The sequence below is a fragment of the Amblyomma mixtum genome, unplaced genomic scaffold, assembly GCF_055824585.1.
Source record: "Amblyomma mixtum isolate Tamu unplaced genomic scaffold, ASM5582458v1 scaffold_20, whole genome shotgun sequence".
In the NCBI taxonomy this organism is placed as follows: domain Eukaryota; kingdom Metazoa; phylum Arthropoda; class Arachnida; order Ixodida; family Ixodidae; genus Amblyomma; species Amblyomma mixtum.
Window position 1 is genome coordinate 234,378 of NW_028317717.1, and position 72,089 is coordinate 306,466.

Below are 72,089 nucleotides of genomic sequence, written 5' to 3' on the forward strand. Positions count from 1 at the left end.
TGGCTTCATGGGTCTGTAGACGCCGAAGTCACGCTTTGAGGTGTCGGTCGAGAGAAAGAATGATCTGGGCTGCATGCGTTAACGCTAAGGTCGTGGCAGAAACGCGGCACGCCAGCATTTGGCCGCAGCATTCATGGGGAGAGCAATCTCTCGCGGTCATCCATTATCTGCCAGCTGAGGGTGGCAGGTTGGGTGCGCTGCCTATCCAGTGTCTCTAGAGTCTCTGGAAGTGCTGTGCTGGTGGTGAAAACTTTTATTTGGTGAAATAGAGCTTGGGAGCCACAGAGTGGCCCCGCTACATGGTCGGCGTCCCTAGTCCGGGACACCGCATGACGAGGCCCCGTCTCTCGCCCGTTTTACCAGAGCCCTTTGGGACTGAAGTGAGGAGCATTTGAGGAGGGTAGTCTCCCATGCCTCTCTGGAAGGTGTAGGGTAGGGGGCAGGTGGGGATTTTGAGTAATGTCCACGTCATATGGAAGATATCACAGGTCTCCTCACAGTGGGGGCATCGCCCATCCGTGTTAGGATCGTAATGTTTTATGATTGCAGGACAGAGTAGGATACCTGTCTGCAGGCGCCTTAAAGTTCGCTCCTCCGTCTTATTCAACCCGTTGGCTGGAGCCGGGAATTGGCGTTGGCTGTAGCTATAATGCGTTATTACTTTCCTGAATCGCAGCATCGGCTGGTTAGTCTCAGAGCCAGAAGATCTGGGATGAGGAGCCCGGTGAGTAAGCGCTTGGGCATCCGCGTCAGCGGCCTGATTACCTCGTAAACCCCGGTGGCCGGGAGCCAAGTGATTCTTTTCGGTGTCTGATCAATGGCAATCCGCCTTAGAGTACAAGCTGCTAAGGGGGATATCTCACCTGCGAGGTAATTGTCACATGCTTTTCGGGAGTCCGTATTGATGATTCTCGCATTGGCGTGGGCGGCAGCAAGCGCTGTCGCTACTTCCTCGTCTCTCATTGAATTCGGGGCTTGAAAATAGAGTCCATCAACGCGCATTTCTTCGTGAATGATAGCGGCCGCGTATAATCCCGTGGGCGATGGCCCTGCTACGTCTACATAATATGCACCGGGTCAGGAGCCTTGTTGTCTCTCAAGAGCCGGAGCCCGCGCTTGTCGTCTGTTTTCGTGCACGTCGGTGTCCATGTTACGGGGGAGCGGGGAGACCCAGAGCATATGGCGCCACAATACTGGCAAACGCTCCGCCTCCTCTGAAGTGCAGTCGTGTTGGATGTGTGAGCGGTTTAGCAGGCGGCGCCCAGGGGCCGTCTGCATGAGCCGCGTGTATTGGTTCACGAGGTGGTTCTCCCGCAGCTCCTGGTAGGAGTTTAGCACCCCCAATGCCTTGCGTTTGGCATTGGAGGTAGCCACCGGGAGATCCAGGGCTCGCTTAGTTGCCGTGCGGATGATGGCGTCTATTCGCGCCTCGTCTTGCTTAGTAGTGCGGAGATAAGGCACGGCGTAGAGTATATTGGGAGTGGGGAATCCCACCGCTGCCATCAGTGTTGGCTCTGGGCCTCCGAGGAAAGAAATGGTCGAAGCGACGGTGAGTCAAAGCACTTCTATGTACAATATGTACAAAAGCTTTTACATGATACAAGGGCCAAGAGCACCACGGGCTAGCACAAAGAAGAAGGGCGGCCCCGGCGGTTAGCGTAGCTCCGGCGTGAAGGCTCTTCTGCTGCCCGTCTGCTGCTCGGGCACAGCGCGGCTCCATTTTTATAGCCGCCGGTGTTCGTTGCGGCAGCCAGCAGTTCAAACCCCCAATCAGGTCACGGCACTGGCCACCGTTCAAATTAGACAAATGAAATCAGACGAGAGAACGGGGAGGAGGAAGGGTCCGAGCCAGGCGCCGGCGAGGCGGAATGATTCACGCAGCAAGCCGCGACATGTTCGAGAGTGTCTGGGCCTGGTTTGAGCGACCGCGGGCGAGCAGCGCTGGTTTCCAGAGAGGCCAGCCAGCGAAATGTGGGCGCCGGCACAACAGCCCCACCGCCGTTAGACAATGCGCCACGAAGACGAGCAACTTCCGCGTGGCTCGGATGCGGGCGCGGTCGTACGCCAGGCTCCTCCAAGTTCTCGTCCGGTGTTCAGCCGCAGGTAGCTCTAGGCTCCTTTCCGTGAACAGGTCTGGCTCGTCAGGATAGGATCACTGCTCCGCCGCCTTGTCGCCCAGGTGACTGGACCAGCTTCGCTCGGTCCTTCGGAAGAGCTTGCTTCTCAGCATCGGTCGTTGATCGTTAGGCATCTTGCCAAGAACCGACCGACAACAGGCAACACACAACACGAGCGAGTGCCCTCTGTCACCTGTCAAAACACCAGACTTCAAAGCACGGTGTAAGAATAATTTAGGTGATGACACTGCGGCCGGCGCACCGTCCTGGTTGTGTTCGCCGCCGGCGCTGTTTCCGTTTCCCGGCGACAGGTGGCGCTAGTAGGTGGAGGCTCTCGGATTCAAGCTGCGTAGGTTATCGATGCTAAGCGTTGCTCGTTTGTCGCGCTCGATATCGGGGTATATAGAAAAGTATGCACAGGCATGAATACACCGGGATTCTGCAGTAACCAGACTGATTATCTAAATGAATGCGCCACTGATTTCTCGACGGCGTTTTTGTAATAGCTCTGATAGCTAGCATACGTTGAAGCCAGTATATCAATCGTATTTTCTAGTTGCGCCCGCCAATGTTAGCTAATTAAAGCAAAAAGAAATAAATTGTAGCGGGATTTCCGGGGAAATAGCCTAAGGACAGCTAGCCAAAATGCCGTTCCGAGCTTCGGTCGTCAACCCAGCGATCTCGCGCTGTGCGCTCGCGGTGCGGCTGCCGCCGCTGCTCATCTTCCTCTTTACAAAATAAACGTCCTCAAAGCACCTTGAATCATTGCACCTCTAGCTTACACATGTACTTGGTTACAAACTTCGCTCGACACGCGACCCCTACGCAGACTTCTGCTCAGTGCTAAGGCGATGGCGGTTATACTTTGCGCGAGTACAGCAAGCCGTGTGCAGTATAGCTTGATGAAGGGCATGTCACACGGTTAAATCCATAGCAACTCTCAAAGCAGTATATCTTGTGCTAGTTGCCCATGAATGGGCATAGTTTTTCTATCCTACTCTGTCATTTCAAGAGAACAATACGCGCTCTTATATTACAAAAAAAAATGTCCGACCTGAAGTAGGTCTGGTGGCGTGTACAGGCTCTTACATTTGTGTAGAATATTAGGAATGTAATGCGGAAAGGGGGGCTGAACATATACTTTATTCTGTTACAAAACTATACATTACATGGCACAAACTGTTTAAAACATACATTCACAAAAAATCTAACAAAAATTAGTACATTCTGTAAACTTGGCAAGAAGATTCGGGCTGAACAAAGTTTTGCAAGCTTTTTTTTCTCTTGAGCTTTTTTTTTTCAAGTTCATGGTAACAGCCTTGCAGTGCTGCCTCATTCTCATTGTTAAGAAATAGTACAGAATTTGTGCAATGACCTCTTCTTTGTGCTGAGCACATGGAAAAGTCAAGGTCTTTGTGTCAAGCACATGCTCCACCGTTTCCCAGTATACAGACTGACTGTCTGCATTTTTTGCAAAGTGCTCCTCAGCTGCTCTCAACAGCTCAAAGAGATTCACGTTGGGGTGAAACAGTCCACCCCTGCTCTTTGTGTTGGTCAGGGATGCTTCAGCAGAGCTGTTTTCCGGAATGGCAAAATTCATGGGCAAACCAGAACTTATGGTCTGTACGTTAAGAATACGGCCATAAAAAAAAAAAAACATTTCACTGACAAGGAGTCATTATTTGATGTGGTTACTTCTAGTACTTTTCTATGAAAAGCCGCTTGGTTACTATCTTTCGGCAATTTTAGCTCACTGAAAACAACAGATTTAACCCCAAATCTGTCAGAAACTTGGACTGCTCAGGCTTCACTTGGGAGTGTAAGGCTGGAAGCACAGCATGACAGAGTGGAAATTGTCATTTGCTGTTCTCCGTCCTGGAGGAACAGGGACTCGGTGGGTCGCTGCTCTTGCGTTGGTCCATGACTTCTCTCTTGCTTTGTAGTTTTTTCAGATGAGGAAGAAACTTGTTGCTGAATGAAAAGAAATGATAGAATCAGGAATGTTTCTGCCGTCCCAACTAAGCCAATGTTTCGTTTACGTCATCTATATTATGTCATTACTTCTCTTAAACAAGTCGGGGTTATGTGTTTCTTGCTATTTTATTATTTCTTATTAATCTAAAATTTTCCTGTTACCAACCTCTTCTTTAACGCCAGAACGCCGGCGCTGAAATTAAATAAATGAATGCTCACTTTCCGGATGCCACCTAATAGTGAGCAAAGCTTATGCGATTACTAGCACATTGTGCTATTAGATGTCCAGTGAGATCCTGGCTAATTAATTATAATCAAATAAATATACTGAAGGGAAGAAAACACGGCTGCGGCAACCAAATCGTATTTACGATAATTGCCGCTCAGTAGTTATTGTAGAACAATATCATGATTTGTTGCGCCTAGTGAGCTTAGATGAGGCGGCTGGAGGAATGCCACTTGAATTTAAAACAGGAAATTACCTTTTCAGCTGTATAACTAGGTGCGTCGGCAGTGCATGTGTCACTCAAAGTGTCAGTATCGTGTTGAAAAGTATCCTCTTCTTCACGTGGAGGGGGCGCGACGCTGCTGAAATCCAAGCGTGGCCTCTTGCAAGGCGCGTCTGTTGATTCGGCATCAGAATGTCCTGAACTCGTTGTGTCAACCAGCAATAAACTTGGTGTATTTTCAACGGCCAGGTGAAGCTCTTCAGAAGCTAATTCTGGCAGTCCTTGCCTCTTAGGCTTCTGAGAAGTCGGCGGCAGAGCCTGCCGTTTCCGCGGAGGTTTTCACGTTTTTTGCTGCACAGTCAAGTATCCTGGGCAGTTCGGGAAAATGCTAGGCACAGCGTCGGGTGCGAGCACCGTTTTTTTTTGTGCGTGTAGAAGGACGTTCCCCTTGTATCCCGCGTGATATGTTGCAGAGATCACTTCATTCGGGAAATGCTTCGCGCACACGCGATCGGTAGACTGCAAAACTCTATCTGCTCTCGGAATCGCCCGTCGCCACTTTTGTAAACGTTCGGGTTCACGCGGAGCCTTGAAAAGCGACGCACGTTCCGTACAAGTCCGATACCCCGACTTGCAATTCGGTACAAAGCACTTCTTGCCCATTTTGAAGCGCAGCAAGCCTGAGCGCAACTAATTGCACTCGGCGTCACGTCCCGCGGCGTGGTATACGTTGAGTGAATCCCGGCAGAATACCAATCAGCCGAACAATGCACTAACAGGACTCACGGGCACAACCAAACAATTTTCGAGGACCCGGAGAAGCCTTCACACACACACACACACACACACACACACACACACACACACACACACACACACACACACACACACACACACACACACACACACACACACACACACACACACACACACACACACACACACACACACACACACACACACACACACACACACACACACACACACACACACACACACACACACACACACACACACACACACACACACACACACACACACACACACACACACACACACACACACACACACACACACACACACACACACACACACACACACACACACACACACACACACACACACACACACACACACACACACACACACACACACACACACACACACACACACACACACACACACACACACACACACACACACACACACACACACACACACACACACACACACACACACACACACACACACACACACACACACACACACACACACACACACACACACACACACACACACACACACACACACACACACACACACACACACACACACACACACACACACACACACACACACACACACACACACACACACACACACACACACACACACACACACACACACACACACACACACACACACACACACACACACACACACACACACACACACACACACACACACACACACACACACACACACACACACACACACACACACACACACACACACACACACACACACACACACACACACACACACACACACACACACACACACACACACACACACACACACACACACACACACACACACACACACACACACACACACACACACACACACACACACACACACACACACACACACACACGCGCGCACACACACACGCGCGCACGCACGCACGCACGCACGCACACACGCACGCACGCACGCACACACACACACACACACACACACGAGTTTCAGGAAATTTCCGAACGCACGCGAGCGGGCAGCGCGGGCCCCTGGGCTCCCATACTACAGCGCCATCTGTACTCTTGCGGCGAAAACTACCGCTGACTCAAGGTCATCTGCGAACACAATCTGCCCGCGCGTTCTCTCTACGGGGAGCGGCGAGTGTCAGCACCTAAATTATTCTTACACCGTGGTCAGCACCTAAATTATTCTTACACCGTGCTTCAAAGTCACAATACTCTGCTGGATATATTTCTGACCCCCTCTTTTTGTTCCCTCTTCAACAAGAGACACATGTGGGACACCAGAACTCTTAAAATCAGGACTCGAACAATGTATCAAACGCATGCAACACAAGGAATGAAATGAATGTAAAGTAAATTTGCTCTCTCGAAATCACTCGGCCAGGAAAACACTCAGCTGAGGCCACACATGAGGGCATAAATTTCTCCCCGATCTACGAGCGAACTTAACAGCTGGTCGCGAAGTGACAAATTATAAGTCATGAGGCGGCGAAGGCAGCTTTGCTTAGAAAGCACAGCTTAGTGCGTCTGCGTTCGCGTTTAACTCACTTCTAACGAACTTTAAATGACACCCGCTACAGCGGAAGCTAATGACTCTGCCTCTTTCACTCTGGCTGCGCTTTTTTTTTCTCTCTCTCTCTGTACTTCTCCTTCCAGTTTCTACGGGAGGTACAGTACGAGAGCGATTCGCTTTCACTCACTTGCGACTTGTCCCTTTCTTTGCGCTTCGCACGCCAGTCGCGATGTCCCATAGCGAGTGCGCAACCTTTCCGATGACACCGTTCTTTCTTTTTCTTTGTTCGTGGTGGCAAGTGAGACCCACGAGTCTTCAATTTCTCGCGCACCCTTTCACCTATCCGCTCGATGTCAGGTTCGCATCTACACGGCCTTTTGATTTTACGCCTACTAAGTGGCGTCATCTCGAATCGCGGCTGTCCATCGCGATACCTCTGCTTGGCCGAGCGCTTAGATAGTTTCTTCTTGCCAATTTTCTTGCTCCTGTCACTGCGGCCTCGCACAGTCTTTCGCTTTTTGAGCCGCACACGCCTTTTATCTGCGCGCGCGTGCCGCTTCCTATGGGATCGCGGTGTCTCCCGTGACTGCAGCGGAGAGCTAGAGACTTCATGAGAGTACGCGCCTCTGCGCGTCTTGCTCTCTTTGTGCTGGCGGCAAGATTCTCCCTTGTCCCGCTCCTTAATTTTTCGCCTCCTGGGCAGCGCTTTATTCTATCGCGGTTTCATCCCAAGAAACTCTTTCCCGCGCGAATACTTGTACGAATTCTTTTTGCAGTTTATTCTACTGCACAGATCTATGTGCCTCAACACTTATGCGCTTCGCTTTGCGCAATAGTGATGCCTCACATATTTCTGTAGCTCCGATTGTGACACTAGCTTCATGGCTAACAACGTTACTGACGTTGCTGCTGTCAATGTGCCGGTGAAGCTGATGCTTCCTACGGCGGCAACTACTTCTCGCGCGCTTGCCCTTTCTCCCTTTTCGGCGGCGCCACTGTTTCTTACGCCTGCCTTGCATCGTATTGCGGTGAAAGCTCTCTCTCTTGAGCTTGCCTTTACTGTCTTTTCGGCGGCAGCACGGTTTGTCTATCACCTTCTAATGATAGCTCACTTTTCGGAACTGGCTCTTACTTTACTTCCGGTTCCAGCTTTCTATCTTATGGTTGCCTTTCATTTTTCGATGGAAATACTGTTTCGCTAGCTGGTTCTTCGAAAGCGCATGCTGCTTCCGTAGCCTAGGTTCCTGGTGTCTGACAATACCGCTCTGATTGTCAGCCGATTCACCTGCGCTACGTAGATCAGGCTTGTCTTTAGCGCCTTTACTAGACTCCTCCAAACTGCGTTCTTCCTCGTCAGCCTCTACCAGTGCACATTCGTCCTCATCTTTCTTGGACGGAATGACGTCTACAGCCCCCACGTCGTCTGAAAGGCTCTATACTCCACTGTCGTCCAGCACCTTAGTTTCTTCAGGCGCAGACGAACCAGTGTTTTCTACTGACAAGAGTGCTGTTATATAGCGCTCGTCATGCTCCTGACGCGTTTAAGTCAGTTTCGGATGAGGGTCGGCTCTGCACTCAGTCGCGATGTTCCCGCAGTGCAGCTGCTTTCTGGCATGTCGCCAAGCTCAGAGCAGTTCGAAAGCGCGGGACTCGTGTATCTCCTCTTGTGTGCGTTTTTCGTGTGCGCGTAAATTTGATTTTATTTATAGCGTTTCGCATCGCTCGCCAGAGACACCAACGCACAACTCAGCGTCCGCAAACTCTACATGCACCCGCTTCCATTGATCGTAAGTGTCGGGTTTCTGTATTTCTGCCGAACGCGATGCACAACATGGTGTGCCGTTCTCGTCTGCTCAGCTTGCGTTTTCAATGTCGAGACGGACGTCCTCTCTGCCCTGCTCTGCAACTTTTCCTGCTTCTGACACGCCAAGAGATCCACTTTCCGATAACTCCGCGACAATCTGAATGGGCGAGACCTCTGTAAGTGCATCGTCAGGTGGTGTGGCTACCTTATCCGAAGGTAGAGAGGTTTCCTCAGGTGACGAATGCGGGGCAACTTCCACTGTTATAGCAGCAGTTACATCTGCCACATACGGACTACCTTCCTCTGTGCAGCACTGGCAGGGCTGATCTACAGCAACGCACTCTACTTCTGTGTCACGATCTTCCGACTCTTCAGCATTTTCGAGCCACTCTAAATGTCGGTGTTAAACTGGTAGGGAAAATCGTAAAACGGTGGGGTGCTATTCTCTCGCAGGTACCTTTGGCGAAGGTCCAGCGGTGACACGTTATATCTCGTCAGTAAGAAGCTTTTCAGCTCATCGTAGTCCGCCAAGCCATCGTCCAACCGGCGCTTTACAACGTCATACGCTTCGCTAGAAAGCAGGGCTACCAACGCCTGTGCCCAACCATTCCGCTCAACGCGCTTTCTCACGCAGACGCGCTCGAACTCCAACAAATACTTCGCCATATCCTCGGCGATCACGAAGGGCCGTGGCCTGTCTCTAGGCTGCCGACCATTGCTCTCATGCAGAACGAATAATGCTTCATTTCTCTTGAAACTTATGTGACGCGCTTCAAGCTCCAGATCCATAAGTTTCCTAACGCCAGCACGCCGTTTTATCTCATGCTGCTTACGTTTTGCCTGACATCCGGGCACCACGCGACCACGCGGGTCGTGCTGCTGTTTGTGCTCTCCGCTCGGTCGTTCGGGCAAGTTTTGTGTTTTATTGATTTCAAAATCGCTGCTTCAAACTCGTGTCTGGGTTAACTTGTGGTCGTAGCTTTTGGCACCGCTGGCAGTACAATTTCCAGCCCTTCGTGTGCTTCGTGAAAAAGTGACCGCGCCGGGAAGCCTGCTGGCTTTTCGTCATGACAGCACATTGGACTTCACCGATGGAAGCTGCTGCGTCTTTTATCTACCGGAACCGCCTTACAAGAGAAGAAAGCGGTTACTGGAAGGCGTTGAGTCTTCGTTTTCAGGTAAGATCTGTAATAATGAGCAGGAATGCGCGCAATTTGCCACCACGCAAATTAACCACCTAGCACTAAGGCGAGAAGAAACGGAAGAGATGAGGTGCTGCCGCCTTTGTTACCCCCCCCCCCCCCCCCCCCGACATTGTGCACGGTTATTTCTGCGGTGGCAAAATGCACTCTACATTGAGTCACTAACTAGCTGTCCTGTCTTTGTTCACAGTGTATCCGTTGCGACGCGAACGCCGTGAAAATAATCTAAAATCATTGTTCGACGTGGTTGTGCATTTCCGCCTGCACGCATGTTTTTCGTCGCTATCCGCTCGCAGCGGTTTGACGATAGTGCACGCAACTTGACCTGTTTAGCGTTGCATTATGTGCTGCGCGTACATGCGTCGATACAATTTCTTGAAGTGGCTTCGTAAGCTTTGAACACACCTATGCGAGACGATTAAACCTGCTGTAGAGCTCTAGGGGTATGCTGTGTTCGCTCTGCATTCCACGCAGCTAACCCATAGCTGCCCGCATTGGTGGCCGGTAGTGCGCGTCATTCGGTCTCTGACGCTGCATACTGCGCTACGCGAGTACGCGTCAGGGCTCGGCATTTGATATACTCTGCTCGATACGACATCGAGTCGTGTTCGCTGCAGCGGACTGTGCGGAACCAGACCCGCCGCGGTGGCTCAGTGGTTGCGGCGCTCGGCTGCGGACCCGATAGACGCCGGTTCGATACCGGCCTCGGCGACCGAATTTCGATGGAGGCGAAATTCTAGAGGCCTGTGTACTGTGCGATGTCGAGGCACGTTAAAGACCCCAAGCGATACGCGCTACTGGCCACTGTGGCGGGCGGTTAATCGCGTTGGAATCAAAAGCAGACTGAATACGTCGTCCCCCAAGGCTGAACTGTCGGTGCTATCGCCTCGCAGTGGTGTCTTACAAGCTCAAAAAGCCACATCCAGTAACAGGCTGTATGAACGCGTATTCGCGTAAATAGAGGAGTGATGCTGCTTCCCCAATGAGAAAACTGCCTGTTCGATCATTAGTGTAGCCGTAAAGTGCTTTTAGTGGCAGGCGACCGTGAAGAAAAATCTTTGTTGGATGTTGAAGAACAACCAGTCCAAAAATAGGCTCTAGCGCTTTGCAGCCTTTTCATACAGCACTTTCAGATTAAATATTTCTGAAGAACCCTAAACAGTGCAGAGCTTATCGTGGATTCAACTGTGAGCAAATTAACTTTTTTATGTTTAAACTTTGCCTTGTGTTTGTGTGAAACTGGCAATACGAATTCTTACCCATTAACACAGTCATTGTGGGTACTTCATCTTCCATAGATTGCACAGGTGAAATTAAAATTATGATGTTATGCAGGTGAAGTGCCTGCTGTCCAATGGTGAAGAGGTCTGAAAAGGATGTCTCCGCTGTCGAACTGTGGGGCTGTCTTCCTTGTCTGTGCCCGTTCAACGTGTATTGCAGAACGCATGTAAATACTGAGTTTTCTAAAGTGCGTTTTTCTAGAACTGTGTTGAGATCAGTGTGTTGCACCAGTATGCTTTGAACCAGTTTTGACGGCATATGTTGGCATTTCCCTTTGAAATAGTATATGTGTGTTTCTTCTCAATAAAGCGTCATCCAATACTGCAACTTTGATTCTGGATTTGAAGTGGCAGGCTACAGAGCAGCATTTTAAGGCGATATTACAGCAGGAGGACAGCCTTGTTATCCTTCTACTGTAATACCTGTGTCACATAGCACTCCTCCTAAAAAGTTGTAGCAGTAGGATAACTTTCATTCTTCTACTGTAACGCCAGTGTCGCATGACACTCCTCAGAGACCCACTGCAAGAGGCTGCGCAAAAGAAACCAGGATGAAAGGGAAGACACGTACACCAAAGGACGAGCGCTGAAGTACCAACTGGTAGTTCAGCGCTCGTCCAACTACTAGTTGGTAGTTCAGCGCTCGTCCTGTGGTATATGTGTCTTGCCTTTCGTCCTGGTTTCTTTTTCGCTGCCTCTTACAATGATGCTTAACCGACTAGCCCACGCGAAGTTATTGATCCTCAGAGACCTACCCAGCGAAGGCATCTGATTTCACTTGAGGGCAAAATATGAAAGGCATTATAATGCTGCTGAAATAGTAATTTAACTGTAAACCTTAAGATTCTGGTCTGTAAACCTGGTTGACTCAGATTTTTGGCTTGCTACCTGATAGGCATGCCTAAACAACTCGAAAAGAATAGGATATAAGACATGAATGCCTGCTGCACTAACAACTGTTTACATTATCAGTTTTCCACATTATATGGGTTGCACTGCATATACTCAGAAATAGAAAGGAGCCAAGTACAAAGAAAAGCAAACCAAACAACAAAGAAGTAAAATGCGCAATGTTACCCACTTTTTCTCATGCACTTAGCACCAATGGTCATAGTGAAAAATGGCATAGCAATAAAGAAGCACTTGGCTTGTAACATGCACACCTTTTTGGAAATACTAGAGTGTAGTTGTGCTTCTGCCACTCTAAGAAACTGGCTTGTCTTGCATGGCTCTGCATCTTGATGAGACTGATTGCATCATGTTTTGTTATGAAGGCTAGTGCATTTTAGTGCTGGTTACTGCATTACTAGTTCTACTTCCTCTGTCTACTAGTGAGTCGTCAGTTTGTGTTACACTTCCTTCTTTATCACATTTAAACTTTTTAGGTATTGCACATTTCAGTGTTGTGTCAAGGGCATGTGGAAGAGCTGGAATTATAGAATTGCTCTTAGCAGGCCCAGCCTCTTGTGTGATATACAGGCAGTGCTCCTACTGTTGCATATTATTTTTATTTTTGAATATTTGCTATTACACGCAATAATCTGTGATTTTCATCAGCATGAAATCATTTTCCTAAATGATTTGTGCAGTTAACGCTACAAAAAGGCAAAGTACACAATTACCGTTTTCACTTCTTTCTTACATCAGAACCTACAACTATTGTATGACACCATCATTGTGAAGGTGTAAGTTTTGTGTTTATTTTAAACAACTACATGACTTCTGACTTGCATGCTTAAACAGGCATGAAAGCATAGTACCATATGACACTATGCAATCAACAAATGCAATTCGATATTGGCAGCGCCGGTGTAATGTCGATGGAGGCGAAATCTAGAGGCCCGTGTACTGTGCGATGTCTGTGCACGTTAAAGAACCCGAGGTGGCCGAAATTTCCGGAGCCCTTCACTGCGGTGTTCCTCAAAGCCTGAGTCGCTTTGACGTTAAACCGCAATTAACGTTTCATTCCTGGCTGTGACTATAGCATAGAAATTTTATTCCTGTGCTCTGTTTCCTGCAGGTGCATTTGTTTATTGTTTCGAGATTGAAAAGGCTGTGTACAAACTCTGGACGGAATCCAGAAGGATGCAGTATTTCTGAAGCGGGCCACCACAACTGTGTGGTGAAGAGAAGCAGTGGTACAGCGCAGCTTCATTGGAAACTGCTCAGGAGAAGGATATTGGAAGGCAAGGAAAAGGCTCTACAGAAGGCACTCAGGCAAGTGAAAATGGATGCACTCACAGGTGATTGCTGGTTTTAGCTGGATTTAGCACATATGTATATATTCACTCCGTCAATGTATTCGAGAATTGCAACTCAGGATTTGTTAGTGGTTTATTAGGAAGCACAAAACAAAGGATAATAACAAAAGTACGGGATGGAAGCTAGTGACCAATTCAGTGTAGGTATGTCATGATGTGAAGGTTTGTGTACAAGAGGTTAATTGATGGGCATAGATTGTAGCTCGTGTGAGGTACAGTATAAACAGCTTAAATGGCGAGGTTTAGAGAGCAATGGGGCAGTGCATAACCAGAAAAACTAGCCAGGAATTAACAACTTTTCATGAATGCTCAGCTGTCATACTTTAGAAATAAGGCTGTTGGTATTTGGCAGCCATCTGCTGTGAAGCTCGGTATTTTAAAGCTGTTGAGGCCTAACGGATTGTGATTCAGTGTTGGCATTCATGGGTGCTGTCACATTAGCCATCCTCTTTTAATGCTAATAGCAGCATTTGCTAGTTGTCTTTGCAATGGCATCATTATAGCAGTGTATATCATAATAAATATATAATTTTTCTCCCTTAATCTTCAGGCACTGTCGCTACACACAAATGGATTCAAGCTGCCATCAAGGCAATGAAAGTTATTCGAGTCTTTCGGAAAAGATGCACGCTATGACGCGAGGGGCCTCCAGTTTGACTCATTCGCTGCTTCTGTCGACTAATAAAGCTAAGGTTGCTCTTAGGCAAACGTGAGCGTTTTTTTTTGTTCTTTCAATACGTACTTGCTCTTCATGCTTGTCAAGAACATGAATCATGTAATAATTATTTGCATGCTGCTACGTACATACTACTGTGCTCAAATTTGAGAGACCCCTGTCAGTTATTGCCGAATTTTACCAAACTGCATGCGGGCGCCGCCTGACGAAGCAATCCTGTTGTCGAGACCGATGCCCATATGCAATATGGCACGTTTCACAATGCACTTGCATTGGTTTCTTAATTTTGCTCAGGATAGTATGTCCAAAGATTGAGCATCACTATGAAGACATGTTAGGCAACAAATTTGTTTCTGGATGCTTCACCCTTCCTTTGACATCATCATTCCGGAATGCTATACCAACCGCACCAGGCAACAGTGAACCAAAGCACACTGGTATCAGCCGACTGGGTCACACCAGATGAGAACACACTATGCCATGGCACAGAACCCATTTCTGAAACTCTGGTCTGGAAACACCAGGAAGGGTAATCTCCAATTTTCCTTTGTGCGAGTGTATCGCAGAGTTGTGATTTTGAGGTCACCATACGCACATAGCGGATGCACTATGTAGCTCGGAACACTATGGCAAGGTAATAAACAACCAGCAAACTTTCGACTGGATGTATTTAGATCTTTAAATAAACAGTCGGTTAAATGTGAACTGCACGTCAATTAAATAAAAATGCCAAGTAATAAACTGGCAATTAAATGTGAACTGCAGGTTTATAAACAGTCAGTTAAATATGTATTGCCAGTCAATAAAATCTCAATTTAGATCTATTGGGTTAAATTAATAAACTGCCAATTGGAATACGGTGGCCAATTTTAAATTGAAACAACAAAAAAGTCTAAGCTCTCAAATACACCGCAATACAATTTATTGCCGAGACTCAATAAGTATTTAATTAAAACTGGGTATTAATTTTTGTAAGGGAATCCGAAGAAAGGCCTGGCGATTAGTCAAGAAATCTCGCACATACGCGTAGGCCCTAGCCCCACAATCGGTAGAACTCAAGTTGGCCAGTATGCTTCCCTGTTTAACATTGTCGAAAGCCTCTTCAGATGAAGCGCGAGGATGGCTTTGTCATTGTGTTGCATAGTTGTGTGTCGTATTACATCCTTGTGAAACTGGAGGAGGACGTCCTGTGCGGACATGTGGGGTCGAAACCCGAACATGGCGACTCTAAAGAAGTCCTTGCTCTCCAGGTATGGAGAGAGGCGATCCTGTACCATCGTCTCCATAAGCTTGCCCACCCATGAGGTCAGTGATATGGGCCTCAGGTTGTCCGTATTCACGGCCTTACCTGTTTTAGGAATAAACGTCACAAGTGATGTTTTCCACTCGGGAGGGAGTGGGCGCTCGCCCCAAATCTGGTTGATGAATTCTAATAAATGGAGGTAGTGCTGTGTCTCGCTCGCTTCTGCCAGAACAACCAGAGTTAGCTTAGGTAAGCTGCAGCCATTTTTATCTCTTGCAGCAGTGAGGAGGTGTAAGCTGGAAGCGTCAGCCCTGCAATGACTGAAGCTGCCTGAGGAGCTGAGCACAAAAGCAGAAACCGAAGCTTTTCCTTGCGAAATACAAATAATGTAAAGACTGTGGTAAGAATGCTGAAATAACGGTAATTTAGATAAAGAGCCCATAGGTGACAAATAAAGCTGCTTTGAAATGGGCGAGGTGTTGCAGATTTCAATTAATTGGTCCAAAATGTGACAAAAAATGTATGAGAAAAGCAGCGCTTGCAAGCCCTGCATATATTTATCTAGACGACCAGGGTCCAGTTTGCCCGAATTATCTCAACGTGCTACTAACTGGTCAAGAAAAGGGCTGGGCCAAAAATCACGGAAAGAATGCACATAACAAGAGCATAGCGCTCTGTAATGATAATTATAATGAACTATAGTAGCTTTTCTTACATCCCAGAGCACAATCAACCGGATTTTGTTTCGGCCACGTTGTCTTGAAGCAAGTAAAAAGTGGAGGAATGAATCATTTCAATGTGTTGTACACGCCGTCATTTGGTTTCAAAATACGCGAATTTTTCGTGAGCGCCCCATTAACCCTCCTTGAGCCTCCTGAGATCGGAACAAATGAGACCAAATTTGCAGACCGAGGTGACCCTACAGATGCACCATTTTCATGCTTTGCATTGAGATTTATTCTCCAAATGTAGTGTAAACATGTCCTGAATTCTGGCTTTGGCGGCGGCTGGAAAACAGGCGTAAGTAAAGCCGGATGGCATGCTTCTTTGCATTTTGCTATGAAAAGCATGGTCCGCTCACTGGTATAACTAAGAGGCAGGTTGTAGATTTCCACTCCTGATATAGAAGTACACGCTCCATTTGGTTTTGTGTAATGATTGACGCCGCCATTAATGCAACGCTGCATGCTATTTGCCTGGCTGCTTGACCTTGTGGCGCCGCAGTCAGGCCACAAAAGTCACCCCAACAAGAGTTGGCCTTCATTTCTTATTGAAGCGTGACGCTTTATTTGGGGTGAAGAAGCGTTCTAAAATCCTTTTACTTTGGACGTCCTTGCAATCTCGCTAAATATGGTAGAAACTGCCTTCTCCTAAAGCGCTTGACAAGAGCTTATCTGTAGGAACAATCGCCATGCGCATTAAGCATTCATAATTACATTTCAGGAATATGAGAGCCTCAGCACATGAATACTAATTTTAATGCTGAAACTTGTCTCAAAAATAACTTATGCAAGTTGATGATGCAATGCATTTCTCACCAGCTACATTATTCTCATAAGGCGTTTGCTTATTGAATGTTTCTCAGCAGCAGTGAGCGAATTTATGCTTTCTGTACCTCTTCCATGAGGAGATTATCTTAGAAGCCATAAGTTTGCCACCGATTCAGGGTTCAGAAATTGTGGGGATAGTTGACAAGCAGGTGCCGAAGATGAAAAGAAAAGGATTACTTCGCTGATAACAAGCTTGCAGTGCATGGGTGCCAAGGCCACCTCTTTATTTTCCCGGAAGAAGGGTATAGCTATGCAAGCTGCATGCAGCGATTTAGAAATCCTGCTGTGTGGCCGTTGGTTGTATTCTTCTCCACGTTGAGGAATTCATTTAAGACACGCAAGAACCTAAGTTTAGTCCAGTTGCCACGCACCAGGTTCTCTGGAAAAACAGAGGTTGTACAATTCTTGGCGCGTTCGCGATCGAGCTCAAGATTAGAAACAGCCATGCCGTAGTCAAAGGCGTACTTGTCGTTCCAGGTGTTGCACACCTGCACGAAAGACAAAAGAATTTTCGGACCAAAGGACATGATTACTTGTAACAAAGGAAAATAACTAATTTTGAGCGTGTGATTTCTCTTCACACCTCAAATATTATGAAGCAACCAGTAAGCTCTTTAAGCCCCACATATATTGCAGGTGTTGTGGGGCAAGCAGAAATGCTTGAAGGAGTCACTTATTCACATTCGCTTCGGTCTTCAAAAATTTTCTTCCATTTGCTGGAAGCGAAAACGATAAAGATGGCGAACGACAAAAATCTGGGATGCGAAAGGGTGCGCATATTAGGAGAATATTTATTCCCCATGTGCTACACTGTAAATGTTCGTAGTTTTTAAACCTTCATTCAACTTCACATAGGACAATAATGATTTAAACTGCGCGATGAAATGAGGACACAGCGGAAGAAAATACACGACACAGGTGCAGGTGTCCTTGTTTCTTCGCGCAGTTTAAACCATGAATGCCCACCAATTCTACCAGTTCTTCGTCCTTGTTAAGACAATAAACATAATAGTGCCAACCTGTCAACAATAGTATAGATTGCTATAGTTTACTTGCCGCAAGTAAACACTTCAGAGTTCAGGAGCTTGCGTTTCTGGTAAGTGAGGCTGGGAGCGGCTGCTCTGACTATTGTGCTTGAAATGCTTTTAACTTCCTTTTTGGGTAAACTGAGCGGATATCGGTCGTATGCCAAACATGTAACCATATCTTCTGTAAGACTTAGAGCACTTTTTCAGAAAAGTAGGCAGCCAAACGAAAACTTCTGCGATAAATTTACACAAGCGAAGTTCAAACCACACCCGAGAAGAGCACGCCTGCTGGTTAAGCGATGCTCTTAGACCATTCGGCTATCGCCGTAGGCTTTGACACGTTTTGAGCTCTGGGATGTAAGTCGCCTTCGTCACTTTTTCCGCGTTTATTCTGGGATTCCGGGTCAATCGGGTCAATATATTGAAGAGATGGAAACGGGTTTCATAACTCGCCAACAAATGTGATATTAAACCTCCTGGGAAGAGAAGAAAACATCCATATGGACATCTATGGGAAATTATTAGCCGTTGAGGGCTGCGGTGGTGCTGTCTTCATGCGCTGCGCTAAGTGTCTGGATGCGTCACTTCCCAGCACTAGCATATCTTTTTAAACGCCATTTTGCGCATCGCTGCTGTTGCTGCTACAGTTTAGACGATTTGCTCTTTAGACTATTTGCTGTTGTTTTTTGTTGTTTATTCTGCGATCGCTCTTTTGCGAAGATGTCGCAATGTTTGGCCTGCCATGAGGATGTGAATGATAAAGAAATGTTTTTAATATGCTCCACTTGCAGCTATCTTCATCACCTTGGAAAATGTTGCGGAGTTTCTACGCCGAACTTCCGCGGCAAGGTGACTTTTTTAATTCAACATGGAAATGCGCAACTTGTGATTAAGGAATAAAACAAAGTGGTGCTGCTCCATCAACACCAGAGAATGCAATCCTTAAACGCCAGTTAAAGGAACTGAACGACAAATTTTCTTTGCTTCTTCCTGTTGTTCCAAAGGTCGACGCACTGAGTGAACTTGTTGCGAAGGTCGACGTAACCGAAAGCTCAATTCAGTTAGTTTCCGACAAGAATGACACTGTACTAGAAAACCTTGAGAAACAAAAGAATTACACAGCTTCCTTAAAGAAGAAAGTGGAAACATGGAAACCAGGAATTCTTCTTCAGCCAATAAAAAAAAGGATTAAAATGAATGAATTAAAGCAGTACAACCGCAGAATGAACAGGGAAGTGCAAGGAGTCGTTCAAAAACAGAATGAAAATCTTCTCAAGAAAATTAATAGCGTAGCGGCTTCGTTACAACTCCCAACCCTAAACGACATGAATCTTGGAACTCTATATCGCTTGCCAGCGAAGACTGGAAAGGAACCGGTCATTATTGCCAAATTTCGCCGAGTATCCCTAAAACAGAAATGCATGGAATGTCGTTCTACACTTAGGGCAAAGGAATCAGATGTGATCTTAGTGAAGAACTTGACTCTCGAAAACAAAAGGTCACTCTGGCTACCCCGCTCAAAAGGTACCGAACTTAATTATGCTTTCGTGTGGCAGAAAGACCGGCGTGTCCTCTTTCTAAAGGAGAAGTGAGAAGGATCTTAAGCTCTACAACGAACATGAACTGTAAAGATTGTAGTGATAAGTCGCAAGCGTTTTCTGGCGCGGTCGTTTCTTTCGCCAGAATTGCAGGTATAGACGCAGCCTTTCTGGACACGGCGAAATGTTTTTTTCTTTAAGCATGTAAATGCGCAAAGCTTGCGTTCTTTGCTATCTTTGCTAAAATCTTTGCTATTGATATCAATGACGCCAGACGTGGACAACGAACAAAGAGAGTTTATTGAAAGCGCGCAGCAATATATAGGCTCGAGCGTCGTGAGAACGCTGCACAGAATCTTGGTCCGCAAGAACGCCATGTCGTCACAAGCAGCGTCGCGCTATCACAATTTATTACCTCCCCCCCCCCCCCCCACCATGGGCCCTACTTGAAGTTCTCGAGTCTGAACCAGTCCGGTTTCATACGCAAACGAGCGCTCCTACGAAGCGGTGGTTCTTCCCTCGCAGTGGGTGGCGTCGTCTCGATGCTGGCAGGTACCCTGGGATTTGCTGCGGTGAGAGGTCTGCAGTGCAAAGGTTGGCACTTAGTCATCCGCTAGCGGATGTTGAGGGTTGTTCAGACACCTTTCTTCTAACGTTTGCGCTGATTGGGCCCCCTCATTACGCAGAGGATCGCTTAGCGAAACAGTCCATTTGGTGCCTCTATTGCACATGGTGACTCTGAGGTTGCCGCATGATGGGCATAGTGTGGTCACAGATGGTCAGCGTCGCTGAATTGAAGATGCCCCGGCCCTTTCACAACGTACACCCTCCGTCAGAAGTATACAGCCCGAAGGGTTTGCTTCGAAGCTGTTTAGCGCGGCTCCCTGGCGCATCAAGCAGTCCAAACCTTGGCAGTATTGACGACGCAGTGCCATTCCTCTTTCCATACATTGTGATCACTGAGGGTGCATAACGAGGCATGCTGCAGGCCTCACAATCAAACCGCTTGGGCTGTATACTTCTGACGGGGGTTTACGTTACAGCACTCGCAACTTGGTGCACCACACCTTCCTCCCAAGAGGCATGTCCACCGCGCACTATCTTCACGTACACGTGATCACCTTTGCGAAACGAACGCTCCCCACCACGCGACACATCGCGCTTTTCTTTCATGTCAACTGGTTTTGGTGCATACCACCGACAAAGGTGGGTTTGATCAAAGAAAGCTTTGCACGTCGTTGACCTTTAAAAACCATTGCGCAGGCATTTGTCCCGTCACACTGCATGCTTGGTGTGTTTCTGTAGCTGACAATAAAATTATCAATGCACTCCTGAAGCGAACGCACGCGAGTGTCGTCGCGCTCCATGACCTGCTTTAGCAGCGACCGTTTCATCGTCTGCTAGGTGCGTTCTGCCGCACCATTGGACGCGGGGTGATATGGCGGGGTAAGGATATTCTTGACACTATTGCTCTCCAAGAAGTCAGAGAACTGTGCGGACGTGAACTGCGTCCCATTGTCACTGATTAATGTTTCAGGCAGTCCGTAGGCTGCAAAAACACTCCTTAGTTTTTGAATTGTCTTGGTGGCAGATGTTGATTACATCGGCCAAACTTCCACCTATTCAGAGGAAGAATCAACTCGAACAAAGAACAAATTACAATTTTTGCAAGTAAAATCATCGTGAACTCGCTCCCAGCGACTAGACGGGGAGCTCCAAGGATACAGCGCATGGTATCGGCAGGTGGTTGGACTGCTTGACAGATTTTGCACTTTCTGACGTACCTTGATCCACACCAGGCCACCACACAAAGCTTCTGGCAAGCATTTTCATGCGGGTGCTACCTGGATGTTCGTCATGAAGCAACGTGCGAGACGCGCTGACACCGCATCTGGACGTTAACTGGCTACACCGATCGTCACCGGGCACATGCGCGGACCACTGCACGCACGGATCGCTACCAGCGCCACCGCAGATCAACAATATATACTGCCTCCCCGAACATCACGCTGTCACTGGGCACGGCGGCACTACCGGCATGCGGTGGAATAATCATTTTGCCTTCATTGTGCAGGTAAGAAAAGAATTTGGAAATTGTTACCGTTCAGATGACCGCTTTCTACTAGTGCTGCCGTGCCCGCAGCTTCAGAGTATAGTGCACGATACTGCAGTGTTTCTTGGAAAATTGTTGCTTTTAGGAGGTGATGTGGAAACTAACCCTGGCCCTGAACTTGCGCAGATTGCAAAACAACTAAAGGACATTGCTTGCGACATAAAAGACATAAAAGAAAAACGACTCACAGAAATAGATAAGAAACTGGATGCATTGTCAGTGTTAGAAACCAAGATTACGTCTTGCCAGAATGAAGTTTCCCGCATGACTAAAATAATTGATACACTAGAAAGACGGATTGACGATTTGGAAAACCGGAGCAGAAGATCGAATCTAATAGTGTATGGCTTAGAAGAGGAGGATGAAGAGAACAACGAAACTCTAGAGCAGGCTGTTAACAAAAAAATTATTGAAGATACTCTGGGGCTTGACCAGGTCGCCATCGAACGAATTCATAGATTAGGACGACCAGAGAGCAACAAGATCCGCCCGGTTATCTTTAAACTATTAGATTCGAGACAGAAGACAGCTATATTGAAGAACGGTCGGAAGCTAAAGGACACAAGATTCTGTATTGGCGAAGATTTTTCCCCCAGAATTCGTGAAATCAGGAAAAATCTTTGGGCGAGCGCGAAAGATGAACGCGAAAGAAAAGAAAAAGTGTCCTTGGCCTTCGACAAGTTATTCATCAACGGCCGTGCATATGTCTGGGACTATGAGAAGAATAATCGAGTACCTCTGAAAGAACATGATGGGAAGACCAAACAACCACCTCTGGAAAAAAACTCTACCGATCTAAGCCCACCAATGACTCGACGGGGAGCACGGTCAAAGAACTGACGGTTATCAACATCAATGCGAGAAGCGTTATAAATAAGGTCGAATCCCTAGAGACTGTTCTGCTTGAGCACGAACCAGATATAGTTGCGATTACTGAAACCTGGCTCTCCCAAGATATCAGCGACGATGAAATTGTTCCACCGAACTACGAACTTGTCAGAAAGGATCGCGCCTCCCGCGGTGGTGGCGTGGCACTTATGATACAAAAGCGCATCCCATTTGTCATGCTTCCTGAAGTAACCGGCGCTGAAGCTGTTTTCTGCAAAGTTATTTGCAACAACACCAACATTATAATTGGCAGCTTCTACAGAAGCCCTTCTTCTGGACACGAATGCATATCGGTAATTCAAGATTTCCTCCAGCAATACTGTTGTAACTCGCGAATCATTCTAATGGGCGATTTTAACCTACCAGATGTCGACTGGACTACCATGCATCACACTTCAATTATCTCCGACGCTGTAATTAATTTGATGATAAACTTTAACCTCCATCAAATAGTTCTCGATCCTACACGCGTACAAGGCTCAACAAAAAACATTCTTGATTTGATTTTAATCAGTGAACATTTCCCCGTCCATCGTGTTGCAACCCACGTCATCGAAGGCATCTCAGACCATAAAATCCCAGTTTGTGAATTACCGCTACAATGCACCATGACATGCCACTGTCCAACCACCACCATAAAAAACTTTGCAAAGGCAGACGACGCAGCTATCCTAACTTATCTCGCCCATGAATTCGACAGCTTTGCCGAGAGCGCTTCAGATAGATCTACAAACATAGACGCTACGTGGCTTATCTTTAAACGCGCTGTACAGTACTGTATGACTAACTTTGTCCCGCTCAAGATCAAACGCATTGCTAAAAATAACCCTTGGATCACTAGAGACGTCATTCACGCGCAGCGTCATGTAAAGAGGTTACGCAGAGCTATCAAGACCAAAGGTGGTAGTCATGTGAGGAAATCTAAATTAAGCAGTGCCGTTGAAAAGCTCAAACAGGTCACGAAACAAGCGAAAGACTACTACTTCAACGTAACTTTCCCAAGTTTTTTGAGAAATAATCCACACAGGTTTTGGAGCCATTTTCGTGGCCGTAAAACGGTGCAGTCCGGTCTCTCTGTAGAAGATAAGGCCAATACTGCTAATATGTACAACGATTTCTTCTTTTCAGTCTTTACTAACGATAACGGCATCATCCCCGACTCCTGCAATTTGCCCCTGCTAAATATTGAACCTCTCAGAATTACCGATGACGGGATTTTCAATCTTCTGCTGAACCTAGATCCAAAAAAATCAACAGGTCCGGATGATATTCCAAATGAGTTTTTAAAAAGATATGCCGAATGGTGTAGCAAGTACCTTGGTATTATCTTTCGCAAGTCTATTTCATCATCAAGGCTGCCCAGAGACTGGAAAATGGCAAAGATCATACCTATTCATAAATCAGGGGACACTACCTCACCCTCAAACTATAGGCCAATCTCTCTTACAAGTACATCATGTAAAATTTTGGAACACATAATTTCGAAGCACATAACCTCATTCCTGGAGCGCAATAGTATATTGACACCCCATCAGCATGGATTCCGACGCGGGTTATCAACCGTTACTCAACTAACAGAGGTTGTACACGATCTAGCACTTAATATTAATAACTGTAGCCAGACAGACATAATATTGCTCGATTTTTCAAAGGCATTCGACTCTGTATCACACAATAAGTTGCTAGGAAAACTAAAAACTGTTATCGGGGAAGGCGACTTACTATCTTGGTTAGAAGATTTTTTGTCAAATCGGTCTCAGTTTGTGGTTTTTGAGTATGTTTCATCCAAAACAGTTCCAGTAACGTCGGGCGTTCCTCAGGGATCAGTCCTTGGTCCATTGTTATTTCTGCTCTTCATCAATGACATAACTAATGACATTGATTGTAACATTAAGCTCTTCGCAGATGACTGCATTCTTTACAAAACTATTAACAACCGCGAAGACCATCTGTCGTTAAACAGTTCTCTAAAAAAAATAACAGAATGGTGTAACACGTGGCAAATGACAATAAACACTAAAAAATCCGTTTGTATGACAGTAACAAGAAAAAAATTCCCGTTTTGCTTTTCTTACTCTGTAAACGGCGTTCCATTAGCGAAAACTAAACACCATAAATATCTAGGTATTACGCTGTCTTCTGACCTGAGGTGGGACTCTCACATTGCTAACATCACGTCTACTGCTTTACGGAAACTTCTCTTTATCAGGAGACGCTTGCGGTCCGCACCAGTATCTTCTAAACTCCTGGCCTACAAAACCCTTGTAAGGCCAGTCTTAGAATACGCGAACACAGTCTGGTTCCCCCAATCAATAACTAACATCACAAAACTTGAGGCTATACAACGCAAAGCCCTACGAATAATTCACAATAAATACAAGCGCACAGATTCCCCAACATTGCTTGCAGCTTCATCCGGTCTCCAAACATTATCCGCAAGAGTAAAACAAGCGCGCTTAAAGTTTTTGTTTCAATTATTACACGAGCAGTACAGGATAGATGTGAAAAAATACGTGACGTACTCACAATCGCCACCTTCACGGCACAAACATACGAACACACTAACCGAGTATGTATGCCATAATGACACGTTTAAGCATTCCTTTTTCCCTCTCTCCATTAGTGAATGGAATCGCTTGGATCGTAACATCACCTGCACTCAATCCTTATCATCATTCGTGTCGCAGATAGAGCATTTGTCGTAATACACAGTGGCGATGCAGCAACCGTGACTGCAAATCTAGGCAAGAAGACAACCCCTTCTAACCTGTCATGTATGCGATTTTGAGTGCATTTTGAAATTGTGCCTACCATTGTCGAAGATCTGTTCTGTATATCCTTTTGCTATGCCAATTCACTTTTCCCTACCTTTGCTTTTATGCCATGTTTGCTGCCTTTGAATAATATGTTTATATTTGTTTTTTGCACTGTACTAATTGTCCCTGCTATGGTCTTGCAATAAGACCAGCAGTATTGTAAATAAATAAATAAATAAATAAATAAATAAATAAAATCCAACACGTGTTCCCTCAACTGATCGGGTATTACCACTCGAGTACCCCATGTTAGGCATCCTTGGTCAAGAGGCTGCTCATAATCGGGCTTGTAATACGCCCTCATTTCCACTGGGTATTGGTTTGGCCAACCATTCAATGTGTATTCATACACACGACTCAAAGTCAGGTTCCGTTTCGTGCTTTAGCAACATCCGCAGCATATAACGGCAGGTTCTCGAACACTGTTAGACATTCTTCTGCTAAATCAGTTGCTTTCTCAGTGTCACGAAATTCGGCGCATTTTTGGAAACAAAGAAACAAAAACAGCGCCGCACGGATGCGTCTCGCCGGCGCGAGCCGAACGGAGGAGAAGGAAACCCCCGGTGAGCGACTAGCCTGTGTGCGTGGCTCCCTCGCCCTCCACCACCGCTCACTGACACGGCGTGCGGGGAGGGAATGAGTAATCCATGCCGCCGATTTATCTCGGGCGTCCGAGTCGCTTCTACTGGTAACCGGGGGAAAAGGGCGTAACCTTGCTTGCACTAAGACATGTCCCCCTCGCCCGTCGGCGACGGCGCCACGCTACAACCTTCGGGAAGCATCTCCCGAATTTGACCAATGAGGACGCGCCGCTGGCGCGAGGAAGGAAGGGGGACTGCACGGCCGATACTGCGTGTATGTGCGCGCCTGCTCTGGCGCGTGGAACAAACAGACGTGGAAGCGAGCCTATAAAAGAAGGACGTTGACCGCTGTCACATTAGTCCAAGCCACCGTTATGCCTGAGAGAAGCGCGCCCGCTTGAGTCCCGGGACCACACCACTCGACGACCAACGCACCAACGAGGCGGCGTGCGCCAGTCTGCGCGACGGGATCGTCGTGGATCTCTAGTCATCGGGCTGTCGCAGTGCCCGGTGAACAAATTGTGTTTTGTTTGTTTGTCTCTGTGTTGTGTTAGTGCATTTTAGGTGAAATATCCTTTTTGTGTTGTAGTCTCTCTCGAGTTTAACTTTGCACGAGTTGCATTGTTTTGTTAATCTGTATGCGTTTGTACTAGCGATTGTGAAATCCTCTGTATCGTCTCATTGCTGTACAAATTTTGTTTTGTTTAGGAACCTTTGGCTCCGAACCATTCTCTGGCTTGCGACTGGCGAAAGCTGGGCACCAAACGACCAAAAACCTCTTGTCACTTGGAAGCTGGTCTCCGCCGAGCTTGCCACGCTGAGTCGAGGGCATCTCCTAAGTAGTCCGAGACCGCTACCCCCACACGCTCTAAGGGTGTCAGGGAACGTCATGCTAAAAGTGCGGGAAGTTGGGTGACATATATTCTCGCGTCCGCACAGGACGTTTGGTGTTTGTAAGCGCAGAGAATGGAGAAAGAGTCGGAAGGAGTTTGCGACGAGGTCTTAAACGAGTGATAGCATCAACAGAGCAATATTGTGAGGTGCCGCGCTGAAGCGGTTAGTGAGGTTCACCGTGTAGAGGTATTCATTGCCTTGACTACAGAGTTCGGTCTCCAAATATGAGCATAAAGGAGCTAATACGGGCCGGCATCCAGATTGGGATGACCGGAGCCGAAATGCGAGAATGGATGGACCAGGAAAGAGAGAGGGCTCGAGAAGATAGAGAGAAAGAAAGACAGCGCGCTAGAGAAGCCGCTGAGAAAGAGAGGCAAAAGAAACCTGAAGAAGAAGAGAGGGAACGAAAAGGCGAGAAGAAGCGGCCGAAAGGCTTTTGAAAAAGAGATGGCAATCCTTCGGAGGAAGCTTGCTGAAATCAGGCGCTTGAGGAACGTCAGAAAGCCTGTGGAGCTTACCCCCGAAGTGGCCGGGTGGAAGACTAACGAATTTGATTTGTTGAAAACCACGGAAGAGGTTGTAACTGGCTCCAATAGTGAGAATGAGTTTGTGGAACAGCCTGTTCTTCCAACTGAAACCACCGAGAGTGAAGAACAGACCGCAGTGTCGCTTCCTCGGGAAATTGATTGTGTAGCTATTACTGAGGTAGCAAGCACTGTTGAAAAGGCCAACCTGACGCTTCAGTCAGACGGAACCCTAGGGCAGCCGCCTGAGGACGAAGAAGCAGTTCGGATCTCTATGGAGATGTCCGAGTGCAACACGCCTGACTTTGCAGTGCCCACCGCGAGAAAGAGGGGTTAAATGGCACTAAGTGTAAAAGTTCAGACATAGTAATAGCTGAGCAGAGCGTATTTAGAGAAAACACGGAAACCGTTCCGAGTGAACCCTTGAGCAGCGAGGAGGGCTTTCCCGACGAGGAACGCGAGGAAATTTGTGCCTCTGAAGCAGGCGAGGAAATTTGTGCCTAGGAAGAAAGCGAGGAATTTTGTGCTTCTGAGCAAGGAGGAAGTGCAGTCTGCGAAACACGACTAGGGACTGAATCAGTGGCTTCATCGCGAGAACCCATCACGGATGATGCATGCGAAAAGGAATCAGGCTCGCCCCGAAGTGGAGCTTGGAAGAAGTTAAAAAGAAAGACAAATGAGTCGGACATCACCGAAGCAGGCGAAGCCGAAAAGCAGTAGCCCTGGAGAAAATTCAAGAAGAAAAGGAAGCGAATGAAAACTAAGCTGAAGACCGCTGAGTCGAATGCAAGCGAGCTGCACGAATATCGCAACAAAGTGCGAAAGATGCTGAGACGAACCAGCACCGCGTTCAGTAAGGACTCAGTCTGGAGGCGCAAAAGAAAACAGAAGAGCGCGCGCCGAGAAGGAGGAAGACACGAGAAGTGGAGCCGTCATGTGCGAACTGGCGTTAAATGTTAAATTCGTTCGTAACCGACGCGCTAGTCACAGGAAAAGAAGAAGGGCTCGCAGACTGCCCGCAAAACCAGACAGGAGTACGAGTAGGGAGCGGAGCCAAAATCGCGTTCGAAAGAGAAGCCTCAGCACAAGGCGCAAGAAGGGCAGATCCCGCGACAGGAAGAAAGGCCAGAGTCGCGTGCGAAAGAGGACCACGAGTGAGGCCGAAAGCCAGAAGAAAGCAATCGTGTTCCGAGCCCACTGTGTAGGCCAAACGTGGAAGTATAGGAAAGAGTATGCCTCATACTCGTGTGCCTCCTGTTTAAACTGTTGTGTTAATGTACTGCCCAATCGGGGCGTGTTTTTATGTGCATTGTGAACATTGCACTGTGTTATGTATGTGAAAACATCGTGGTATTTATGTATGTATTTCTACCTGTAGTTTGTGAGCGCATGCATCTGCGCGCGAATTGTACCGCCGAACTGCGGCGTGTTTTGAAAGGCAACCTGTCTACTGCACTGTGTTATGTATGCGGAAAACATCAAGGTATTGATGTGTGTACTTTGGCATTCGCCGTTGACTTTGTGAGCGCATCCATGTGCGCGCGAATTTTGTGATTTGTGAATATTGTTACACAATATTCTTAATGGAGGGGCAGTGTCACAAAATCCTGCGCATTTTTGGAAAAAAAGAAACAAAAACAGCGCCTCGCGGGCGCGTCTCGCCGGCGCGAGACGAACGGGGGAGAAGGAAACCCCCGTTGAGCCACTAGAATGTGTGCGTAGCTCCCTCCGCCTCCACCACCGCTCACCGACAATAAGTCATCCATGCCGCCGATTTCTATCGAACGTCCGAGTCGCTTCTACTGCTAACCGGGTGAAAAGGGAGTAGCCTTGCGTGCACTAAGACACGTTCCCCTCGCCCGTCGGCGACGGCGCTACGCTAGAACCTTTGGAAGCGCCTCCCGACTTTGACCAATGAGGACGCGCCGCTGGCGCGAGGAAGGAAGGGTGACTGCACGGCCGATACTGCGTCTATGTGCGCGCCTACTCTGGCGCGTAGAACAAACAGACGTGGAAGCGAGCCTATAAAAGAAGGACGTCAACCGCTGTCAGATTACGTGCGCGGCTTCGGCCGCTTATCTGCCAGCGTCCGCTGCGGTGGACGCGGTTGTTGCGACGCGCGTCTTTTTCTCCCACTTTTTGTCTTTCCTCATATCTTTCAACTCTCTTCTCAGTGCACGTGGCAGCAGTGGTGCCTCGGCTTGAGCCAGTAGGCAGGCCCGTGCACTTTCCTTTTCATCCTTCTCTCAGTCGCAACCAACCAACGAACCTGTCAGATTAGTCGAAGCCGCCGTTGTGCTTCGGAGAAGCGCGTCCGCTTAACTCCCGGGACCACACCACTCGACCAGCAAAGGACCAACGAGGCAGCGTGCTCCAGTCTGCGGGACGGCATCGTCGTGTGCCTCTGGTAGTCGGACTGTCGCAGTGCTCAATGGACAAATTGTGTTTTGTTTGTTTGTCGCTCTCTTGTGTTAGGGCACTTTAGGCGCAATGTCCTTTTTGCGTTGCAGTCTTTCTCGAGTTTAACTTTGCACGAGTTGCATTGTTTGCTTAATCTCTTTTTATGTGTTTATACTAGCGATTGTGAAATCCTCTGTATCGTCTCCTTGCTGTATGAACTTTGTTTTGTTCAGGAACCTTTGGCTCCGACCGATTCTCTGGCTTGCGACCGGCGAAAGCTGGGCTCCAAACGGCCAAAAATCTCTTGTCACTTGGAAGTTGGTCTCCGCCGAGCTTGCCACGCTGAGTCGAGGGCATCTCCTAAGTAATTCGAGACCGCTACCCCCCCAGGCTCTAAGGGTGTCTGGGAACTTCACGCTAAAAGTGCGCGAAGTTGAGTGACACTCAGCCTGAGGTAATCTGGGCAGCGCGTCCGCTACATCCAGGTTCTTGCGTTTCCGCCACTTCAGCCGATGACTGTAAGCAGCAAGCAGCATGGCCCAGCGCTGCATGCAGACTGCGGTCAAAGTAGGCGTCGATTTGTCCTGGCCCAGGATGCCTATCAATGGCTGATGGTTATTATAAAGTGTGCATTTCCTACCGTATAAGTACCGATAGAATTTCTTCAACACAAAAACTAAAGCCAAGGCTTTGCGCTCACATTACGCGTACTTTTCTGCAATTGTCAGCGTTCGAGAGGCAAAAGCTATGGGACGTACTCTGCCGTTTGCTGTCTCGTGAAAAATAACAGCTCCCAGACCATAAGATGAGGCGTCGCAAAGCATGTCGATCGGCTTATTGACGTCGTAGAGTGTCAACATTTTGCTTCTTGTGAGCAGCTTTTTGGTGGCGTGGAAAGAGTCGCTGCATTCTTTAGACCATGACCACTTTTGGTCTTTCTTTAGAAGCTGTTAAAGTGGCTGTGCTGCCGGGGCCACGTTATCCAAAAACTTTAAATAAAAATTCAGCATCCCCAGGTACACCCTCAGTTCGGATACTGAACTTGGCTCCGTCGTTTCCAGAATAGCTTTTATCTTTGCGTCAGTAGGGTAAATGCCCTCCGCCGTCGCTTTGTGACCCGAATAAGTCACCAAGCCTTAGAAAAAATGGCACTAATCAACATTCAATGTGATGTTGTAAGCACACAATCGCTGCTAGACACGTTCCAGTGTCTTTTGGCAGTCGTCGATGGCCGAACCTGCCACAATGACGTCATCAATGTAGCCTCCGACTCTCGGAATGCCCTTCACACTTCATCCATCAAGGCTTGAAAAATGGCTGGCGCGCTAGCCACCCCGTACAGAAGGCGTTGAAATTCGAAAAGCCTGAAACTAGTGTTACCAATTAGGCCTGGCTTCTGGAGCGAGCGGCGCTTGCTGGTAGGCAGCAGACAGGTCGAGCACAAAAAAAATCTTTCCTCCTGGTATTTTTGAATACAAGTCTTCCGGTCATGGTAACGGATAGTGTTCGGTCTTCAACACTCGGTTCAATGTAAATATGTAGGTTCCGCATAGTTGCAAGCTACCATCTTCTGCACCACTACAACTGGTGTTGCCCAGTCGCTGGGAAACTTGCCGAAGCATGCCTGCTCCTACCATTTGGCCGAGTTGTTTTTCTACTCTTTCACGTAGCGCGAAGCGAACCGACAGTGAGCGACTGAAAACGGGAGCAGCATTCTGTTTCAGCACAATCTTTGCCTCAAAATTGCGTACTGCGCCCGGCGTGTACGAGAAAACCGAAGGAAATTTCTCACCCAGTGCTTCAACGCGGCTTCCGCCCGAAATATGGCTTATATACCGCCATTCCAGCTGAAGGAGTTCAAGCCAGTTGCGACCTATCAGTGCTGGTTGCCGCCTCCCGCTATCGCGCGTTACGAAAACGGGCAGATTCATGCGCTGATTGTCGTACACGACTCATACGTCACACTGGCCTTTCAAAGACAACGCTCCCCTGTGTGGGTGCGCAGTGACATGCTAGATGGCACACACTTCAAGTGCGGAAAGACAATTGTACACACTCTCTACAACAATTGAAACCGCCGCGCCGGTGTCGATCTGTATTTTCAATGGTTTACCGTCCATTCAACATTCACTTCCTAACTTAATCGAGGCAAGTTTCTAAAATGGTACACGTCTATCTCTTCTTCCTCGTCCTCAGTACCATCCACTCTATTCAAACGCCTTGCGTTTGGGCTCAGTTTCTGCGAGTGACCTACTCTTAAACACTTATAGCACTTAAAATTTTTGTACCAGGACTGCTGTGATTTGTGCTTCCTGCCACATCTTTCACAAAACACTTTCACTGGCACTTGGTCAAGATTCGACTTCGGTAATCTTTCCTTGCGCTCTTGCTCTTAGCTTGCAAGGAATGTAACGATAGCGAACAATGCGCGCTCGTTTCCTCGTTCCGCAAGCCTGCAACTAACCTGTCGCGAAACGTATCTTGCAAGAATGTGCCAAAGTCTCACTTCCTAGATGAATATTTCAGGTCAACAATAAATTCTTCCACACCTTCATGCTGTAGTTGTACGCTGCGATTGAACTTGCACAGTTCGGTAATCACAGAGCTTCTCGGACAGCAGTGGGTTTGAAGCACTCGCTTTACCTCAGCATACGTCTGCTCAGTGGGTGTTTTCGGTAAACGCACACCAATAAAAGTAAAAAAAAATACACAGTTGTTTCCTTCAGCGATTTCGTTCGCGCCAACAAAGAGTTAAAAGCGTTCCACGTATGATTCAAAGTTCTCAATTTACATCAAACTCCGCTATCTTTCCGTAAATAGACATTTTTGTAGCACTTATCACACGCTGTGCTGTCTTCGCTCCGTCAGGTGGTGGTGGTGAAAAACTTTAATTCTCAAAGAGAGTTTGGGGGTGATAAAACCTCGCTGCATGGTCGCCGTCCTTAGTCCGGGACACCGCATGACGAATTTGGGGGGCAGGAGGTGGCGACCCAGAAAGACTCCCTCCGTCATCGTTCCTGCTGCGCCTGTCTTCCCTCCGTCAGTGTTCCTGCTGCGCCTGTCTTCCCTCCGTCAGCGTTCCTGCCGGACTCCGTCGACGCTTTCGTTCGCTCTCGTGCCCCTTGAACAGGTACAGCTCAGCCGAGGGTCAAGCGTTCGAAGAACGTGCCAGGTACCTGGCTGGCCTTCTTAGCGGGGAACGTTTCTTCCGCAGTGCCGAAGCGTCCCCACGCGTGGCCGGAATGCTATGACTGATGATATGACTGACGCCAGACGTGGACAACAAGCTAAGAGCGTTTATTGAAAAGCGCGCAGCAATATAAAGGCTCGAGCGTCGTGATAACGCCGCACGGAATCATGGTCCGCATACACGCTGTGACGTCACAACCAGCGTCGCGCTATCACAGCTATGAAGTTACATCTCATTACATAGTTTTGAATGAAAACATTAAATCGCTTTTCGTTGAGACCAGGGCTTTCATATATGGCGCAATAATGTCAGAATGAAATCATGAATTCTTTCATGTCATTTAATTAATATCAAATAAACTTTCTATACTAGGAGTTCCTGTTGTAATTATGGGGGATTTTAACATCAACTTGCTTCGATTCTCTCATGCATCTAGCACTTTCGTTAATGTCTTCCTAGGGTTTCTGCAATCTTATCAATTCCCCTAATCGCGTGACTGATAATACCGAATCAGTATTAGACCTTCATGTGGTCAGTTGCAAGCACGGCAACACGATGGCTAGTGTCGTTGCTGGCGATATCCGATTAATTCATCCCTTTTCTCTTTTACTTCAAGAGGGCAGCTGTAGATTGGCACCAACTTTTAACAATCTAGAACCCTAATGATTTTTAGGAATTTCACTTGGAAAAAACAATTGTATTATATAATCTCGCTTTTCCTACAGTAGAGAGAGAGATACAGAGAGGGGGAAAGGCAGAGATGTTAACCAGAAAGGTTTCCGGTTGGCTACCCTGCACTGGAGAAGGGAATGAGGGGATTAAAAAGGGAAGAGAGAAGGAACGAGAGACAAAGTTAGAGTCCATCAATCAAGGCAGTCTCTCGGAAAAAAACAAAACAGCGCCTTGTGAGCGTTGATGGTAGTCGACTGTTGTGGCCACGGACCGAGAATCTTGGCCTCTGTGAAAGGGCGAAGTCGAGGCGGTCCAGAGCGCAACACAGCTTACGTCTTTCGTTAGCGAAGACAGGTCACTCACACAAGAAATGATATTGGTTGTCGTTGCGGGGTGTGAACGGAATGGAGCACATATGTAAGTTCACGTCGAATGTAGACGACGACTTAGCTGGTTCTGTTGAGCGTGGGAGAAGTATATGCTTCATAGCCGGGTAATCGTAAAATGTTGGGCATATTCTGTTGACAAATAACCAGAATGGGGAAGCGGTTGTGATAAACATAGTGTCTAATATCTGAAATCCGGTACTGGTGCCCGCGGGCATTCCAATGAAAAATAAAAGCTTGCTTGACTTTCTTCGGAAAAGATAGTTCCGGGGGAGCCATGGTGTCTTGTAATGTATAGCTGCAAGAACTGGCTGTAGCGCGTCCAGTACTTGCAATGCGTTCTATGTTACTGGCGTGCGCAAGCTGGACAGCAGAGCCCGCATCACATTCATCAGTGACGTGAGCATTACAATCATTAAGCGTATCTTGGCCATGGTCGGAATGATGCCTTTTGCCCGGATCAGTCGTAGGTGTCGCAGACATGGGGTGCGGCAACGTACTTGACGCAGTGAGCGCACTAGGCTTGGGTAGTGATGGCCACGTGGTATCAGAGGCAGCAGGTCGTGTGTCACCAGTCGCCGGGCTTTCCTGATTTGTTGTCGGTGGTGGCGGACAAACTACAGTGCCGCTTGGGGTCTTCTCTTCGAAGGTATTTGTTTCCTTCAACGACCTTCGGCGGCGGCGCGAACGACGTCGTCGCACCTTTGCAGCGGCTTCTCTGTGGGTGGAATGGTCACGCACCATTTGCTTCAGTACCGCCCTCTCTGTCTTTAGACGAGGGCAGTCCTTCGAGGAAGAGTCGTGAGGGCCACGACAGTTGGCGCACTTCAAGGCAGTCGCGCGGCAACTGTCGCCGCTGTGTGGCTCAGAGCACCTTGGGCACACGATGGAGTTGTGACAGACGCCGCTCACGTGACCAATCCTCATACATTTCCTGCACTGTAGCGGCTTTGGTACGAATGGACGAACTGAGTGACGAAAGTGCCCTACCTTCACGTATGATGGAATGCAGTCACCCTTGAACGTCAGCTTGATGCATGTAGACCTTCCAAGGCGCTTAACTTGCATTATAGAAATGCTGTTGGTTGTCGGCTTGATAAAGATGGGCAAGTCGGCGACAGGGATGGCGATGTCGGCGTTGTAAATTACGCCAGCCGTGGTTCCGCTGTCTTGTAGAAAAAAAGGGCGTACACTGAAATTGCCGAGTTTGGTAATGGCGACCAAACTGTCTAGCTGGCTTCGCTTCATGACATCAATGGCAATGATGTTCTTGTGGGGGTTTATTCTAACGTCTTTAATCCCTCCTGGTACGAGGCTTTCAAGAAACACAGAAATAGCTTGCCTGTTTAGGAGATTCAAGTTGTCCGTTGACTCCAATGGCACGTACAAGGCTGTATGTGCCTCGCCACTTCGCGCCCTGATGATCGTATCCATACTCGAAGACGTCGTTGACGTTGACTCAGTTTGTTTGCGCAGTCTGCGCTTGGCCTTCTTACTAACGACGGGTACGAACCCGTCGTCGGTCGAGGAGTGACCACTTCGAGGAGTCGAGTAGCCATACTTCCGATAATCGACGCAGAATCGCAAGGTGTTATCTTTTTTCTTCACCAATACCACAGGCGAAGCCCAGGGACTCGTGGACGGCTGGACTACGTCGTCTACAAGCATTCCTTGCACTTGGGATCGTATAGCCTCCCGTTCCATCGGTGACACTCTGTACGGGTGATGGGATATGGGGCTAGTCTGCTCGTTGACGATGATGCGGTGTTTGGCTACCGGGGTGCGCCCTACCTTTGATGTCGTGGCGAAGCACTCTGCGAAATCGTGAAGGAGCTCTAACAAGCGCTGCTGCTGACCCACCGACAAGCTGGTATTAATGTCCACGGTAGACAGAACGGCTGCTGCATCGCGTCCGTCCGGCGACGGTAACTCCAGAGCACATACTTCTGCGGGCTCAACGAAGTCGGTAACGTATGCGACGGCCGTTCCTTTCGCAATGGGCTGGAACTCCGTTCCGAAGTTGGTGATCAAGAGTGTCGCAGAGAGAGCCCGTAAGCGAACAAGCCCTCTTGCAGCGCAGATCCCTTTCTCGAGTAGAAGGCTGCCGTTTCTCTCTGCCATAACGTCTCGATCACCGGGCGAGTTACTTTGCACGGGGACCATCATGCTGCACCGCGGAGGCACCGTCACGTCATCAGCAGCAATACGCAGGGCGGGCATCCTGGAGTCGTCGGGGTTAGCTCTTTCAATTGCTTGCGTCGGCGAAAACGTCACGCGCGGCTCTTTTAAATTGACAACGGCGCCGTTAGCCTGTAAAAAGTCCAGGCCGAGAATGACATCGCGCGAACAGTGAGGTAGAACAACAAAGTCACAAACGTAAACAAATCCGTCGATTGTAACTCTCCCCGTACACCGGCCAACAGGTGTGATTAGGTGCCCACCAGCTGTGCGAATCTGAGGCCCAGTCCATGCGGTTAAAACTTTCCTCAGTTACTTTGCTAGCTCTTTGCTCATAGCCGAATAGTCCGCTCCCGTATCAACCAATGCAGTGACTGATAAACCGTCGATATCGACCGGTAAGTCCGAAGCTGCACTACCTTTCTGATCGGCACGTGTTCTCGTTTGATAGCCGTCGTCTTCTCCGGAACGCGATGGAGGATGTTCGGCTGTTCGCTCGTCAGCGGCCTTACCTCCGCCGGCCGCTGGGTCTAGTTTCCACGGCGAGGACTCGGTGAGCGGCTGAAACGGCTTGTCGAAGGACGGGGACTCGGCGAACGATAGCGGGTAGAGGTTGGTGGACGGTAGTCAGGGCGAGGGAAATCAATGTGATCCCGGCGCGTTGACAGGGGCTCCTCAATTTCGCGGGGCCGTTCGCCATTGATCGGACAGGGGACTCGCGGATGAAATCCACGAATTCCAGCTCGGCGATAAGGGCACCACCGCAAGATATGGCCAGTGTCAGCCCAGTGGTAACAAAGGGGCCGCTGGTCAGGTGCCCGCCACACGTCCGTCTTCCGCAGCCTCGCTTCGGCCAACACAGGGACAGGCGGGGGCCGCAGCTGGAAAGCAGATGGGCTTGCACTCCAAGGGGTGAGGCCGCAGTTCTGCCGGAGTACCGACGCGTACGTCTGGCGCGTGGCCGTCGGTGTAAGGGCTGGAGGGGCAACAGGTTCAGGGACCGCCTGCTGCACTTCCTCTCGGATAATTTGTGCTAACGACGGACACTGCGGCTGCGACTGGGCAGAGAGCTGCATTTTGTGCAGCTCTTCTTTGACGATAGATTCAACTAGCTCCCGCAGGGTGTCAGCGGAGTCGCTGGAGGCTGGCGCAAAGTCGGCAGTAGATACGGTGTTCACGGCTCGATTGTAATAGCGGGCGCGTTGTTGCAGGGTCTTTTCGACGGTAGTGGCCTCCGATAGAAACTCCGAAGTGGTGTTAGATGGGTTTCGCACAAGCCCAGCGAACAGTTCTTTTTATCCCGCGCATCAGGTGGCGCACTTTCTTGTCCTCGGCCATGCTTGGATCCGCCCTTCTGAACAGTCGTGTCATGTCCTCACAATACATTGGGACGCTCTCATTGGGTCGCTGGTTCCTTGATTGCAGTGCCGACTCAGCTCGTTCCCGACGGTCGGTGTTGATGTAGGTCGCCAGGAACTGGCTACGGAACCGTTCCCAAGAAGGAAACGTTGTCTCGTGGTTCTCGTATCACGTCCGCGCCGAGTGATCAAGAGCGACGTAAACATATTGCAGCTTCCGCTCCGCATCCCAGCCGTTGTAGCTGGCAATGCGCTCGAACTGGTCAAGCCAGTCCTCCGCGTCCTCAAACACTTCGCCATGGAAGGTGGCCGGCGTTCGCGGTTGGAGGACCAGGAAATGAGCAGCTGAGTTTCCGTTGTCAGCCGTAGCTGCCGCGTCTCGGTTGTTAGCCATAGGTGCCCCGTCAGTCCTGTGCGTCGCGGCAGGAGCCCTGGCCTTAGGGGATAACGGGCCGAAATCTGGTGACTGACCTTGGAGTCGGCGGCTCGCACTCAGATGAATCGGAGTCAAATCCGTGTTCATAGACAGCTTTCGGGGCACGTAGATGTTGCAAAGCGCCCAGCACCTCCACCAGAAATGTAACGAGGACAGGACTGGCACAGATCGCAGTTTCAGCCAAGTTCAGCGCACAGCTAGAACTCACAAGATGGCTGTCCGAACCACACACACACTTCGTCTTCGTGCACCGACACACGTGCACTTCGTCTTCCCCGTCGGCGCGCTCCCATGAGCACGCGCCAATATGAAAAATGGCATGGATCTGCTGTTATGCCAACAAATTTGCTGATATTTATTGTGATGGTCAAAAGAAATGGCGTGTTGTAAAAAGCTTACTTAATAAACGTCATAGCGTTGTACCCCGTGAACTAAATAATGGTAACGAAACTTTTGGCGGTGTGCCTGTCAGCAATGAGTGCAATGGACATTTTATAGCTCTTGGATCTTTTACTACCCCTGGTTCTTATAATTTAGAAAAGTATGTTGAGTGCAAAATATCTAACTCCATGTTTCCTTCTCCGGACACACAAACTGAAATTGTTTACAAGGGTAGACGTGCAGGCTAGTTGGTGAACCATGATTCTAATCAATGGCCGTAAAAACTACCGTTCTTGTGGTTATGATGGCATCACCACGGCGCCATCAAAGCGCTTTTTGATCTTCTATCTGGAGTGCTATGCCACTTAACAAATCAGGTATTAACTACAGGTATATTTCTGGATGAAATGAATACCGCCAAATTCATAGTTCAGCACTAAGGAGGTGTCCGCGACTGTATCAGTAATTATCGCCCAATATCAGAACTGCCGCTGTTTTCTAAGAAACTAGAAAAAGTAATGAGTGAAAGGGTATTTAGACACTTAACTAAAAACTCCTTCTTTGTAGCCCAGTATGGTTTCCAGAGGGCTAAATCAACTGAATCTCCACTGTTATTCATCCAAGATAAGATAGCACATAAGTAAGAAATGCAGTTCTTCACTAGAATTTTTTTTTTGAATTTTAACAAATCTTTAAAATCACTAAAATATGAAATACTGTTTCCAAATTAACCACACTACAGAATAAGGGGTGTCGCACTTCAGGTCTTCCTTAGCTACTTGTTGAACCGCTCACAGTTTGTCCTTATAAATGATTTTGTCTCGGATTCTGAGTTCATGAATTACGGTGTCCCTCAAGGTTCCATCCTTGTTACCTTATTATTTCTGATATATATCAATGATATTACTATTTCGGGAACTTCTATCTTGCTCTATGCTGATGACACGAGTGCCTTTTTTCTTCACAAGACTCACTCTCTCTAGTGCCTATAGCTGACAACTGGCTAAAAAATCTGTCGAGATGGCTCTGTGCTAACCAGCTCAAGTTAAATATAAATAAAATTAAATATTTTCACGTTGTGGTGACTGCAGTCCGGCGAACAGGAAAGCAGCGGGGATGTCTCCGATACGGAACTCTTTATTTGGGCTGACTTGCGCCCGCAAAGAAGTGAATCACTTGGCCGCGGCGTAGCAACAAGCGTGCTCGGCGGTTGTTGAACAGAATGAGCGCCGCTATCGGCTGTGCTCTTTTTAAAGCTGATAGCGAATGTTCGAGATAAAGCTTGGGAAGTTACTAGAACATTCTGGCGCCTGGATGCGATCAATCGAGATAAATCTAGGCGCGTCTTGCGTCAAAAAACGAAGCAATAAAGCGGCGTGTCGGCAGCCTTGAAGCATCAACAAATACTACAAACAAACGCTACAAAGATTCGCGGCAATATATCTATTTTTATGCTCCCAACGAACGACCAAACAAAACTATCATGATTTCGGTTCATTCTGGCTCTTTTAAACGTGTTTCAGTGTATAAATATTAAACTGTCCTCTTCTATGAAAATATTCGCTGGTCTTACCATGTAGACCTGGCAACCAGTAAAACTGCCCGTTACATTGGTATACTAATAAATTTTGCCTGCTTCCTCCAATGTTCGTGAGAAAGCAAAAGTATTTTTCCGAGATCCAGTCTTGTCTGCACTACTGCTTGTTGGCATGGGGAGCGGGTGCAAAAACAAGCCTGGAAAGAATTTACATTACACAAAAAAAGACTTCGTTTCATTAAAAAATTCGTCTGCATATGATTTTTTTTTTCAGCACACTTTTAAAAAGTCACACATCAAGTGCTATAACCCTCTACAATCAACCTCTATCCATAGAGTTTATTTGCAGACAACTCAAAACCGATTCTACTGCGTTTCTACATAGATTTCTTAACACAGATTCTATGTTTTTAAGTGCGAATTTTCTAAAACCTCGAATAAGGGCCGGGCATGGAATACATTTAATAAACTACGAAATTCCTAACTTTTTGAACTGTTACCCTGACATATCTGATCTTCTTGTACGATCCTTTTCATCTTTAAAGAAAAGAGAGGTACAGGCGCCCAAATCTTTAGCTGGCGTGCGCGAGCGGCGACCTTTCTGCTCGTCAGCGCCATATGACGGAGCGAAGTTGGAAATAGGATGAGGCTAAGCGCATGCTCACAGAGCACGCTCAGCTGGGGCCGTCGTCTGCTAAGCTGTTCCTTCTTAAGGACGTCACCCCTTATTATTGCGTTTCGACGAGCAGGCAGCGTGAGTAGGCCAATGGTTTTGCGCGCATTTTACGTTCCGAAGAACAGCGTTGTAGCAACCAAGCGACGAAATAAAACTGAAAGATATGGCGAACACGCTCAATCATGCGATAAGCCGGAGAACATGGGTCGTTATCATTATGAATGGAGAACATGGGTCATTATCGTTATGAAAGGATTATCACTAGCTCAGGCAACAATCTGCAAGTCTTCTTTTGTTTTCTTCATGCGGTAGCGAGGAGCAACTTCGATCCGACCTTCGTCCCAGTAGGCACGTATGATTCTGCCCACTGAAGTCCCAGCCACTCCAGTTGCTTTAACATCTCCTTCTGCGATGAGCCGCCCAATGACATCCCTATAATTCGGAGTCTTGTCGCTTGACATACACGGAGTGGCGTCTTGATAACTGTTCCGAACTGCTTCGAGCACGGCTGCAGAGCAGCTTCACTTCAGTTTCACAGCGGCCTCTTAGTTTCGTCGCCAAGCTGAAGCATAAAGCACGCAGACTGTTGATAAACGCCCTTCGTGCAGATGAAAAAAAGCTTTCGCGTCAGCAAGTAACACATGAACGATCCATGTTCTCCGGCTTATCACATGATTGGGAGTGTTCGGCCTATATTTCAGTTTTATTTCCTCGCTTGGTTGCTACAACGCTGTTCTTCGGAACGTAAAATGCGAGCAAAACCATTCGTCTACTCACGCTGCCTGCTCGTCGAAACGCGATAATAAGGGGTGACGTCCTTAAGAAGGAACAGCCTGGCAGACTACGGGCCCAGCCGAGCGTGCTTTGTGAGCATGCGCTTAGCCTCATCCTGTTTCCAACTTCGCCCCGTCATATGGCGCTGACGCACAGAAAAGTCGCGAGCCAGTTAAAGATTTGGGCGCCTGTACTTTTTAAAACATATGTGGTTATTTTTGCCCTAATCCCGCAGTGCTCTCGCCCTCATTGGTCTTGAAACTGTTCGATTGTTGTATGCAAATGGTTTCAGTTTTTCGTGTTACTACCTGTTCTTCTTTTTGTTACATCCGCGACCTTTCGACCGATTTCTATTTTTGTGCGTGCGGTGCTGTGTGTGTTGCTCTGTTTGTGCCGAGCTCTGTTGGACCCGGTGCCCAACGCCCAGTCAGGTGACTCGTACGTCAACTTTAGCCTCGGTTCAACGGCAAAATTGTATTTTGTTACAAATTTCTCAATAAAAAGCCTCTTTCTTCGCCGCTCCTCCTTTTTGTGAGGCCACCTGCGTCGTTGCAAGACAAACGCGCGAGCACTCGATATGGACGGAGCGACCCCTCAGCTGCTGGGCGGTGCTTCGTGACTATGAGAGTTATCGCTGTAACACAAAATGATTGTCGGCTACATTTTGACAAGCACTTCAAGGGATAAAACATGCCCCTGTATTTGGGAATGACACATTTGCCATTCCCACATCTTTCCCGCCTGCATCCTTCATATTTATTTATTTAAATACTCTGAAGGCCCAAGTGAGCATTACATAAGGGGGGACGGCGTGAATACACCAGAATACAGAAGATTGGCACACACTAGTTGACAAATACAAAGAATATCTATATAGAAGAGTGGTTTATTGGCACGTTGAAGCGCCGGCAACGAAGAACCCGGGTGGTTTGAAAGGTGGGCGAAAGGTGCGACCCGTATCGCGGTAGTCCGGCAGGGGGTGGAGAGGCGCTGGCAGAGTACGTCGACATAGGCGAGCGACGTGGCCTGGAAAACCGCAGGCGTATCAGATCGGTCGGTTGTCAGCCGTGCGCCAAGGATTGTAGGCAGCGGGCGCGAAACGCTCTCGGGAAACAACAGGCGCAGGCACCGCAGGAGGAACATATGCATAGGCCTGCGGCCGCGGTGGTCTTCTGACAGCCTCGGCATACGTGAGAGGCACGAATGCGGGCGCAGGCGGCACGCTTTCTGGAGGGCCGTAGCTTAACGGGGCGGGAACTGGGGCGGGCTGGATCGGGAGTAGACCGGCCTGGGGAGCCAAAGGTGCCGGTTGCCGAAGACTAGGAAGCGCATCGGCGACCTCCTGCGTGATGGCATTCCGGATCTCAGGACTGAGGACGGGCGGTGACGGGTGTGGGTTAGATATGAGCGATAGCTGCCGGGCGACCTCTTCCCGCACGAAGTCTTTGATTGTGGCTAGTAAGACGTGGTTGATGCCCAGGCCGGAGATGGAGTCGGCAGGCGGGGGAGGGCGACGAGCGCAAAGACGATGCTTGCGCAACTCGTCAAAACTTTGGCGCAGTGTATAAACCGAGGCGACGGTGGTGGGGCTCTTCGCCAACAACATCTGAAAAGCGTCGTCGTCGATGCCTTTCAGGACGTGCTTAATCTTGTCAGCTTCGGACATAGCCGGATCAACACGCTTGCATAGGTCAACTACATCTTAAATGTTGCTCGTGAAAGTCTCGTCCTTGTGCTGAGCTCGGACAAGCAGGCTTTGCTCAGCGCGCAGTTTCCGAACGGCGGGACGGCCGAAAACCTCCGCAAGTGTGCTCTTGAAAACGACCATGGTGGGAATGTCGGCCTCGTGGTTTCGGAACCACAGGTTTGCTAAGTCGCTCAGGTAGAATATAACATTGGTCAGTTTGACGCTGTCATCCCAATTGTTATGGCGGCTTACCCGTTCGTATGATTCCAGCCAATCTTCCACATCCTCGTCGCTGTGGCCGCTGAAAACTGCGGGGTCGCGCTGCCGGACGGCACCGGCTGCGGCGGGGGGGGGGGGGGGGGGGTCGGGCTGTTGACTGGTCTTGGACATCGGAATGGTGCGACTGCGAAGGCCCACTGTGACTGGGAACAGTGAACGCAGCAACCTCCACCAAATGAAGAGTGGTTTATTGGCACGTTGAAGCGCCGGCAACGAAGACCCGGGCGCAAGTCGTCTAGGAACCAGCGAGGCGACAGTCCGGCACACCAGCTTTAGTTCTTCAGCACGAGCCTTTCACGGGCGGCGCTAGCGCTTCGTCGTCGTTGGTGGCGGTGCTGAATCATCATCTTCATTCCAATACAGTTGAGCCCACTTATAACGAACTTGACCGTCACGCGGCATTTGTTCGTTGTATCCAAAGTTCGTAGTAAGTGGACCACCTATAATATGGGCTAAAAGAGCAAGCGAGACGAAAGTTAACTTTATTTTTGAAAAAAGTCCGTGATGAATGTCTGCTTCTTCAAAGCTGATCGCATCACTGCCGTTTCTAATTTTTCCAGCGCGGTAATATGTTCATCGCCAAGGCCTCTGCTGCACACGAGTTCTTTAAGCGACGCGATGTAACCGATCGCGGTTGAAGCGTTCACAGCAACCGGCGGTAGAGCAGCATCATCGTCATCGTCCTCGTCGGTCTCTGGGCAGTCAGGAAGGGCTCGCACTTCACGCACAATAGCTTCGTCAGTGCATGGCTCCGCAATGTCGGCGTCATCATCAGCAGAAACGAAATCGTCCCAGGCAACGTCAGGTCCGGCCAGCTGCGTGTCAACGACGCGTTGCCAACGACGCGAGGGGAACACAAAGTGCGCGAAATTCGCCTGCCGCGGGTTCGCAGTCGAGCGAAACCGCGCCAAACACCGCCGGCTCGGTCAACTACGGGGGCCCGACAGCTTCGCGTTCGCTCTAACCGAGTGTTGAGGCCACAACAGTTCGTTCTATGTGAGACACTGTGCCATTGCCCCAATATATATTTTGACGGTAGCACCGCCCTCGTTCGTACTAAGCGAGCGTTCGTTATATCTGCGGCTGTTATAAGTGGGCTCGACTGTATGTACAAATTGCAAGTGCACAGCACAGCAGTCGCTGAAGGATACATACGTTGAGCGTATGAGACGTAATGCTTCGACGACACTGAAAATATCAAGGCGAGTTCTTTAGGCCAAGGTGCGCTGAAAGTTTTGTTTGGAAATGTGATAACTCAGTGTCAGCAACTATGCCAGCCGGTAACGAGTTCCACTCTGACATAGATAAAAGTAAAAGTGATGGTTGATACTTCAGTGTTCGTGCGAAGAGGGGTTGCGCTTTGTGGGAATGATCAGACCTGGATTAAACATGATGGGCATGAGCGATGCGATCATTTGTGAACGGAGAGCCATCGTAGTACAAAGAATGAAAGAAAGATAAACGAGAAAACTTGCGTCGAGTGATATGGTCGGGAATATTGATAGTCTGCTTCAGTAATGACATTTTCATACTGTGAGTATGAAGAAAGTGTGAACCTCACAGCTTTATTTTGCACACACTCAAGGCGGTTAATTAAAGAAACGCCGCTTGGACTCCATATTAAAGATTCGTATTCTAAAGCTGTCCTTATGAGAGTAATATACGCGCGAAGCTTTGTCTCGGGTTTGACAAGATATAGACGACGTTTGATGAGTCCCAGTTTCTGAAATGCTTTGATTGTGATGTGATTTATGTGGGCGTTACAGCTTAAATCAGGACTGATATAAACACCAAGGTACTTAAAACAATCCGTTCATTCAACTATATTATAATTAATTGTGTAGACATTAGATGGTGTATTAGAGCGCCTGGAAAAAGTCACCAACTTTGTTGTTTTTTTAATATTAATTTCTATCTGCCACAGTTGGCAGCATTCATTTAGGCGCACTAAGTCGGTCTGTAGAATAACTGCATCAAGGGGGGCGACTATACTTCTATAGATTACGCAGTCGTCGGCGAATAGTCGCACGTTAGATGATATATTAGATGCTATGTCATTAATGTAAATTAAAAATAGTAATGGCCCTAAAATGGATTCCTGTGGGACACCCGATTTGACTGGTGAACTGCTAGATGAATACTCTAATTCTGACGCTTTCGGAGCGATTGCTTAGGAATTCTTCCATTCAACTAGTGATGTCGCGGTGCAGTTGTAGGTTGTTAACTTTCTTCATTAGTATCATATGGGGAACGCAATCGAAAGCTCTTGAAAAATCTACAAATATGGCGTCAATATATATTAATTCGTTTACCGATTCTTGAAGATCTCTTAAGAGCAGAAATAGCTGTGTTTGACAGGACCTTTTTTGCCTAAAACCGTGATGGTTAGGAATAAGCGGGTCATTGGCGTTTAGGTGCGTCATTATGTGCGAATAAAGGATATGTTCAAGCAACTTGCAACAAATCGATATTAGAGATATGGGGCCATGATGTTCCGGGTGACGTGCTGTCGCCGGATTTAAAAACTAAGCTGACAATTGCGGTTTTCCAGTCATCCGGAATGCATCCTGCATCTAAAGACTGCTGAAATCTTAAAGTTAGTAAGGCAACCGACACTTGTGAAGTAAATTTAAGAAGTTTGGTATTGATACCGTCTGGACCAGAGCTACAATTAAGTGGATGTCGCTCAATAGCTCGGGCAACACCAGGTGCGCTAATGACGATTGGTTCTGATGGATAAAGGACTAATGGTTGTTGCGGTTCACGGTAATTAAAAGGGATTGATTTGGTTCTAAAGGTGTCTGTAAAATGCTTGCTGAATAAGTCAGGCATTGCCTCTGGAGGTGCCACACGTCCGTCCGCATCTTTCAATACTGGTATCTCATGACTGCCCTTAGGGTTTATCAATTCTCAGAATTTTACAGGGTTGCTTTTTAACAAGTCGGGTAAAGTGTGGTTAAAGAAATTGTTTTTAGCCTTCTTTATGGCAATTTAGGTCGTTGCAGACACGTCTTTGTACTGTTGCCAGGCGCTGTCAGAGTTGACTTCCTTAGCTCTGTGGTACACTCTTTTCTATTTGTTAAGACACATCTTAACATCGTTTGTGAACCAGGGGGAGTCAGTTCTTCTTTTGACGTGTAAATTTTGGATGCAGGCATGTTGGATTTCCTTCAACCTATCTCGAAATAACAAACAATTTTCGTTTGTCGCGCGAGCCTCAAAGTTGGTTTGAAAAGTATGCGCAAAGTCTCGTAGCATGCGGTTCATTTTTACGTGATCGCATTTCAGTAGTTTAGGATGCATTTGGTTGTAATCTGATTGACAGGAACGCGCATGGGTACTAAGATGTGGACGAACCTGTGATAGCTTATCTCTTCGAGTACGTAGGTGCGGGAATGAGCAGGTAGGTTTGCAAATAATAGATCTGGAACGTGATCACCTCGGGTGGGCTCCTGTACCAGCTGAGTTAAATGATAATCTAGTTAAAATATCTAGTACAAAAGGGCTAAGCGTGGGCTGAGCAGTGGCGAAACATGCAGTGCTTGCATGGAAGAGGTGAGCTACATGACGGTGAATTGCGAGCAACCGCAATAGAGAATTCCCTTGGGGCACCCTGAAAAAGCCAAGGCGGCTGTGTGTGGACAAACATTTCGTACATTGCCGCCTGCAGCCTGGCTGCATATTGTCACGTAGCCGTTGGTACAGGTAGCGCCGCGCCTAGACGGCAGCGGAACGCCAACACCGAGAAGATGCGACAGCGCACCGAGACGGCCGGGTTGGAACGTCAAGTTTCGTCTTCGTCAGCAGCGAACAGCGTGGCGCACGAGCTGCGTGCCGAACAGCCGCCGAGCGGACGTAAAAGGGCTAAGTGTGCCCAAATAGCAAAAGCTTGCATGTTTCACTTCTGTGATGAGCTTCAGTTTGAATGTCATAGTAACAAAAAATAAAGACTCGCCTCTTTACCTGGGGTTTTTCATGCTTTTTTGCGCATATCGCATTGCATATTTTCTAGTGTACTACGGTCGCTGCGGAAAAAGCTGCCATTTTAATAGTTCTTGCTTTTTTCAATGCGCTTCATTTACGACCGCACTACAAGCGCTTTTGTCGTCTCCATGCAACATGTGGCGCATGGCGTTCACAACTAGCCGCCGCGGTGGCTTGGTGGTTATGGCGCTCGGCTGCTGGCCCTGAAGGCGCAGGTTGGATCCCGCTACATCGATTCCGGCTAGAGAAGAGATACAGTGCTCGAGCAAAGAGAACAAAACAAAAAACACGCGCAGAGACCTCACACGAGTGGCGCGCTTTTGTGCATATTGTTTTTCAGCTTTTTTCTTTCGCCACACCACCACCTTCCCTGCTTTGCCTCGGTCCGTTCGCAACAAAGAAGAAAATTGCTTATCACCGGGTTTTCTGTCCGCCTTTGTTCCTTCCTCAAGGGCCCCTCCGTCTCTCTGTCCTGTCGCTCCCAGCCCCTTTCCCCGAAATGGCGAGGAGGCGCTCACTCTACAACCCACTAGCGAACATTTCCAGCTGCGCTCCCGCCTACCCTTCCACGGGTCGCTTCCAGGAAAGGACGAGGAGGCTTTGAACCTACTACTTGTTAACTGTGCGCGGCCACTGTGCGTTGAAGTCATGCAGAAGTACTCCCCCGCCTTTCCAGCGCTGCTTTGGGACAGGTTTTTCTTGTCTCCTGCGGTTCGGTTGAGCATGAAGCGACGAAGGGAGCCGCGAAAACAGACTCTGACGCTCACTCGTCCTCGGTCACTTTGTAAAATACAGCGTTTTGCACATTTTCCCGGTAAATTGGTTTTTTGAGGAAAGGGAAATGGCGCAGTATCTGTCTCACATATCTCGGCGGACACCTGAACCGGGTCGTAAGGGAAGGGAGGAAAGTGGGAGCGAAAGAAGAAAGAGAGAAAGAGGTGCCGTAGTGGGTCTCCGGAATGTTTTTGACCACCTGGGGATCTTTAACGTGCACTGACATTGCACCGCACACGGGTGCTTCTTGCGTTTCGCCTCCATCGAAACGCGGCCGCTGCGGTCGGGCCCTTTGTTTCCATATTTGATCCACGATCGAAGATGACAGCGCCATCCGACATGCAAAGATAGTGGAACCCTATCGTTCCTGTTGCAGTAATGAAGGACGCCACTCCGAAAAACGTGAGTAGTAAACAAAAGCATTTGCTGACGTTTGAGCAGTGCAGGCCATGAGAAGGATTTTATGACGGCGACGTTGTGGTGCTAGCACGTAAGTACACACTTCAAGTAACTCTGTCGGCTAACTACTGTCTCCGCCTCTATTATAGGCTCGACGTCAACCGAAATTTTCTAACACGTCAGCGCCTGTTTTTAACCAGCCATTTGTAGATTCCACAAGGTAGAGAGACAAAATCGGCCAAGGCAATAAAAACGAGGTTAGACGAAAAAACAAAGGTATTAGACCGTTTCGATGATGACATTGCCGGAATTCAAGTGTCAGCACAAGTCCAGACAAATCGGCTTGACTCTTTAAAACTGCGTGTTGCCGAACTTGAGGATAGATCTTGACGCAATAATCTCATTTTTTACGGTATCCCTAACTCTCGCGAATCATGAGAACAGTCAGAGTCGAACGTAAGGGCAGCACTAACGGAAGCAATCGACAGCCTACCGAACACAGCAATAGAATGCGCCCATCGCATTGATCACTACACGCCCGATAAGTGTCGCCCAATTGTTAAGTCCACCAGCACGAAAACAAAAGACAAATGACTTTCCGCGCGAGCAAAGCTAAAAGAAAATGGTTTGGTTTCGTTTATGAGTTTTAACGTCCCAAAGCGACTAAGGCTATGAGGGACGCCGTAGTGGAGGGCTCCGGAAATTTCGACCACCTGGGGTAAAAGAAAATGGTTTCTATTTCCGAAGATTTTTCTCCCGCCACACGCCATGCCCGAAAAAAACTCATTGAGTACGCTAAAATCCAGCCCCAACCATGTCCTTTCCAGTTAAGATACAGTAAACTAATCATGAACAAAACCAGTTCGTCTATGACCCGGGAACAGGCACCATCAGGGAAAATGCCACGTACGAACCACTAGATAGCTGCCAGCATGCTGATTGTGAACACGTCCCCAGTTAGGAAAGCGCGAGGGGAAGTGGACAAGACGCGTTCCACGTATGTTTTTTTTTTTACTAATATTCGTAGCATCATGAATAACGCGCTTCCTTTACTCCTGTCTTAGATACTTGCAATACCAATATTTTAGTACTCACAGAAACGTGGCTGCATTCACAGGTTCAAGATCACGAACTTTTCAAACCACTCATCGTTTTTCACTGTATCGTTGTGACCAAAAAATGCGACAAGGAGACTGCGTGCTGTTAGCCATATGGAAAGATTTGGCACCCCGGTGTATTCATGTCTCTACTGACCAAGAAACGGTTTGGGCCATCGTTGAACTAAGCCACCTGAAGATAATCATTGGTGCTTGGTACCGCCCCCCAAACCATTCATCTATAACTTCGTGCATGAGGTACGCGATATCATTAACATCGTTACATGCCGTTAACCCACGTTACCTTTATTTCTGCTTGACGATTTTAACCTACCAAATATAGTATGGAGCTCTGAATCTCCAACCTTACAGCCTTTTTCGTCATTAGCCAATGAGTTCTTAGACATGTGCTCTGTTTTCTCGTTTTCACAACTTGTTCCGCAGCCTTTAAGAATTATGGAATCTCTCGAAAACACACTTGACCTTGTATTAACAGCGCGGCCTGGTCTTGTTTCCGACATTACGTACTTACCCGGCTTGAGCGACAACTCTGCACTTTCTTTAAACATAAATATCTTGCGAGCAAAAACCGTTAAAAAATGCAAACCTCTCTGAAATTATGCAAAAGCAAACTTTGAAGCCATTAATACTGAATTTATTTATTTATTTATTACAATACCTTCAGGGCCCCAGTGGGGCGTTACAGAAAGGAGTGGATAAAAAAGCAAAAACAATGCAGCGAAATGAAAACAAAAAGTAAATGGAAAATGTAATGTAATACAGCAAGGAATGAAAAAACGTAAGCTTGAACAAAATACAAATCAGATTACATAAGAAAACAGCCTAGTCAAACACATAGTTTTCCGCGGCATTTTTAAATAGCCAGGTGTCAGAAATGTCGGCAACCAAGGTGGGCAGGTGGTTCCAATCGCTCGCCGTCTTGGGTATAAACGAGTTAAAATATGCATTGCTTCGGCAGTATGGAATGCGTACCTTGTGGCGATGATCCGTGCGAGGTGATATGAACGATGGTTCAGATAGAAGATCCTGTTTTAGCTGATGATTGTGGTAGTAAATCTTGTGAAAAGTTAGTATTCGCGCGAGTTTTCTACGAAGGGAAAGGCTAGGAAGGTTCAAAGTATTTTTCATTGTAGTTACACTAGCAGTGCGGGAAAAGTTAGACAAAATAAATCGGGCGCTAAGATTCTGTACTGACTCTAACTGATTAGTAAGAGTTTCAAGTCCCGGGTCCCACACAGAGCACGCATATTCTAATTTCGATCTAACTAAGGTTTTATAGAGTAGCAGTTTTAAAGAAGATGGAGCCATGGAAAAATTACGACGCAAGTAGCGAAGCATGCGGTTAGCATTGTTAACAATATAATCAACATGTGCCTGCCATGAAAGCTTAGCAGTTATATGAACCCCTAAATATTTATATGTGGTGACTTGCTCAAGGAGAGAACCTTAAATATTGTAGGTGTAAAGAGGAAGATGAGCAGCGGCGGCCGCCGCTCCGCTAGCGCGCGGCGCGAGATCGCTGGCTGGATGACCGAAGCTCGGACCGGCATTTTGGCTAGCTGTCGCTAAGTTCCTTTCCCCGGAAATCCTGCTACAATTTGGTGGAGCTGCTGGGTACAGCCTTTGGCCAACGTCCTGGGGCTTCGCAGCAGAACGATCGCTCCAGCCATGTCCACCGACGCAAGCCAGTCATCTTCCCTTTCGCCTACGCCCGTCGTTTGCCCTGGCGCTCTCCGACAGCGGGACCCAGCCATTTTTACCGGGTCCGATGATCACGACGTGGAGGATTGGCTTGCCTCCTACGAGCGGGTAAGCGGCCACAACCGGTGGGACGACGCCATGAAATTGAACAACGTGGTGTTTTACCTCTCGGACGTGGCCAGCCTATGGCACAGGAACCATGAATCAGACTTTACCACCTGGTCTGCCTTCAAAAGAGCCTTTTCTGACATCTTTGGGCGCCCTGCAGTACGCAAGCTGCGCGCTGAACAGCGCCTGCGAGTGAGAGCCCAGCTACACGGAGAATCGTTCACGAGTTATATCGAGGATGTCATCAACCTCTGTTCAAGGGTGGACTCGTCTATGACCGAGGCGGACCGGATTGAGCATGTCCTGAAAGGCATCGAAACGGAAGCATTTCAGATGCTTATCGCCCGGAACCCTACCACCGTTGCCGAAGTGTTCAACCTGTGTCAGAGCTACGATGAGCTCCGCAAGCAGCGCATTCTGGTGCTACCACCTTCCGTGCAGCCTGACTCGCTTTCCAGCCTCGCCGTGACAACCTCCCACAGCTCGCTGCTTGACGTCTGTGACGCTTCTTGACTTATTCATAACAAATAGATACACATCATCATGCAAAGCCGGTGTAATATGCACAGATATTAGTGACCATAATGCCATATACTTCTGCGTTGAGAACAACAACGCACGTCCCAAGAGCGCACCTGTTTTTTACCAAGAAATAACACCTAAAACTTTAGAACTTTTTAGACACGTAATAAACAGCTTCGACTGGAGGAATGTCCTCCGAGAAACAGAACCGGATTCTGCATATAACTTATTCTTGAGTAATTTTGTGAGATTATATAATTCTACGTTCCCTCAGAAGCATCTAAGGCAGTCAAAAAATATCCGTAAGCCATGGATAACACCTTGTTTGCTCACCAGAATCCTAGCAAAAGATAGGATGTACAAGAAGTTCCTAAAAACACGTGATCCCAATTTCTTTAAAGCATACAAAACTGTGCGTAACAAATTAAATAAAGACATCAGAGCTGCTAGAGATGAATATTGTCGCAATTCCTTCTCTAATCCAACATCAAGGACCGACATAACTTGGAAAAAGCTAAACATGTTACTAAAGCCTAGCAATCCAACTCAAGTTAAAACACTTATTCACCAAAATGAAGAATGGTCTGGCAAGAAGTTAGCAGATGGATTTAATGACTTTTTTGTGGAACTGAAAAGAAATGAATATGATGAAATGGCTTTGAATTACATAAAGTGCACCGTGGATCACACCTGTTTCTTAAGTCCTGTTACAGAGGCTGAGGTAGTGTCAGTATTTCTGGCATTAAATAACAGCGGAAGTAGCGATGCTGACGGTATTAAGATTAAACCTGTGAAACATGTCCTCGACATAATTGCACCCTATATCACACATATATTTAACCTTTGTCTAGTCAATGGCGTGTTTCCACAGAAGATGCAGACTGCGAAGGTAACAGTTGTATACAAAAAGGGAGATAAAAATGACTTTGCAAACTATAGGCCATTGTCAATATTGCCTGTTTTCTCCAAAGGGTTTGAAAAAATAATTTTGTCCCGGATGAATAACTTCTGTAATAAGCATAATATAATGACACCTTCACAATTTGGATTTCGGAAAAATCTGTCAACGGAACTCGCTTTGTTAGAACAAAAAGAATTCATTTTAAACTCTTTCGATGACAAATGCTTAGCTTTAGGAATATATGTAGATTTTTCGAAGGCCTTCGATCATCTTAACCACATGTTACTGCTTAAAAAGCTTCAGGTATATGGTTTCCGTGGACAATCCTTGTTACTTTTGAGCAGTTATCTAAGACATCGACAGCAGTATGTAGAATTAAACGGTCACCGATCAGATGTCAAAGCTATCTTATCTGGTGTGCCCCAAGGCAGCATCTTGGGCCCATTCCTTTTTAATATATATGTGAATGACATAACACAAATAGACAAAGAAACAAAAATTGTAATATATGCAGACGACACCACCTTGCTTTTTTCCGGGTCATGCGCCTCATCTATGATTGCAAAAGCAAACACAACGCTTACTCAACTTGAAAAGTGGACAAGATTTAATGCCCTCAAGATTAATACCTCAAAAACTAAAGCTATTATTTTCCGCCCCAAGAACAAGAACATCCAAAATAATGATGGTATATTTCTTGATAATTTTAAAATAGATGTTGTTAGCTCTTTCAAAATACTAGGTGTATTTTTCAATGAGAAAATGACTTGGGACGAGCACATAAATTACATAGCATCTAAACTATCCCGTGTCATAGGAACAATTTACGCTCACAAAAACATTCTCCCTGTAAATGTGAAAATGCTTTTGTATAAGTCATTGTTCTGCTCGCATCTTAATTACTGTCACTTGGTATGGGGAAATACATCTTTCACAAACCTCCGAAAATTACTTACCCAACAAAAAAGAATTCTTAGAATAGTATATAATGTAGCATATGACCACCCATCCAAACCACTTTTCGAGAAAGGGGACATAATGCCAATTAATGATTTATATGCATACTACTTACTCTTTAAATATAAAACCGAAAATAAAAACAATACTCCTTTCATTGCCACACTGGCTTCATTATGCAAAAAACACGCATCGTACAAAACAAGAAATAACGAAATATGGCACATATATGCATACAGAACAGGGTATGGCAAACAGATGCTTAGGTATAGTCTACCGCACTATCTCAACCTCTGCCATAGTCACAACATGACTGTTGAGCACTCGAAAAAAAAAGAGTTGCAAAACTTTGTTTCAAGTATATGTAACCGGGTGTAACTTTGAATTGTAATTTCTGTAATTTTGTATAATTTTTGTGGTTGTTATTTTGTAACTTCTAAATTGTAATTCCTGTAATTGTGTTTAAATTTATGTTATTACAATTTTGCAATTTGTAATTTTTGTGTAATTTTGCCTTTACGTTTGATTTTTACGCGTTACAAAGTGTTACAGTTGTGTCAGAAAATAGGTTCTGTTCATGCTTCCTTTATTTCGTTAGTATTACTGCCACGTTTTTCTTTTTTTCTTTTTTTTTTCTTTCTTTTTTTTAAAGTTTTGCCGGTATGCTGTTATCTTGTCTGCATATTTTCCCTGTACAAGTTATATCTATTTTTGGGGAGGCGAGAGCTCGTCAAGCTACACCCCTAGCTTTTTCTCTCTGCCTCCCTCATCCTTGTGATGAAAAATAAAGGCATTATTATTATTATTATTACCAGATAAAAGACTTTGTACGTGAGGAGGTGGCTCGACAGCTGTCACTTCTTCACGGCGTGCAGGGGCCTCCCTCCAACCTGGATCCGACCCTACAAACGGTGATTCGCGAGCAAGTGACCGAAGCGCTACCACCTGTTCGTCCGCCGGTTCCCGCTGCAGCGCCGCTCACATACGCCGACGCCGTCCGAAAACCAAGAGCCGAGCCTCCGACGCCGCCGCCTGCCTTTCCAAACCGACCACCTCCTGCTCGTGTCAACCCTTGGCGCACCCGTGACAACCGTCCTATTTGCTATGCATGTGGTGTTCCTGGCACGTTGAGCGCCTGTGCCGACGCCGTGTGCCACCACCCGTGGATGACCCCAGAACCTACGTCTACGCGGCACCACAGCCCCCGCCACGTCCGTCGGCTGCCGAACAGCTTGATGCCTCCGATCGCCGCCCGTATTCTCGCCGCCGTTCGCCATCCCCGCGGCGCCGTTCTGTTTCGCCACTGCGTCCTCATTCCCCTATGCGCCAGGAAAACTAGTTGCCGCAGTTCCCGAGGCAAGAACTGCGTATTCGGCGACAAGTTCAAGGCCTTGTTTGTCCCCAGCGAATGTGCTCGACGTTTCTGTGGAGGGCCACACCGCCTTGGCGCTTGTTGATACTGGCGCTGCTGTTTCTGTGATGAATGAGAAACTGTGCCGAAAACTTCGCAAAGTGACGACGCCGTTATCCGGATTTTCGCTTCATACAGCTAATGCGCAGCGCATCTCGCCTTTAGCCGCCTGCACAGCCAGGGTCATCATTCACGGTTCCTTATATACTGTTGAATTCGTCGTTCTCTCATCGTGCTCGCATGACATTATTTTAGGTTGGGACTTTCTTTCCCAACATGAGGCCCTCATCGACTGCGCTCGTGCCGAGCTCGAACTTCTTCCGTGCAGTGCTACCTCGCCTGATACGTCTTCTTCGTGGGGCAAACTGTCTTTGGCTGACGACATCGAGATTCCTCCGTGCTCATCTGTTCCTGTCCCTGTCTCCTGCCTCACCGCATCTGACGGCGCCGTCGTCTTTACACCATCCGACGTCTTCATCTCTCGACACGGTCTGCCTCTGCCATTCGCTCTGCTCACTGTTCAAGACGGCTGCAGCCTCATCCCGATCTGGAACCCTTTTTTGAGCCCCTGCATATTTCTCCGTGGCGAATGCCTTGGCCACATTCAGCCCGTCGACTCTTTGCTCGGTCCCGAACGATGCGCTGAATCATGTTCTCTTGCTACTAATTCTCTTACTTTGCCCGCATCTCCCGCTGTGGCCACAGACGATGCCTTTGCCGATTCCGTCGACGCCAGTCTTGCCACACCGCAACGCGCCCAACTACTTCACCTACTGAACCAGTTTCGCTCTTCTTTCGACGTGGCTCAAAACCGACTCGGCCGCACGTCTACCGTGACCCATGAGATCGACACCGGAGCCCACTTGCCGCTTCGTCAACGCCCGTACCGAGTTTCGGCAGCCGAACGCCAGATTATCGACACTCAGGTGGACGACATGCTTCAGCGAGGCGTCATTCAACCATCCAGTAGTTCATGGGCCTCTCCTGTGGTTCTAGTGAAGAAAAAAGATGGCACAATACGATTTTGCGTCGATTATCGGCGTCTTAACAAGATCACCCGCAAAGACGTTTACCCGCTGCCGCGAATCGATGACGCCCTTGACTGCCTCCAAGGCGCGGAGTTCTTTTCTTCTTTAGACCTGCGTTCGGGGTATTGGCAGGTCCCTGTGGCCGAGGCTGACCGTGCCAAGACGGCTTTTGTTACACCAGATGGCCTGTACGAATTTACCGTCATGCCTTTCGGCCTTTGTAATGCCCCAGCGACTTTCGAGCGAAAGATGGACTCCATTTTACGCGGCCTGAAGTGGACCACGTGCCTGTGCTATTTAGATGACATTGTCGTCTTCGCGCCTGATTTTGAGACGCACCTTCACCGCTTGGAGCACGTGTTGACATGTTTAACTGCCGCGGGGCTCCAACTTAATCTCAAAAAATGTCGCTTTGGCGCCCGCCAACTGACAATTATAGGTCACGTCGTCTCTAAGGACGGCGAGCTTCCTGACCCAGCCAAACTTCATGCCGTCGCTGAGTTCCCCAAGCCGTCGACTCAGAAGGAACTTCGCAGCTTTCTCGGCCTGTGTTCTTATTTCCGACGTTTCGTCCGAAATTTTGCCTCTATCATCGCACCACTTACGAAAATGCTTCGGGGCGCCAACAACCTGTCCGATTGGTCACCTGACTGCGACGACGCCTTCATCACCTTACGCCGGCTGCTCACAGCGCCTCCCATTTTACGCCACTTTGACCCCACTGCTCCCACTGAAATTCACACCGATGCCAGTGGCGTTGGCCTCGGCGCTGTCCTTACGCAACGTAAACCCGGATTTCCCGAGTATGTCGTTGCCTACGCGAGCCGTGCACTGACAAAAGCGGAATCCAACTACTCAGTAACCGAGAAGGAATGCTTGGCGATTGTTTGGGCGATCGGAAAGTTTCGCCCTTACGTTTATGGCCGCCCTTTCGATATCGTCACGGACCATCATTCCCTGTGCTGGCTGGCCTCCTTGAAAGACCCTACAGGCCGCCTCGCTCGCTGGGCCCTACGCCTACAGGAGTATGATATCCGTGTCATCTATCGCTCCGGCCGAAAACATAACGACGCCGACGCATTGTCCCGCTCTCCACTGCCGCCAGACGTTGTCTGCCACTCGCCAACCGGTTGCGCTTCGCTGTCCTTTTCAACAGATACCATGGGCAGCGAGCAAAATAAGGACCCCTGGATATCATAGGGGCATGACACCGCGCAAGCGACGATGCACTCACCACCGCTCGTTTTCCAGGCTGTTGCCACATGGGCCGTATGCGCCGGGATTCTCGGTTCCTGCCAGCTCAGCTCGGACCTTCCGTTCCTGCCATGTCCTACCTTGGATTCCATGCCGCTACATCTGGTGTCAGCTGGCTCTTCTATCTGGCAACCTTCGTCTACGACAACCGAAGCAATCAGCACGGCATATAAGCGCGCATCGGGGGCCTCACCCTTCGGGCATGACACCGCGCAAGCGACGATGCACTCACCACCGCTCGTTTTCCAGGTTAGTTACCTGAAGTCTGCGTCTTGTATTAGAAGCAGCAATTACTGCCTATTAGCGGTGTCTTGCCCAACAGAGCTTCTTGATGTGTCAAAGCGATTATGTGGTCTGCCAAGTTGTTTGTGGGTGTCATTATCTGAGGTACTTCTGATGCTTTCGGGTGACGTCGAGTCTAATCCCGGTCCCATGACGAAGGCTGAATCTGAGGCATTTGCCCTCGTCTTAGAAAGGGTACAAAAACTTGATGAAGGATATGCGTCCTTACTCGAAACAACCCGAAAGCTGGAAGAAGGTCGAGCTTCATTGCTAGAAGAATTGAAATGTTCCAAAGAGAGGGAGGAAGCCGCAGAGAACACAATTAGGCACTTGAGTGAAAGGGTGTCTGCGCTTGAGGCGCGCGACACTGAGGAAAGTGAGGCACAAACTGCGACAGTAAAGGAGGCGGCCTCACAATGTGAAGTCACGCTTTTGAATGAGCGAGTCGCGACGCTGGAAACATCTTTGGCCAACCAACGTTCAGGTGAAGCCAGCACATCTGAACAGGCGCATAGCTGCGTCTCGGAACAATTGTCGCTCATTACGTCTAGGTGCGATGATGCAGAAAATCGTTTGCGACGATGCAACCTCCTTTTCTTTGGATTGGAAGACGATCCTGAAGAGGATTGGGCTGCTTCTGAACAAAAAATATTCAGTTTTGTTCAGATAAACTAGGAATCGAAACAACTGGTACACAGTTCGAACGCGTTCACAGACTAGGGAAATATAACGATGACAAGCGGAGGCCAATTATAGCAAAAATGATGTTTTTCAAGGATAAAGTGCACATTCTTTCATGTGCACGTAAACTGAAGGGAACTTCGTTTTCCATCGGCGAAGATTTCTCGCTCACAACTAGACAGGCAAGGAAGAAGCTTTATGAATTTGCCAAGGCGTTGAACAAGCCTTTCAAACTATCTTTTGACAAGCTGCACATGGGACCCAAGACGTACATATATAACACCACTACAGACAGCGTTGTGCCATCCAACAGATAGCTAAACAATAGTAAATGCGCGAATGATACTCACGAGTCGAGTGCACGTAACAGTCAATCACTATCTTTGTCATATGCCAACATCCGAAGCCTAGTGCCAAAACGCGATCTGCTTTCTTCTTTCCTAGACGATAGTGAATCGCACATCATCATTTTTACAGAAACTTGGTTGAATCCTAACATTACAAACAACGAAATCATTCGTGGTGCACATTCATACAACATATACAGGCATGATCGCATTGAAAAAAGAGGCGGTGGCGTCCTTTTAGGCATAAAGAAAACAATAACATCATACGTAATTAACACCGATTCACATCTGGAAATTGTCTGGGCCGCCTGCCTGCTATCTTCCACTAGGAATCTGATAGGCGCTTGTTACCGTCCGCAAGATTCTAGTCATTCTTCCATTAATGAATTGCGTATCAGTATTACTAAAGCAACAGAGTTATGTCCTGCTCATAGCATCTATCTCATCGGAGATTTTAATTTTCCTTTAATCAACTGGGCTCAACTATCATCATCCTGTCATATTTCCACAGAATTTTGTAACCTGACGCTTGATTTCAACCTGTTCCAGGTTGTAAACCAACCTACACGCGACACTAACATACTAGATCTGGTACTGACTACAGCACCGGAAACGATAGGATCAGTAACTCATTTAAAGGGATTCAGCGATCATCATTTACTTCAGCTAAGTATTGACATCCCGGTTCAGTTTATGGGCTATGTGACAAAAAAGATTCATGATTATAATAAGGCTAATTTCACAGCTATCAACACAGAACTAGAAACCTTCTTTTATCACACATTTCTACCTTCAATTAACAACCGATGCGTTGAGGAAAACTGGATACTTTTTAGAGATAAGATTTCATATTTGATCAACCGGTTTGTTCCTGTGATCAAAATAACTAAAGATAAATCTAATCCCTGGTTTACTAGGAGGCTTAAACAACTAAGGAACAAGAAAAAGCGGCTATACCGGAATGCTAAGCGTTCCTGTACCATTTCTGCGTGGAATAAGTACAGTGACGCACTAAAACTCTATTGCTCCGCCTTATCTGCTGCAAAAGACAAATATTTTTCTCATGATCTTCCAGCCCTTTTGAAAACTAACCCCAAAAAGTTTTGGAAACAAGTATGCCCTGAGCGTGATGATAGTTCCATCTCTCTACAAAGTAACAACACCCTCATCCCAGACAACGAGTGCCCCTCAATATTTAACACCTTCTCTTCATCTGTGTTCTCTTCTGAAGATCATTCTACCCTTCCGGAAGTTCCCGATCTTAATTACCGCTACATGACACCTATTCAGATAAGTGAAGAAGGCATCACGTGTCTCATAAATTCTCTGAAGGTATCTACTTCGGCTGGTGTGGACGGCATTAATTCAAAAATTTTAAAAAATACAGTTCCAGTGGCAAGCAAAATTTTATTTCATATTTTTCAGCAATCATTAACTACAGGAATGCTACCCTCAGACTGGAAGATAGCTAAAATAGTGCCAATTTTTAAATCTGGAAACAAAAACTCAGCTGAAAATTACCGTCCTATATCTCTCACGTGCATCTGCTGCAAAGTGCTGGAACATATAATTTCATCGCATGTCTTCAGTCATATTGAGCAGAATAACTTTTTTTACACTAATCAACACGGGTTTAGAAAGGGTCACTCCTGCGAAACACAGTTATTCGAACTACTGATTTGCATTTTAATATGAACGATAACCTTCAAACTGACTGTATATTCCTTGATTTTGCCAAAGCGTTTGACCGCGTAGCTCACTGCCGCATGATTTCGAAATTATCATCACTCCGTCTAGACTCGCTAACTTTAACATGGCTTCGTAACTTCCTCTCGCATCGCCAACAGTTTGTATTTGTTAATAATCTGTCCTCTAACCTTTCCCCAGTTAACTCCGGTGTACCGCAGGGCAGTGTGCTTGGTCCCTTATTATTTCTTATTTATATCAATGATTTACCTAATAACGTAACCTCCAGTATGCGAATTTTCGCGGATGATTGCATTACATACCGCCCTATTAGATCTACTAATGACCACCTGGCGCTCCAATCAGACCTTCTTACTATTAACGACTGGTGCAACTCATGGTTAATGACTCTTAATGTATCAAAGTGCAAAGTCATCTCTTTCACCCGTAAAAATAACAAATCTAGCTATACATACCGTATTCAAAATGATCTGCTCTCTCACGTATCACATTACAAATACCTTGGCGTTAACCTTTCTTCAGATCTTTCATGGTCATACCATATCTCATCCATATGTGCCGCCGCCTCAAAGTCATTAGGATACCTACGCCGTAATCTCCGAAATTCACCATCTAATATTCGAAAACTAGCATACCTCACTTTTGTTCGTCCACAACTTGAATTTGCTTCTCCCATTTGGTCTCCCTATCATAAGAACATGATCATCGCGTTAGAATCTATCCAAAACAGGGCAGCACGATTCATTTCCCGAAACTCTAACTACCGTTCAAGCGTCACTCAGATTAAAACAGATCTTTCTCTACAATCATTAAGCACGCGCCGTGACATCGCTCCCCTAACACTATTTCACAAATATGCGCACTTCAATAGAACTACTTCATTTCAACTCGATGTCTCATCCCGCACGTCGAAAAGATTATATAATCAGTTTAGTTTTGCAAGAATATATGGTGACACATTGGCTTTCAATTCATCTGCACTATCACGAGCCATCAGATTATGGAATGATCTGCCAGACTACATCGCTTCCGCGTCTAATCTAGAATCTTTCCATTCTCAACTCATCACATATTTCACTGAAACCGTCATTTAGCACACCTACGTTCAAGTCTATTGTTTTTTTTTGTTCTTTGCTTTGCTGCTAAACTCGTGCCATTCGGATGTTTTCTTACTTATGTTTGCCTGCCTTTTTTCCGTGTTTGCCTTAATCGCGATATTTTGTTCCCACGTTCGGTGAGCACATTATACTTTATTGTAGTGATTTATTTTGTGTCGCGTATTCTTCTTATCTTTTCCTGTTGTTATTTCCGCGTTGTTTCTTCTTCTCCACTAATTTGTTGATATATTGTTTATCATGACTGTATGTTTCTCTTTTGTTTCCTTAGGTTATTAATGCATTGTATAGATTTATTTCTTTTTTATCATGGTCATATGTTCCCTTTTGTTTCCTCTGGTTTTAATGCACTGTATTAAATTTTTTTCGCCCCCCTTACACAATGCCCAATGGGCCTGTAAGGTATTTCAAATAAATAAATAAATATCTTCGCTTGTACGTTTTCTCTCAAATTCCTCGGCGGCACCCGTGCCTCGTGCCCTCCGCCGCCAGGCTGCTCACTTCGCCATTCGTGATGGTCTATTGTACCGCCGCAACTACGTCCCTACCGGCAGGAAGTGGTTGCTTGTCGTCCCTGCCCATCTGCGGTCGACATTCTGCGCCCTGTTTCACAACGACCCGCAGTCTGCTCATGCCGGCGCCTTTAAAACATACTCGCGACTCCGTCTCCGCTATTATTGGCTCGGTATGTCCACCTACGTCCGCAAATACGTCCGCTCGTGCCCTGACTGTCAACGTCGCAAGCCGGCTCCTCACCACTCAGTCGGCCAGATGCAGCCTCTCCCTTGCCCTTTCCGTCCTTTTGACAGAGTTGGGATTGACCTCTACGGCCCCCTTCCTTACACTGCTGCTGGCAACCGCTGGGTTATTGTGGCCGTCGACCACCTCACGCGTTACGCCGAAACCGCGCCTCTTCCTGCTGCTACGGCACCACACGTTGCCTCTTTCATATTGCATCACTTCTTTCTTCGCCATGGAGCGCCCCAGAACTGCTGAGCGACCGTGGGCGCGTTTTTCTGTCCGAGGGCGTGGAATCTCTTCTGAAACAGTGTAAGATCACTCACCATACCGCCACGGCCTACCATCCTCAGACTAACGGTTTGACGGAACGGTTTAACCGCACCTTGGGCGATATGCTGTCGATGTACGTGTCTTCCGACCACTCCGACTGGGACCGGATCCTGCCGTTCATCACCTACGCCTACAACACCGCCACGCAGACCACCACCGGCTTCTCGCCATTTTTTCTCCTCTACGGGCGCGAACCTTCCTCACCACTCGACACAGTACTTCCTTACCGGCCCGACGTGTCCGAGTGCACCACTCTTTCGGAGGCGTCCAAGCATGCCGAGGAGTTCCGTCAGCTCGCTCGGTCGTTAACATCCGGCGAGCAGGGGCGTCAAAAATTCCGTTTCGACACAAGCCACACTGATGACAGTTTTCTACCCGGCTCTCTCGTCTGGCTTCACGTGCCGTCTACCTCACCTGGCCTTTCGTCCAAACTTCTCCCCAAGTACCACGGACCTTACCGCATCGTAGAGCGCACTTCCCCGGTCAACTACATTGTCGACCCGGTGACACCCTCCACAGATCAACGCCGACGCAGCCGCGAGACTGTTCATGTGTCACGCCTGAAGCCGTACTATGACCCGTGTGTGTTGTCGTCTCCCTGACTCGCCAGGATGGCTTCGCCTTCAGCCCGGGGGTGATTGTAAAGAGGAAGATGAGCAGCGGCGACCGCCGCTCCGCTAGCGCGCGGCGCGAGAACGCTGGCTGGATGACCGAAGCTCGGACCGGCATTTTGGCTAGCTATCGCTAAGTTCCTTTCCCCGGAAATCCTGCTACATAGGGAATAAGATTTTCGTTAGCAGACCGGTGTGAAATACGCATGACCTTACACTTGTTAGTATTCAGTCTCATGAGCCAAATATTTCACCAACTAGATAGCTTATTTAGGTCACTTTGAAGTAAGGATGAGTCTCAAGCGCATTTTATTACTCGATAAATAACGCAATCATCTGCGAAAAGCCTGATTGTGGAGTTAATAGAAATTGGTAGATTGTTAACGTATATTAGAAACAATAGCGGCCCGAGCACCGAACCTTGAGGCTTGCCGAAGGTAACAGAGCATGGTGAGGAATCAGCGTTTTTGCAGTGACGAATTGAGTTCTGTTACGCAAAACACTCTCGATCCATGAAAGAATGTTTGGGTCGATGTTTAGTTTACCGAGCTTAAAACAAAGTAGTTGGTGATTAACAAGATCAAATGCTTTCTGAAAATCTAAAAATACACAGTCAATGAAAAATCCCTTGTCTAATGCATGAAATAAATCATGGGTGAAGGAAATGAGTTGCGTTTCACAGGAAAATGATTGACGAAAGCCATGCTGATGAGGAAGAGAAACGAATGATTTTCTAAAAAATTAACCAGATTAGAATAAATGACATGTTCAAACAGTTTACACGGGGCACTCGTTAATGATGTGGGTTTGTAATTAAGAGCACAATGAGCATCACCAGACTTGAATATTGGTACCACCTTACCCACCTTCCAGTCCCCGGGTAGCTGTCCTGAATTCAAAGATTGCGAAAACAGTGCACACAAGTAAATGGAAGAATAAACACTTGTATTCTTTAAAAAATTAGAATTTATGTCGTCGATTCCCGAAGACGAAGAAATTTTGAGATTATTAATTAGACTTTCTATAGCAAGACTGTCAAACACAATTGGGTCCATTAATGGATTCTGCACAGGCTGAAAAGAGGGCAGAGAAACAGATGTTTGCTGTAAAATAGTATTAGAGAAGGCATCGTTTAGCACTTGAGGGCACTCTGATGAAGGAATGGCTGCGCCGCTTCTATCGTTCAGAGCTATTGCTTTATGCTTGGGACCAGAAATGATGTTCCAAAATTTTTTCGTGTTATCAATCAACAAAAACGGAAGCGTACTCTGGAAAAAAACCTGCTTGGCGTTTCTTAAGGTTTTTCGATACCCAGGTGTTATGGCACGATACACATCCCAGTGATCAGGGCAACCGGTGGTTTTCGCTCTACGATAAACTTTTTTTTTTTTACTTAAAATGCGTTTTAATGCGGCAGTGAACCACGGGGAACGTTGTTTGCCTGATATGACGCGTAAAGGTATGTGTTTTTGAACGAGAAAATGAACTTTGTCTTTAAAAAGGCGCCAGTTCGTTTCCACAGTACGGTTATAAAAGTTTGGCATGCCCTCACCTAAAAAGATTTCGAGTTCTGCGTTAATCGACGGAAAAGTTGCCTTTGAATAATCTCTGATATATTTGCGATTGGGTCGCACACATGTGTTATTATCTTTAAGGTCAAATTGGATGAAGGAGTGGTCACTGAGGCCTGGTAGAAATGTCAATGAATGAACTAGCTCAGGAAGCGTAGTTAGCACAAGATCAAGAATGTTAGCGCTAGTAGCTGTGTTACGGGTTGGCTGGGTAATGAGCTGGGAGAAATTGTAGTCATTGCACAGATTTATGAAGCCAATTGTGTCAGGTGACGAATCCAGAGTGGAAGGGAACGCGCCAGACCAAATTATTTTTGGCATGTTGAAATCGCCAAGTAAAAAAATGGCTGAGGCTTAGCTAAGGTTAAGCCTAGTCAGATGCGAAGCATATTGATGGCTAGGCTTGGTAAAGTTCCATAATACAACATTTTGGGCGAGTTGGTTACCTACATTCATTATTACAGCGCAAAGACGGCACAGAACAAGAAGGGGACACCACAGCGCTGACTGTAAACTAAGTTTTATTCGAGACCAGTAGGGTTTTTTTATACCACCTGGCGATCAGAACAGGAAAACAAACATACAAGAATAGCTGTAGGCATGCGCAAGGGTACAGTAACGGCGGTTATCCGGCACGTGTCAGATTTCACATTCTAGATACTTCATCTCCTTCTGGGACAATGCCACTGATGGTGCGCTTATGCACTCGTCCTGCAGTCTTGTAATCATAGCAGCTTCTATTATTTCTCTTGTTAATGTGTCTCGGTGTTTCCCTATGAAACTGCATTGCCTGCACATCGGTTTACATTTATCGTCGCTGTCATCTTCTGTGCTGCAGTCCCTGCAATGTTTGGCTACGTGGCCTGTGGTAGCCACACGTGCGACATTGTCACTGTGCTCTTTTAGCCTTTTGTTGAGACAGCGGCCAGTCTGCCCGATGTATTTTTCCCCACAGGATATGGACAGTAAATATACCACACCTTCTTTACATGGAACGAAATGATCCCCGTGTTTATCTTTACACCTGCGCGTTTCGTTAGTCGTGCAGTTAACTTTTTTGCACAAGCTGGTAAGCTTTTCCGGCGCTGAAAATACTACAACACCTTCCCTACTTCCAATTTTCCGGAGGTTGTGCGACACCTGATGGAGATAAGGCAAAACAACAACCTTTCTTTTTTCCCTTTGCCTAGTCGGTTCGCTAGTGTGGCGAGGTCTCAGGTTTTTTAGCTGCTTTTCTGCCACTGACACTAGTACATCGGACGGATAACCAGCCATCGTAAGGCGATCAACTTGTTTCGCAAAGCAAAGTTCCATACTATGCTGGCAACACTTCTTTAAAACATTATTAAAAACAGAATGAATAATGCCCCTTTTTACAAGTTTCGAATGAGCTGATGCATATGGCAAGACGGGTTTTTTTGCTCGAGGCTCGTACGACCAACACACATGGGACGGAGTGAAATGAAGGGCGAGATCTAAGAACCTGACAGAATCATTAAGTGGGGTTTCATGCGTTAAAACCAGTGGTTTAAGACACTATGTGAACACTAAATGAATCTTTAAGAACTGCTGCTCAAAACTGAGGTTGTCATTCTGTACTAACACAAAGTAATCGTCAACAAATCAAAAATGCGGCACACACCGAACCCTTCCAAACGATCTTGCAGTGCTTTGCCACGCAATGCCAAAAACATATCGCTAAGAACCGGGGCTAGGCACCTACAAAGTAATCGTCAACAAATCAAAAATGCGGCACACACCGAACCCTTCCAAACGATCTTGCAGTGCTTTGCAACGCAAGGCCAAAAACATATCGCTAAGAACCGGGGCTAGGCACCTACAAAGTAATCGTCAACAAATCTAAAAATGCGGCACACACCGAACCCTTCCAAACGATCTTGCAGTCCTTTGCCACGCAAGGCCAAAAACATATCGCTAAGAACCGGGGCTAGGCACCTACAAAGTAATCGTCAACAAATCTAAAAATGCGGCACGCACCGAACCCTTCCAAACGATCTTGCAGTGCTTTGCCACGCAAGGCCAAAAACATATCGCTAAGAACCGGGGCTAGGCACCTACAAAGTAATCGACAACAAATCTAAAAATGCGGCACACACCGAACCCTTCCAAACGATCTTGCAGTGCTTTGCCACGCAAGGCCAAAAACATATCGCTGAGAACCGGGGCTGGGTGTGTGCCGCATTTTTAGATTTGTTGACGAGTACCTTGTGTTAGTACAGAATGACAACCTCAGTTTTGAGCAGCAGTTTTTAAAGATGCATTTAGTGTTCACAGAGTGTCTTAAACCACTGGTTTTAACGCATGAAACCCCACTTAATGATTCTATCAGGTTCTTAGATCTCGCCCTTCATTACGCTCCGTCCCATGTGTGTTGGTCGTACGATCCTCGAGAAAAAAAACCCATCCTGCCATATGCATCAGCTCATTCGAAACTTGTAAAAAGGGCCATTATTCATTCTGTTTTTAATAATGTTTTAAAGAAGTGTTGCCAGCATAGTATGGAACTTTGCTTTGCGAAACAAGTTGATCGCCTTACGATGGCTGGTTATCCGTCCGATGTACTAGTGTCAGTGGCAGAAAAGCAGCTAAAAAACCTGAGACCTCGCCACACTAGCGAACCGGTTAGGCAAAGGGAAAAAAGAAAGGTTGTTGTTTTGCCTTATCTCCATCAGGTGCCGCACAACCTCCGGAAAATTGGAAGTAGGGCAGGCGTTGACGTAGTATTTTCAGCGCCCGAAAAGCTTTCCAGCTTGTGGAAAAAAGTTAACTGCACGACTAACGAAACGCGCAGGTGTAAAGATAAACACCGGGATCATTTCGTCCCATGTAAACAAGGTGTGGTGTATTCACTGCCCATGTCCTGTGGGAAACAATACATCGGGCAGACTGGCCGCTGTCTCAACAAAAGGCTAAAAGAGCACAGTGACAATGTCGCACGTGTGGCTACCACAGGCCACGTAGCCAAACATTGCAGGGACTGCAGCGCAGAAGATGACAGCGACGATAAATGTGAACCGATGTACAGGCAATGCAGTGTCATAGGGAAACACCCAGACACATTAACAAAAGAAATAATAGAAGCTGCTATGATGACAAGACTGCAGGACGAGTGCATAAGCGCACCATCAGTGGCATTGTCCCAGAAAGAGATGAAGTATCTAGAATGTGAAATCTAACACGTGCCGGATAACCGCCGTTACTGTACCCTTGCGCATGCCTACAGTTATTTTTGTATGTTTGTTTTCCTGTTCTGATCGCCAGGTGGTATAAAAAAACCCCACTGGTCTCGAATAAAACTTAGTTGACAGTCAGCGCTGTTGTGTCCCCTTCTTGTTCTGTGCCGTCTTAGCGCTGTAATAATGAATGTTGGTAAAGTTCCTCGCTTTTTTTCTTCAGTTGTTGTAGAACGTTGTCGCCGAGCCGCATATTGAGCACGCCGCTTAGCCAGACGTTCATCCCGCTCTTCATCGGTCTTTGTGGCACGCTGAAGCTTTCGCTTCTCGTTCAAATCAGCCCTGCTTCTAGGCGGCATCCCAACACCTGGCCGCCTCGTAAGTGCCCGGAGAGCGAGGCAAGCTCAGCTTTATACCGCTACTGTAGCGTCACCTGGTCAGCTGCAGCGCCTCTGCTGTGGAGCCTCCACCGCCGCGGCCGACCGCGCGAGCCGGCAGCCCATTTCTCCTCTGCTGTGACGTCATGTTGTCACGTGGTCAGCCGCCGCGCCTCTGATGTGGAGCCTCCACCGCCGCGGCCGACCGCGCGAGCCGGCAGCCCATCTCTCCTCTGCTGTGACGTCATGTTGTCACGTGGTGTCACGTGGTCACGCTAAAGGTCAATGGTAGCTCCACCGCCGCGCTCGACGGGCTGTAGTGTAGCTCTAGTAATATGCTTCGCATAAAAGATTGACGAAGAAGGAAACCTAACTAAAATGCGATTGAGCACATCATGAAGTTCACTACAGAAAGACGATGGAGCATTTGGAGGGCGATAGCATGCGCAGAAGATTACGTCTCGATGATTAATACGTATAGAGGCGCATACAATTTCTAGTGAAGAAACAAGTGACACGTGTGAAGAATGCAGATGATCAGCGACCGCTATCAGAACACTGCCTCCTGTTCTATCTCCACGGTCACATCGATAAGTAATGAAATACTTTTTGCAGTTTAGTATTTCATCATTAGAAATCTTTGAATTCGGCCAGGTTTCGGTGAGGACCAGAATGTCTGTATCGCACGTGTCGATGAGAGTACACAGATTATCACGCTTGTTAACAACACTACGAATATTAGAGAACAGAACACATATGTGATTTGGAAGCTCATGACCACTAGCAGGTAGCTACGCGGTAGAAAGATCGGCAGGCAAGGCACTACTATCAGGGCTGCGTGGGGATGCTTGGTTATTCATATGATATTCACAGATGCTATCTGATGCCGAAATGTAGATGTACTTATTCTTTATGAACGATTTGTTGTAACGAATAGCGTACTTCTCTCCACTTGCTTGTCCAAAGTCAAAAAGTTTTTTACGTGCGTTGCGAGTTGACAAGCAGACATATTCCGTAACCTTTATCCCAACATTTTTCGTTTTGCTTCGGTCAGTAAACACGGCTTCTCGGATCTTAAAATTCGTAAACTTGACTATGACAGGACGGCATTTGTCATTCGAAAATTTACCCAGCCGATGCGCTCGTGCTATGGCCTCGCTGGGTAGCTCAAGGTCCATTTCAGAAAGAAGCTTTTCACGCACGAGCTTTACAGATTCATCCCATGTTTCGTTTTGCGTGTCAGGGAGGCCGTGAAAAAGTAGATTATCACGTCGTGACCGGTCTTCGAGGTCGTCGAGTCGTTTATGAAACGCCTCTGCTTCATTCTGTACAGCCTCAGACACTTCCCGGGTAATGTCAACGGCGCTGGGGGCTCGTGAGGCAGCTACTTTTTCTTCGACGGCAACAAGCCTATCGTTCATACTGGCCATCTGACGCTCAAGCTTTGTTTATGTTTGCCGAACTTCATTGAGCTGGGAGAGTATTTCGCCATGGTTCTTGTCAATTTTTTCGTTTAAAGATTTTTTACAGAGTGACTACGTCATCATTGGACTGGCTAGAATCTTTTTTAGGGGGCCCTGGGTTCTGTTCAATGTCGCCACCTAAGAGCAATAATTTCAGCACATATGCGTCTTTCTTCACGTCCTTTTAAAAGACTGACTGCCGTAGCGTTCAGTCCAAATGGAATATGTTTTCTTCTAAAATTGTGGAACTAGCAAACAAACGCACCACACTTCGCACAATCGTCTCTAACCATAACGCTCCGTGGTACAGAATCTGTCTCAAGCTCTTGTCTAATAAAAAAAAGCTTCTCTAGAAATCAGCGAAATGTTCTTTTACATAACCCGGTGGACTAAATACAAACTCGCAGCCCACGAGTATGTAACCGCACTAAAACAAGCAAAGAATAACTTTCTTCATAATGTCTTCATAACGTCTTCTTCATGATGTCGGCTTAAAACCGACATCAAAAAATTCTAGCGTGTCATTAACCTCAAAGCGGATTACATGATAACCTTGATTGACAGCTCTTGCAATGTTATTCCAACTAACGATGTGCGTCCGTACTTAACGAAGTTTTCCTGCAGAAACTTTCTGCAACCGCCGATAATACGCTCCAGTCCACGCACAACAATGATTATCCAGCAATGTTTCCCATAACCATTGAAGCAGAAGGCGTCAAATCAATAATGTCATCTCTAAAACCATCGTCCGCTCCTGCGCACGATTTAATCAAGGCGAAATTTCTGAAAAACACGAGTTGTTATTCTTCCATTTTTCTAACTAGCAAATTCCAGCCGTCGCTCGAACAGGATTCTTTGCCTGCTGAATGGAAGGTCGGGAAGGTTATCCCACTCCATAAATCAGGTGACACGCACTGCCCTTATAACTACCGGCCTATCTCGCTCACTTGCATTCCATGTAAAATTTTAGAACGTGTACTTGCCTCAAATCTACCTTTTTTTCTTGAAACTAATTCATTTTTCTCACCATCGCAACATGGCTTCCGCAAGACTTATGAAACACAACTAGTATCATTTACGCATCAGCTAAACGTTATCCTTGACCGCTCTTCACTTGCCGACTGTATATTTTTAGATTTTTCTATAGCGTTTGATAAAGTATGCCATAACCTGCTAATGTTTAAGCTAAATCGACTTAACATTGATCCAAAACTGCTTGCTTGGATCGAAAGGTTTCAGTTTAACCGTTTGAAAATTGTTTCTACTAATGACTCAAACTTGCAGCCAAGTCAAGTACAGTCCGGCGTACCTCAAGGGTCGGTACTTGGTCCTCTCCTTTTTTAATTTGCATTAATGATCGACCTTCTTGTATTTCCTCTAACATTCGTTTATTCGCACATGATTGCGTCATTATCAGAGAAAAAATACGCGACAATGACATATCATCACATCAAGCAGACCTTAACGTTATCTCTGGTGCCAATCATGGTCAATGGAATTAAACATCAGAAAATGTAAATTTCTGCGTGTGTCAAGAACTTCAGGCCAGCTAACACGAGCTATTATTCTTCCGTTTTTCTAACCATGATATTCCAGCAGTCTTATCACCTTAATAATGTCCCTCTAGATCCTGTTTCGTCTTACAAATATCTTGGTATCCATATTACTAGCAACCTCACTTGCTCCATTCACACTTCCTACGTAATTAATAATGCTAATCACATGCTGGGATATCTAAAACGTAATTTCTGCAAGACACCTTCTTCCCGAAAACTACTGTTATATAAGTCACTCGTCGCCTAAAAGCTATAGAGTATGCTGCAGCAGTTTGGGATCCCTTTCAACAAAATCGAATTCATTCATTAAAACTGGTCCAGAACAATTGTGCTCGTTTTATTCTTTGTAATTATAACCGAACTGCCAGCAATTGTGCAATGAAATTAAACCTTAACCTGCCATCTTTAGCATCTCGCCGTAAAGCCCTTAGACTTTTACATTTTTACAAGATATTTCATCATCCTTCCCTTCGCGACGAACTGATCTCCCCTCCCCAATGCATTTCAGGCCTAGATCACAATAACAAAGTCGGAATTCCATTTTGCGAAACCAATGCCATGTTTCACTTATTCCTTCCGCGAAGAGCTGCTGAGTGGAATCACCTTCCTGCATTTTGCGAAACCAATGCCATGTTTCACTTATTCCTTCCGCGCAGAGCTGCTGAGTGGAATCACCTTCCTGCATCAACCGCTTCAGTTACTGACAACCAACGCTTCAAGACAGCATTAGAAAACACTATAAGTAGGAGCATCTATTTTTTATATTTTTTGTTTTTTTTTTGTACGAG

General features: G+C 47.2%; 1 protein-coding gene across 1 annotated transcript; it reads left to right on the forward strand.

The window, feature by feature from the left end:
• The first annotated feature begins 15,258 nt into the window (after positions 1 to 15,258).
• LOC149324734 (uncharacterized) lies at positions 15,259 to 25,332 on the forward strand. Its single transcript, XM_089565293.1, has 2 exons — positions 15,259 to 15,290; positions 21,263 to 25,332. The coding sequence occupies exons 1-2, from the start codon at positions 15,259 to 15,261 to the stop codon at positions 22,350 to 22,352; spliced, it is 1,122 nt and encodes a 373-aa protein (XP_089421419.1). The 3' UTR covers positions 22,353 to 25,332.
• The last annotated feature ends 46,757 nt before the right edge of the window (positions 25,333 to 72,089 follow it).

Coding starts and splice junctions, on each gene's coding strand:
- LOC149324734 (XM_089565293.1), top strand. CDS start 15,259: ATGGCGACTCTAAAGAAGTCCTTGCTCTCCAG. Junction 15,291..21,262: donor AAGAAGTCCTTGCTCTCCAG/GTATGGAGAGAG, acceptor TTCGTCATGAAG/CAACGTGCGAGACGCGCTGA.